This window comes from Alligator mississippiensis, chromosome 3 (genome assembly GCF_030867095.1).
Source record: "Alligator mississippiensis isolate rAllMis1 chromosome 3, rAllMis1, whole genome shotgun sequence".
Classification (NCBI taxonomy): Eukaryota; Metazoa; Chordata; order Crocodylia; family Alligatoridae; genus Alligator; species Alligator mississippiensis.
The window spans coordinates 221,914,468-221,986,556 of NC_081826.1; the positions used below are offsets into that span (position 1 = coordinate 221,914,468).

The 72,089-nt window shown below is 44.5% G+C and overlaps 1 long non-coding RNA gene across 5 annotated transcripts; it reads right to left on the minus strand.

The window, feature by feature from the left end:
* Window positions 1-5,658: 5,658 nt before the first annotated feature.
* Window positions 5,659-54,216, minus strand: LOC106738276 (uncharacterized). 5 transcript variants are annotated; one of them, XR_009461046.1, is made up of 10 exons: window positions 54,125-54,216; window positions 43,357-43,519; window positions 22,668-22,876; window positions 17,615-17,724; window positions 16,817-17,051; window positions 10,016-10,104; window positions 9,496-9,651; window positions 7,348-7,527; window positions 5,974-6,754; window positions 5,659-5,876 (listed from the first exon to the last, which is right to left on the minus strand). It is a non-coding gene; the product is annotated as an uncharacterized LOC106738276 (long non-coding RNA). The 5 variants fall into 5 exon arrangements; XR_009461045.1 differs by having other exon boundaries at window positions 10,042-10,104; window positions 22,668-22,879; XR_002087281.2 differs by having other exon boundaries at window positions 9,496-9,600; window positions 10,042-10,104; window positions 54,125-54,215.
* Between the last annotated feature and the right edge of the window lie 17,873 nt (window positions 54,217-72,089).

Genomic DNA, 72,089 nt, shown 5'->3' on the forward strand with positions numbered 1-72,089 from the left:
CTAATTTTCCTTCCATGAATATAATGAATTTTCCCAGATTTCTCATTCACAACTAATATATCATTTCCTCAAGTCAAATATTCATTAATGTGTTATCTATGAAAGCATTTCAGTTTAGAGCATAGTGATGAATAGCTGTTCATCAAATTGGGTGCTATCTCAAAGACATACGGCCATGACAGGCTGTACCATACAATTTATGCGACAGGTTATATTTTTGAAATTACGTACTTTAAAATAATAGTCTTAGAACTGGAAGCTCATAATTATAATCAAGTTGTCCAGAAAATATAATGCTTTCTTCCCAAATAGTGAACTATATAAAATATGACCAAATAAAGAACTCTTCCTTTAAAGCAAGAGATTTCTGACCTTTTTAACTCATTTGCAGTTCTGGTATATCATCCCTTTTTGTTGTGCTTCCTTCCTTTTAACATCAACTGGCCCTTTCTTTTAAAGGGCTTTCTTCTAGCTTTTTTGTATCTAACCTCTAGCATCTGGAACAATCAAAATTGGAATAAACATTTTACGATTCATATGGACAGATTGCTGGACACATCTTATCTTTATATACATTGCTTTAGAGTCTGTTAAAGGTATTTGGTACTTAATAGTCTTGAAGTTAGATTGAGATATACTCATCACCTGGTTATGACTGAGTTGTGCTTTGGAGAAGACAATATATATGTTTAAGCACAATTAAACAGCTTTTCTCTTATTACTACATTATTTATTTTTTGAATGGCCTCCTCTAGGAATTTCCACCATTCACAGCCTCAAAATTTAAATGTCCCTTTGTGGACTGTTTGTATTTCTGACTGTACTAATTGCTTTTTGATGACTGTTACTAAGCCATAGTATGATGCATTTTTGGACATTATCATTTTAATTTATGATTGTCATTTGTCAGCATAATACTCAATGGCTCAGATCTTTGTCCAGTTTAAATTATATTGCTATAGCAATACAAAGAAGACCTTCTGTTTCTCCCACATTTTGGCATAGGAGGTGATGTATGTTGTAAATGATCATAATGCTCCCCTAGGAATCATCCAGCCACTGTGTAACAGGCCTTTACAGGGTTGTTCTACATCCCATTTACTCTGGACTACCTTCTGAAATAGAGGAGAAGCATAATGGTGGCTGACAGCCAAGGGAGCACATCAGCACTGAAGTTAAAACAAGAACAGTAAGAAGACCTATGTGCCAGTATCTCAGAGTTAAATATTTGGGAAACAAATACCTCCACAGAGTTATCAAGTAATAGACTGGAGAAGAAGAAAATATGATTTATTTAGGCAAAAAGAAGATTTTTTAGTTAAGATGCAGGATTGGGCCTGAAGTGATCTGAATTTAATTCACAACTTTGTTGAAGACTTTCACTATGACCCCACTGTGATTTCTAAGAGACCAGATTCTACACTGTCATATACAGTCATGATTTCTGTTGATTTACACCAGCAACTAAGGCCACATCTAAAATGCAAGCTTACCACATCTGGCAGAAGCACCGTCAGAAGTGTAGAGCTAGTCCCAGAAACCAAATGCAGTATATCTGTGTATGCACAGTGCTGAGGGCTAGTCAATTAGTACTGTCACTCAGCTGATCCTTGGCGCTCCATGGATGTTTCCACACTGCTTCCAAGTGTAGAGAGAGTAGGGTAGAATACACAACGTGTGTTTGTGGGAACCACTCCTGGGCATGATAAATTTGAGACCCACACATGGTTTAGGTGCCTCAGTTTCCTCATATGTAAAAGCAAAATAATACACAGTGGCTGTATTTACACAAGACACTAGCTGTGCAGTCTTTTGGTACTTATGTATACTAAGTTATTGCACAGTCACATCACTGAACAGCTTTTAGGTTATGCTGACTGCACAATAACCCATTACTACTGTGCAGTAGTATCATGTCACACTTCATGCCATCTGATGTCTCTGCACAGCAGTAACGAGATACTGTGCAGTCAGCATCTCATGTAGATGCAGTCTCTCATGTAGATCTTTAGACATTATATAATGCAAATAGCTATTGGGCTCGATTCAAAATACACAGGGTGCACAGATGTTAAATGCTGTAATGCCAAGCTCATAGATGGTTGCCCCCCACAAAGCAGAATCCAGAGTTGATAGTTAAACACCTAAGCTCCCTCAGTGGTGCATGACAAGACTTAGGCACCTGAGAACGTGCAGCAGAACAGTAAACATGCTGAACAAGGCACAGATAGCCAATAGGCAATGCTAAGGACAGGCATGTGTCTCAAGTCCTGCCTTTCTTGAGACCTTAGGCACTGACTTAGAACTGTAGAAGGGCACTTCTGTCCATTGGATACCTCAGTCTAGAATACATTTTTGAGGGCAGTTGCCTACACTCTTTCTTTCAAAGAAGTGAGCAAAGTTTATTCAGTTAAAATAGGGCCAGTAAGGGTGCTGCCATCTACTTTGAATGTAAGAACATAGTGGTTAAACCGCATGCCCAGAAAGTGAGGGATCCAGCTTCAATTCTCTCTTCCATCTGAGGCAGCTTGTCCCACTTTTCTAATGAGAGTGCCCTAACTACCAGGCTTTAAACTAATCTGGGACTAGAGGTGTTTTTAACCCCTGCTGAAGTCATGCCGCTATTCAAACTTAATTGGCCAAGAACAAAGGCATAAGGGGATGACTCCATCACCTAGTTTTTCTACCACCCCCTGTGAAGGAGAAGTCTTGGTTCCAGTCTCTCCCTTCCCATATTTTATTCAGAGAGACTGTATAATGATTTAATGAATCTTGAATTATTTTCTGCACAGCTTGAATGACAGGGACAGGGGTGGATGGGAGGGAAAGGGCCAGCAGCAGAGAAAGGCCCCGACACACCCCCCAAAATAGCTACCACAACATTTTAAGACAGCAGAGCTCAAGCTTCCTGGGTCAAATTTGTGAGCCAGATCTGATGCAAGAGCCCACCTTACAGGTCAGATCCAGACTGTGAATCAACCCTTGCCCATACCAGGCACCAAGTCTACGGCCATGCACTGAGTCTGACAGTGGATCAGCCAGGCACCAGGTCTGGGATTACAAACTGACTCCACATGCCGGGTCCACGGTTATGCACACTAGGTCTAACCCTGGAAGTCAACCCAATTGGAAACACAGAACAGAGTCATCTGGCCCATGGAGTTCCCCATGGTTCCAAAAATTTAGTGATGGGGAGTGGTGGCAGTTTTAATTGCCAGAGGGCTCCAAATTCCCCAACCCACAGGGATCTGTAACAGGATTGTTCCCCCAGGCATGGCCATGATGCCCCCTGGAGGCCATGCAAATCCCGGCCTGCTCTGACTCTAGGGTAACCTCCCTCTTGCTCTCTCACCTGCCACACCTTGCTGGTATTATTTGATTGGAACAAGGGAGGCTGCCTCAGGGTCCCTGAGCAAGCTCTTGTCTATAGCCAGTCAGTAGGTCCCTCCCAAACCCAGCTGATCCAAATCCTGCCTCTCAAGCATTAATTGGGCCCTCCTGGCCTGTCTGTGTCCCCAGGACATCTGTTTCCTTAAGAGCTATTTGTGGCTTCCCTCCACCCCTATAGCGATGCCCATGCCTCACTGATTATATCAATATCAGTTAATCAGTCTAGTGGCCTAAGGAGTGATCAGTTAATCACTCCTTAGGCCTTCACATCCTTGTTGGAGCCTCAGCATTCCTGGCTTCCACCCACTTCCTCTAGCTGGTCCCCTTAGCCTAAGCCCACTGTGTTGGACCCAGCTTCTGGGGCTCCATCTCTTGTCTCACCCTTCTCAGGCTCTGGGTTGTTGGCCTTGGTTTTGCTCCTCTTGGGCACTGGGGCCCTGGCCCTGGTTTCATTCCTCTTGGGTACTGGGCCCCTGACCTTGTCTGGCTTCCCCCAAGGAAGGGCTTCAGCCCTTCTCTAGGCTTCAACCCTTTCTGGCTTAAGCACATTCTGGGTCTTGAGCCCCAGCCCCTGGCAAGGTTCAAAACTCCATTGTGCCCCTAGCATGTTGCTATGACCTCATCCTCATCCTCATCCCTTCTAGACACTCCCAGTCCACTCATTTAAACTTTAAACCAAATTACAAGCCCACTGGCTACAACTCTACACTCTGGTATACACGCTGTATAACAAATCCTCTTCATGCCAGGTAATGCTTCCTTGCCAACTATCAACTCCTCACTTGCAGTCCTCAGGGTAGCTCAGGTATCAGCCAGTCATTCCATCTCCTGTAGCCCTCTTGTTCCAGAGATATTTCCCCTAGTGGTTGGAGCGCCTGACCAGCTACCCGGTTTCAGGCACTGGTTTTATGTGCCTCCTAAGCCCCATCCACCCCTTCTGGTCAGGTGACTCTACAGCCAGCAACAAGGATTACCATTCTGGGACTAATGAGTATCCTGCCTTCCCTTGCTGTTGTTTAATTGAGCTGTTTCCAGATCTTTGTCCCTGAGCAGCCTAGATGTCTGCCTCTGTGCATCTTACTCCTGGCAGCTGGCTACAAGTCTGTCTGTTAACTGGCAGTTAGCCTGTTTTCTAGCTGCCAGCCATAGGTGGAGGAAGGCCAGAGCTAATGGGGCATAGCCCCCACCAAAACTAATTTAGCACCAGCCAGCAACAGCAGTGGTGCCATGGCACCCAGTGCCACTTGGCATGCAGCCAGGCCAGCACCCCACGTGTGCTGAGCTCCTCACAGCTCCACTGCTCCAGCACCACTGCCACATGCTCCTCCAGCCCCCCCAAATAATATTTTCTCCCACCACCTGTGCTGCCAGGCCTCCCTTAGCCAGCTCAGCTTGCTACAGTTTTCTTATGAAGTACCAGGTGCCCCATGGGCCAAATGACTCAGCTCCATGGGCCTCCAGCCTAAGGGCCATATTTGGAGTACCACGGATCTAGCCAATCGTGTCTGTTACAAGTGTGCTCAGCCTCCTCTTGGAGCACACACTGATCCTTCTCAAATATTAACAGAAGGGGCAGACTTCATGTCTCTTTCTTTAAAAGTCCTTCTCTAGAATCATATGACATTTTGGTTTCAATTTCAAGTTATACTGATGATTTTAGAAGGGAAGCATAAGAGTAATGTGAAAGAGAGCCACAGCAGGAGACTGTTTTCCCTGCAGGGAGACCAGTCTCCCCCGGACTTGCGTTGAAACGCTGAGAGAGAGCAGGGAGAAGGGGACGGATCTGGAACAACTGCTGTCTCCAGATAAGCCAACAGAGCTCAGCATGAAGCAGCCCTGAGCCAGAGAGAGATACGGGAAGAAGCCCCAAGCTGGAGAGAGGCACCAGCATCCCCAAGCTGGAGAGAGAGATGCCAGTAAAAGCAGCAATGCAGGGAATGCCCAGGGGGCAAGGCAAAAGAAAAAAAGAAAAATAAGCTGGGTGGAGAGAGAGGGGAGTGGACATACCCTGGGAGGGAAAAAACAATGTGGAGGAGAGGGAAGGACAGCTGGGAAGCAGGCTGTTGAAGAGTCCCTAGGAGCAGGGGTATGAAGTGGAGACCAACGTGTGGGCAACAGCTAAGGCTAAAACCCAAGAGGAGGCTCCCTGGTCAGGTAAGGGACACACTAGAGACTAGCCAAGGAGAGTGGCAGTCCAGTGTCGACAACTGAAAATTGAATTAAAAAAGCAACATTTTTTTAAGTATAAGAAGAGCCATGAGTAGCAGTATAAGAAGGACTTTATTTTGTTTGCTTATTTTGATGAGGACTGTTTTCTTTTCTGTAACACCCTGAAAGGAAATCTGGGTGTCAGGGGGCATAAGGTTGGGGTGCAGGGGATGGTAGAGCCCTATTTGTTTTTCAGTTATTTTTCACATCAGTAAAAATCTTCTTCTGCCTGGTGTCATGGTGAACATCCTCCTGTCAGGGAAAGTGTGTACACATCCCTGTAATAAATAAGAACAAGTATACTTACCATCAAAGTCATGGCAGATGAGTTTTGTATCAACCAGGAGGGGTTAAGGATGAGATAGGATCCCTTACCCACTGTAGCAGAAGAAAAGACGTTGTCTTGGAAAGGGCACAAGCCCTATAGCACCTACCATTGTCAATTAAAAACAACAGACACATTATACACAAAGTGAAAGATCAAATGTCTCCATATCAATAAGCAACATGACATTGAACAGAAGTATCACAAGTACATTTCACACAGCAAGTAAAGTGGACAGTTTATATAAAAATAAACCTGTTATCCGGTACTTTTTATTTTTTTATAATAGAGCTTTATCTTCTGTGTCACAGAAAAATCGAGTTAAGAAATGATAGAGACTAGATAAAGAGGGGGTCTCAGTAATAAACTGTGTTATTATACAGTTACTTTAAGATTTAGTGTTAGGGTATGAGAAGCAATAAAATTTTAGTAGGGCTAGCTTAAGAGGGTGAAATATACAGGTACATTTTATTGGCTTGTATGATTATATGAGAAATAAGCACATATTTCAGTAAAGTTACAGCATAGCTATGCCATCTGGTCCCTATGCCAGTACTCCCAAATTATCTGCTTAGTTGTCTTCAAATGTATTAATATTATTCCAAATATAAAAACTTTGTATAAAAGAGTAAAAGGATAAAAATATGTTATCACATCTATAAGTTACATGGAGGTGAGGTTCGTAAAGCAAAGAGATGACTTTTTCTTCTTTCAATAGTAGTGTATACACCAATCTCAAGTTAATTGTCTTTGCAAAGTATTAACACTTTCTCTTCCTTAAGCCTTGCTTTCTTTTTCCTTCTTTTGTAGACTTTTCCTTAAATTAGAAGTCTGCACATGGAGAAGAGAAAGCGGCATTAAAAATACATGTAACCAGCCAGGCCATGTATCTAAACTCAGAAAGTCATCCATTTGGCTTTGAACCTAACAGCAAACAAATGCAAATATAACAGTGCAAAACACTGAAGGTTTTAAGATTATCTGGTAAGCATCTTCATATACTTATAGCTCTATGATACTAAATCCTCTCCCACCCACCCTGCATCCCCTGCCTCTTTTTTATGAAACAGAGAGTTATGAATATTATCTACAGTCAGTGTTTTCTACAGAAGAGAAATAGCTGGTAATATACCATATTATCTCACATACAACCCATACCTTCTTCCTCAAAAACAGGCCCATAAAATTGATGTGTATGTATTAAGCAGGGAACCATGCACCATGCTTTGATTCTAACCTAACCTCCAGAACATCTGTACAGATTGTCACTTAGATCAACCTAACCACAGTTAGGTCAACCTAAGTGGAATGTCTTCATATACCCTCTTTCAAAAACCAGTGCACAAACCCAATTCCAGTAGCTGAGAGTCTCTTATATAGAAATGTATAAAGAGTAATAATATTCAGGTAAAGTATACACATACCAATAATGATACAGTTTACTTCTAAAACTTGGAACTACTTTCTGCAAACTTGCAAGTAGCTAACACAAGCTGATGAGCAATTCATCTAAGCATCCCAGTCCTTCATGCAAAGGCTTATACTGCATGCTTGTAATGGCTGTGAAAATTCAAATGCTGTGAGGCATTCACAAGTGATGAGCTCTGAATGAAGAAGAAGGACAAAAGAAGTTGTATGCTGATTAAGAAGGACAGGCATCACATCAAGATACTGTGACCAATGTTGTCTAAAGCTACCACAGAAGAATTAATACACTTGATGGACTTCCGCAATATTGTACCAAGAATTAAATGAATGATTATGGCAAAAGAATGCCATGCTATGGAAAGGTCAGAAGCTAGTGGGAAAACACTTACACAGCACATTGGTTCTATAGTAATAAAGATGAAGCTTCATATACTCATTTCAGAAAAACAGAACAAACAGTCTTAAAGACAACTGGGAATCCTTCCAAGCAGTTGAATGCTCTATTTATATATGAACCAAACATGTCTGAGCAATAACAAAAGCCTAGAAACACAAACTATTTTATCAACATGTTTTTGGCATTCATTTAGACGTTTCTCTTCTCACCTACAATGCAAGAATCTAATAAAAACACACAAGAAAGAGTGAAAATCAAATACATAGGAAGAGTTGGCATGAATGGAAGTCTGAAATATTTTCTTTATTGCTACTTGATATCACTTTTCTGGCTCTATTTTTGAAAAAATGTGTACAGGAAAGGAAAAAATCAAAAGGCAGGTTTAAAAGCTTATTCATAAAATGTAGCATCAATAGTAAATCCAGAAGCAATATGTTATCTTTGAAAATTGTTTTGGAATTATAAAAGCTGGTTGATATATAAAATATTGTTAAGGGTGGTTAATCCAATATTCAGCCTCTTGCAAACACTGTGTTATATCTGTTTGCACAGATCTAAAATTATTTATGTATGTTCATTTTTACTTTTCTTAAAAAAATAATTTCACGATTTTACAATATTTCACTACTTTACAATACATAATTTAGCTAGAAGTTTTGAGAAAATAGGCTACTTTATTAGTAAACAGGTTGCCTCCAGTCATGACAGAAATAATAGTGCTTATAGTGCTCTCCTGAAGTACTTTCATGCTGCCCAGAACACAACACAGTGTAGAGGTAAGTGAAAATGAAGAACAAAATTAGAAATGTTAAATAATACTTGTATAACTTCATAAAAGCTTTCAAGCAATTTTAGATGAAAATTCAGGTGTGTTTTATTGTATCTGGACTAATAAACTTTCCCCTGGTTAAGAACAATTTAGATTTTTTTTGGCCAAAACTAGAGCACCTTCTAAAAGAGATGGAAGTCACTGATTGCCCCACTCACTCTAAAAATGACCCTCTGACGTGGTGCAAAATGTAGCATAAATGGAGAGGTTATTGACATTTATTTTTGTCATCTAACATGGGAAACTCCCTGTCTTTTGTACCCAAAGTATCCATGTGCATGCAGTGCTTCTGCATACAATACCCCAATTTGAAGATGCAAATAATATCCTCCTCCTACCCCCCATTTTCCTACAAACAAAGTGGTGATGTATATTTGGAGGACAACTTAATGCACTGCTTTAAAAATATTACCTTGTACATGCATTCCTTTCACTTTGAAGCCACTATCCTCTGTGGAAAAAGCTCTGTTATAGAAAAGCAGAAAATGATACAGAGCAGTCTGGTGATTAGTACATATCCAGCATGCATGTATTTTATTTTTTGAGCCTTATAAGTAGCCTTGGCTCCAGCTGTCAAGGTTACCAGCTTCCCAAAGTTTCACTGTCAGTCTCTATAAAATTTTAAAAATTAAAACGTGTCCCAAAAGCTACTTTGTGTTAAGTGATCCCAATCTGGCAAGTACTTCAGGATGGTCAGCACCTGGTTGACCTGGCTGAATTAAGTAGGGAAACTTGATAATTGCTTAGTCTGAAACTGCATAACCATCTTGAGTTATACCATAGTCGGGCAGATGCAATTCTGGCTGCTATTAAAGAACAAATTATTAACAACCTGGGAATCTGACAGGGATTCAGGCAATATAGCCAAGCTAATTGCTATCACCTCCTGGTCAGCACGAGTGCAATGCAGATACTCACTCCATGTGGTGTGGAGGTCTGGTTCAATTGGAAGGGAGCATGCAGGCAGTATGAGGAAACTGAGGAACAGAGAAAAGTTCCTGATGTCTGAAACATTTCTTTCTCCTGATCATTATGTCCCATATGATGGAAGGGTGATGGGGTCCCAGCAGTATGCTGAAACCAGGTGTGAAATACAAAGGGGTTAAATCACAGAATCACAACTAGTGCAATCCAGCACAATTTCTTCACAAGATGCAGGATGTGCTATTCCTAAACCATCTCAAATACCTATCCTGACTTTTCCTGAAAAATCTTCCACGAAAGGAGATTCTGTAGTCCCTATTATGTGGCAAGGGAGAAAATAGTTGTTCTTCCTCTTCTTTATGGTACTTTTTCAATTTTTTAAAATTTTTTATCTATCATCCTCCACCACATTATTTCCTTCCCCCCCCGCCCCCCAACTAACCTTATCTAATTCTGTCAGTCTTTCCTTATGCAGCTTATTTCAACCCCCTTATTCCTTTTCTTTGTCACTCACCTCTGAATACTTTCCAATCTACCCACCTGCTTCTGAAAATGCAGAGGACAGAAATGCAGTCAGTACCGCAGCTGAGGCCTCATCAGCACCTGGTAAAGTAGTATTGTCACCTATCATGTCTCACATTCAGTATTTCTGTGAATATTTGCATTTGCCTTTTTCATGATTGCATCACATTGTTGACTCGCATCGAGTTTGAGGTCCCTCTCAGAAGTGCTATTGCCCCACCCAGTTAACCTTTTCCCCCAGCATTCTCATCTGCAAATTTGATCAAGTTCTTTGTTCCTGCATCTGACCAATAATTAAAATGTTAAATGATTCCAGACCATGTAGAACCCCATCTGAAATCACTTGCCTCAACCAAAAGACAACCAACCTTCCATTAAGCAGAAGAGATTATAGCAGGATGTTCTGCAGAGTACAGGTTACTACCAGATAATTCCCAGATGAGCTAATAAAGCCTTTTTCAATCATATCCATTGTGTGTTGTCTTTCTTTCTGCTTGAGACAATATAGTTGGAACTCTGCCTACTGAAAACTCTTTCAGTCTCTTTCTAAACTCCATAAATCTGTGACAATTTCCACCTGGCATTTCATAGCTTTTAGGGCACAGTCTCCCTCACTGGCTGATATATCCTTTTTTGCATTGTATTTTAAGGATTAAAAATTAGGAAAGGAGAGTTTTGGAAGCAGAATAGATTGTGACAACAAAAAGGAAACTGAAACAGGGAATGGATAGAAGTGAGAGGACAAGTTACAGGGAAGATCTGTGTCTGCAGGGAGGAACAGATACAGAGAAGAACAGATTTTGCTTTATTATTACACTGAAAAGCAAATGGATGGGCTGGATAGTCTGCATTCTTAATACTAATGATGAGTCATTACATTAGTTTTGCTTCTTAAAAAAGCATTGTTTAAAATGTAATTGTATATACAGCTCTTTTTATTAAAAGTGTAACTCCTATAGAATATAAAATTATCAGTACTGTTTATATGTAAGGCAGATATTATGCAATATGGCCTACACAGTATTTGATTAACATCCATGGGAATTTACCACTATTATTTTGGCCACTAGATAATGCTTATATCGTTCCTTACAGACAAGAGAGATGAGAGACAAGAAAAACTAATAAAAATATGATTAAGTGAACTACAGAGTTCAAATAAAGAGCATTCCAAAGTCTATTGTACATGCAAAAAAAGGTTCATAATTTAATGTAGCATGGCTTTTGTTTCTTTCCATGTTATGGTTTGAAAAGTATCTCTAGAAACGATCTGCTGTCAGAGGATTAGCTCTCTGCAAGAACTTCATCATATAAGTTTACTGTGGTAACTCATTGAAGTTTTTTATTGCTATTATTTGTTATTTTTTCATAGATTTCATAGACATTAGATTTCATAGACATTAGGGCTGGAAGGGACTTCAGAAGATCATCGAGTTCAGCCCCCTGCCCCAAGGGCAGGAAGTCAGCTAGGGTCAAAGGATCCCAGCAAGATAAGTGTCCAAACGTTTCTTAAAAGAGTCGAGAGGAGGCGCTTGCACCACCTCTGGATGGAGTCTATTCCAAGCCTTGGGGGCTCAGGCAGCAAAGAAGTTTTTCCTTATGTCCAGCCTAAAACAGTCTTGGAGGAGTTTGTGACTGTTGGACCTTGTCATCCCCTGGAGTGCTCTGGTGAACAGGTGTTCCCCCAGATACTGATGCACATCTCTTATGTATTTATAGGCTGCCATCAGGTCACCCCTGCACTTTTTCAGGCTGAAGAATCCCATGGCTCTCAGTCTTTCTTCATAAGGCCTATACTCTTGTCCTCTGATCATGCGCATGGCTCTCCTCTGGACTCTCTCAAGCTTCTCCACATCCTTCCTGAATTGTGGGGCCCAGAATTGGATGCAGTACTCCAGCTGCAGCCTCACCAAAGCTGAATTAAAGGTTTTCTTAGGTTAAAGATAATAAAATGATCACTGACACCAAAATAAATATCCCAGAAACACTTGACTCATACTTAGTACAGTAAATCAACTTCAAGAAGCAGCTAGAGCTGAGGTTTGGTTTCTCTTTGCAGGGAAGCTCATGGTTAGGCCTGAGATCCAGAACCTGAATCTAGAGCAAGGGTCACAGACAGATACTGGATGCAGGGCCCAAGCATGGGGGCAGGAAAAGGGTGCACTTTACAAGGGCCTGGAGATCCAGAGGCCCCAGCCTAGGCTGCAACCCTATGAGGAAAAAAACAAAGGCTAAATTATAGGTCAGGCTTGAGTATATGTATGGAAAGTTATGTATTACCTATATGGGGTCTCCACTTCAGTTTTGCTGGAGCCAATCAGAAGAAGAACAAGCAACATTGTGAACAGTGAGTTTGTAGTGCGCAGGTTTGTCATTACCCTGAAATAGAATAGTTTTCTGAAAGCATACTGTTAGGTTTACAATAATTTGGATTATTAAGAAGTATTAGCTTTACAGCTGAATACAAGGCATGACCTGTGGCCTAGCAATGCAGCTGACCACAAGGCAGAATGATAGCTAGGCCTTTGCTTGTGTCAAGTAATTATTTTAACTGTACCAAGCATTTTCTCAGTTAAAAAGTGAATCTGTGTCTGTGTGCTAAAAAAAATCAGCTACAGCAAGAAGTAAGATAAGACAGAGAAACCATTGTTTTGAGCTTACTGGTTGCGTCCTTGAGGAGTATCTTCTACTGTGTAAGGTTTTGCTAACATATTATAATGTTACTGTTACTTAACTTTTAGCTTTTAAAAGTGCTAGTTCAGCTTAATAAAAATATGCTGTTACAAAGATTTGTAGAGCACCGCCCCAAATATTGCTTTTTGTTAACCATATAGTCTTGCTTTGTTATAAGAAGTATAAAAGATCGCCTCACCCCTGAGGGGGGGCCATTTTGCCTTTTGCTGGCTTTATGATCTTTGCTCAAGGAAATAAACAGCTGTCTTTCTTTACCCGCGTTGTCTGTCAATCAAATTACAGCTAGACAACGGACCTTAGGGAGGTTTCTCCCACCACAAGTTGCTGGCCAGCCCAGGGCCCATCTGTAGAACAGAGAGAGTGCCCTTGTGCAGTTAATGCTAGGACTTGTAGTTTGAGAGACAGAGGGATTAATGCTTCCCTATGTGACATGCTCTCTCAAGAACTACAAGTCCTCTGTGCATATAGGTGGAGAGGGGAGGGACAAAGTACCATATAACCAGGGGCATAGATCCCAGGGAGAGTGGAAGCCATAGTGTTGCTGGTAGGATATACAGGCCCAAAAGTGAGTAATGAGTTAGGCCTGGTGGTCTAAACATTGCACAAAGAAGAACTGAAACAGGGATAGGGTTAGAGCTTGGGAGAAAAGGACATTTCTTCCTCTCTCTCTCTCTCTCTCTCTCTCTCTCACACACACACCCCCCTCCCCATGTCTGGCTATAAATATAAGTCAGGCAGCCAGAAATGTAAGGAGGTAAAACAAAAGGAACTAAAAGAAGCTAAAGGACACCAATCAATCCTGCAGTTTTTCAAAACAGACAAGGCCTTCCTGCAGTCTGGCTCAGGCAATACACTAACTAAGGAAGTAGATGAACAAAAGCAAGATGAAAATGATTTTAATATAGAGACTGTGTCTGTGGCAACTGATGATGAAGAAAAGCTGCCAGATGCATCATGTAACTCCAATCTAATGCTTTCAAAACATAGGTAATATCACCATTAGCACCACTACATTCAGAAGAAGGCTTACAAAAAACATGACAAAGTAGTACTACACTATCTGATTCATGCTTTTTCAAAGACCCAGGCTTGTGGCCTAAACTGATAACAGATTCTGTCCATCAAAAAATGTTCTATCTGGTTTCCTGACTTTTGAAGAAATGTGGAAGCTAGCAAAGTCAATTCCAAAAAATGTTGGCAGGCATAAATTTCCTGAATTTCTTCTCAAATGTAAGACTTCCAATGGAGAACAGTTACCAAGAGACTGATTTGTCTGGAGTCCTACCAATCAAGCACTGTATTGTTTTCCATGTTGGTTACTTTCTGAAAGGAGACAAAAACAAAGCTGGAGTGCATGTGCAGATGCTATCCATCCACTCACAAAAGCATCTTCCAGGTATTCTGGAAACAATGGAATGTGCTCTTGAATTAAATTTAACGCATGAAGCTCAATCACAACTGTAAGCACTGAAAAGGTACTTCAGCTCATTTTCATGCCTTTTGTTGGCTAGCTTCTGGTACAAGGTTCTTTCAAGTATTGATGACAGAAACAAGATTTTACAAGCCAGGGGAATCTTTCTTGAATCAGAGGCAGCTCTCCTTGCTGATATTATTGAGAAAGTAAAACAACTTAGAGATCAGTAGCCCAAAATTCTACAGGAAGCACATCTTGTAGCAGAAGGCATGGGAATTTTGCCACAATTACCAAAGAAGAGAGGCAAGAAGCGGAAAAGATTTCATGATGACACAGCTAAGGAATCATGTTCTACCATCTCTGAAAATTGTTCGGAATCTTTATTCAGAAGGAATGTTTTTGATGCAACTTTGGACAACATTATCTATGGATTGGAGTACAGATTCAAAGCAACCAATAACATTTGTTTTACATTTCATTCAGTCCTAAAATATGTGATACTGGAGCCTGAGGAACTTGGCGAAGCTTCTAAATATCTACTTAACAAGTATCCTACAGATCTTCCTGAGAATTTCCTTGTGAAATGCTGCATCTAAAAAAAACCCCTTCAAATCTACTTTTGGAAAAGAGTATGAACTACCCCCCACTTACCTTATTAAAAAACAACTGCAACTGCTTTTCAGTGAAGTGTGCATAGCCATACAGATCTTTTGCACACTGCTAGTGACCGTAGCAGAAGCTGAAAGAAGTTTCAGCAAGCTAGCACTCATCAAAAACTGCAGGTGTTCTACTATATGACAAGAACAGTTAAGCCACCTCGCTATTTTGTCTATTGGGTGTGAACTTGCAAGAGAAATTGACTTTGGGGAAATAATTCATGTTTTTGCAGTGAAAAAGGCCAGAAAAATAAAGCTTTAAAGTGAATTGGTTTATTTATAAAATGTTTGCAGCCATGTTGGTCCATTAGAACAAAAAAATCAAAACATCGACTGGATAATATCATCATAAGGACCAACAACCAAAATGATAAAAAATAGTCAGAAATGTAGAATGTCATTTCAGATTAAAATAGAAAATGTTCTTTCATGGTTCATGAGATTTTATGTATGGGGGATGGTGTGTGTGGGGGAGGGAGCCTGCCTTACAAGTTTGTACTGGGCCCAAAGAAATGATGCTTGGGCCTGACTGGATGACAGTGTAATGGTTAGGAGGTGGTCATGGTCAGGAAGCCAAAATGGGGGTGGGAGCAAACTAAGGTCAAGGTGCCATAATCAGGAAGCTGCAAGTCAAACCAAGGTAGATAAGCTGTAGAACCTTAAAGGATCAGAACTTGGGAAACAGCTTAGTGTCAGAAGCCAGAGTCAGGAATGGTCAGCATTGAAGCAGAAGCAAGACAGAAGTCAAACACCCAAAGTGGATACTAGGAGTACATGAGCAGGAAGAAAGAACAAGAATCAAGTCAAACTGCTGAGATCAGAGCAGTTTACAAGCTCAACAGGAGACAGATGACTCAACTCCAGCTTGTGCAATGACTCATAATACTAGTCACAACAGCATCCATCGTTTATGCAGTGCCCCAGGGCATGTGTAGATGAAATGGGGGCCCTAAATTGAAGCGGTGGGTTTTAAAAAACACGGCTTCAATTTAGGGCAGATTAAACCCCCATGTCATGTGCACACCCCACTGAATTACCTGCCTCTCCAGTGGGGAGGGGAGGGCGAGCTGCCGGTAGGCAAAGCAGTCCCTGGGCTGCAGGGGGGGCTGGTGCTTCCCTCTGCGGCAGCAGCGGCCCCCACTCCAGGTGGCACCCGCCCACAGGCGCCTGGCTCAGGTGGTCCTGGGGGGCACCACAACCGGAGGGGGAAGCACCAGGCCCCTGCACAGCTCAGGGAGGAAGGCTCCAGGGGTTCGGGGGGGAAATCACACTCACTGCTTTTCTTGGGTGGAGCCTGCTTTCCCAGGCTGCTGCCAGGCTGCCTGCAGGGCTTCCTGCAGAGCCATGGAACTGCACAGAGCCTGCTGCTTCACTCCATGGCTGTAGGGGCAGCAGACTAAAACTCCTTGAAGGAGTTTTAGTTTGCTGCGCCCCAAGTCATTCAAGGTGCATTACGCCACCGAATTTCCTATAGCGGCTGGAATTAATATGCAAGACACCGCTGAGGTGTGCAAGCACCAACACCATTAAAACAGTGCAAAGCATTTACCCTGCTTTAAAGTGTTGTGCACACATGCTTCTCGTTTTGTCTACACATGGCCCCAGTGATTAGATCACTCACCTGTGATGTTAGAGCACTCACCTGGAAGTTGCAAGTCCAGTTCTTTCATCTACTTTGAGGGACTGGTACTTATCTCCCCCATGAATGTGCCATCAGTACTAAGCTGTCAGTTATGCTAGAGAGGGATGTTCTCAGTGTCATTCGTTGATACTGCTTCACTTTTTTTTTCCTTTTTTTTTTTATAACAGAAATAACTAAACATTCAGTGGAACATAAACTGAAACCTAACTACAAGATTAAAGAATCATACTCTTTTGGTCAGTCCATACTTAAGTTTTGCATGAAAAGTAGAAGAGCTTCAAGGTTAAGTATAGACAGTCAAAAAGCCTGAGGCTGAATTGATTCAGTCTTTGCAGTTTAGTCTAAAATGCAGAGATTAAACTGAAAAACAACTGGACAGACATTTACCTTTGATTCAGGAAATACAGTCACATGCCTGCAGTGGCTAAGGCCAGAAGCCAGGGAGCTCTAGAGCACGGTTCTCTGGTGCACAGCCAGCATGGGCTGTATGTTCACTTCCTCTTCTTGCTACCCCCAAGATCTCTGGGATTTGCAGTTGAAAGTCACAGCAGCAGGACTCCGCAGAGCTGCTCAGCACTTCCTCTTCCTGCTTCCAGGTGCCTCTGGGATTTGTAGTCAACAGCTGCAGCAAGCAGTAAGTTTTAGTAGGAGAGGGTGTTTAACCCACCTTTCTGGCCCCAGACTCCAGCCAGATTTTGCCTGGAAGGGGGCAGTCCACCAGCCACAGACCAGGCTGTGCCCCCAGCCCTGCTTCCCCCCGCCACCCCACTCCCTATCCCCTTGTCAGCCAGCCCTCACTACTCCAGCTAGGGAGCAGAGGGGTGGGGCCAGCCCTGCTCTCTGGAGCAGACATCACAGCCCAGCCCAGGGCTTCAAAGCATGCTGGGATGCTGGGGGACTGTGATTTAACTTGAACCAGGAAGGTGGTCTGGGACAGAAGTTTTATAAACCAGTTTGACCCAAATCAGTTAATTCTGATACTACATTCAACCAGATTTATCTTAAACCAGTTTCAGCCATTTGTAAACTGGTTTATGTGCACTGAATTCCTGTTTTGTTACAGGTTTAAGCCAGTTTCCAATCATTTAAACCAGTTTATATGCAACTTCTATCCCTAGCCCAAAAGAAGAGATTCAGGGAGTCTCATCTCACCAATCTGTATAACATGATGGCTAGAACACTTACCTGGGACCCAAAATGTGGGTTTGAAATTGGGACTCCTGCTTCCTCAGCTGCTGAGCTAAACAAGCTTACACAGCTCCACTTTGCTGGAGTATGGCCATAGAAGCAAAAACCTGTAAAAGCACTGAGTATAGTACCGCGTAACTAGTAACCTCCAAACCTTCCACATTTCAAACAATATTCACATCTTCTGTTGCTTTTTGAAAATGTGTTTCACCAATAGATCAGCAAATCTTGAGTGTTGTAATGTTCGAGGTGGTGGACACAGTGCAAAGGACAGAGATCCCCAAAGGCAGGGGTGGTAATATTTTATTCTGAGAGACACTTAGGTTATGATCCTAAACTATTAAGGACTTTACAGGTCAGTGCCAACTCCCTAAACTTCATTCAGAAAATCCACAACAGTCAACATAGGCCATAGAATACTAACTGGCTGTGTTTGCAATGAAATGCTTTCCTAACTGAAAAGAAGCCTGCTGCATTTCCTTCACATTTCCAATGCATTTGAAGTAGTCACAAGCACAGCATATTACAACAACCTAATGTCAAGTTGCTGATGTCACTGCAATGGAAAGGAAAGTTGCACATTATAAGCCAGATCATAAAAAATTGATCTAAGACCGCAGAATGGGAGCATGAGCTGAATTTTATTCTGGTGCATGCATCAACCCTTGAGACAAACCTGGCCTTCCATAAACAGTGTTAAAGTATTTGTTTAAATGGCAGAAAGAATAAAAAATATTAAGCTAAACAAATTCTATGGGAGAGAACTAGTATAAATTGTCAGAGCTCCACTGAGACCTGCCTCTACATGTATTACCACAGTCTGAAGCAAACTAAACTTCCCACTATGATAATATATAAACTTAGATTTTCTCTGTCTTTTTAGTAGAACAATTTTGCTGTGTCCATTTTGGATTATAATGGACTGGCCATTTCTTCTTCTAATATATACACCGTTCATATCTTTTTATTCTTGTAACTATTAGATTCCATTTTTTTATATTTAAACTCATTTATTATATATAATGTACTTTCTATTTTTCATAATCTTTACAATTAATATCATATCACAGATCTTACTTTTTACATGCTGGCTTCTGCTATTCCTTGATACTCAAATTTTACTTAAGCAAAAAGAAAGAATTATCTGCAATTTATGGATATTTCTTAGAGATTAATGACTACAGAACTGATTACTTTGAAAGTATAGGATTGTTTGCTCATTTGCTCATTTATTCCCCTCCAAAACACTGTGGTAGTTGTTGCTTTTTGTTTTAAAAAAATCCTTTAAATATATTTTATTTTTTTTACTAATTTCCCTTGCTACTATTGTTTTTTCATTCACTGTGAGGCTGACTTTGAAGGAGATGCTTCTGTAATAGGCATTCGGAGAAATAATGCACATCACAGCAAGCAATTAAAATCTTACATTATCTGTGGGTATTATAATTGATATTCAACACTCTTGATTTTTCCTTCCCTATTTTCTATTATAGATTTTAACAGAAACAATTTTTAATATACTACACTTGCAAAAATAGTCTTAGAGGGGTTAATTTAAAAAGTTAACCTCCACTTATTCTAAGAGAGATTGCCCAAATAGACTATGTCCTTTGGAAGCATGCCATACCACTACTATTTCACAGTTCTCCCTTTTCTCTGCAGCAGCTTTAGTACATTGTACATAATTTACCACAATTCCAACCAACAGAACTTAAAGGAAATACATGAAGATTAGGGTACCTAAAGCTAAGTATGTATCAGTAGAGTGGAAAAAAACTAACGAGTGTGATAGTTTCAAAGGTGTCAAAAGATGAGTGGTTTTTAATTTTTTTCAAAACTACACAGTAAACTGATATATAACAAAGATTCATTCCACACCCTAGATTTTGAAAAAAGGGTGTCTAAATTTAAAGCTCAACAATCCATAGATACCTACTTTTGTGACTTGATTTTCAAGTTGGGAACTTCTTAGTGCTCAACGTTTTTGAAAATCAACCCACTTATTTTACATGCTTAAATAATTCGTGGTCCAATTTTCATGCTACTTTTGAAAATCATCACCTTGGATTCATAAATAAGTAGCCAAATATCTGCTCAGTATCTGGGGATTAGTTAAAGCACTTTGGGATCTTCGGGGAAAAGTGGAGTCTGATATTAACTTCTTTTCTTTCATTATAGTATACAGGAGAAATACAGGATTACTTCTGCTAATTACCTTTTCATGGCACTTTATTGGTAAATAAGACATGTGCCTATGCTTTCAAAAGTGACTAGTGATTTGGGTGCCCAACATGTTTTAAAGAAACATGTTTTTCAGTGGGTGGATGCTCGGTACTTTCTCGAAAACAGACCTTTTTTAAAGTATCTGATTTGTGGCATCCCAAAATCAGAGCCATCTTTTGAAATGTAAGCTGTTGTTTTCATCCAAGGGAGCTTATAAAGTTGACTGGAGAGAACACAATAGGCAAAGGGGTGAATACAAAATCTTACATCATCATTTTACTTATTCTTGAAATTCCTGCATAATCCCCAAGCTATTTTTAGAAGTTTGTTTTTGTTAAATGGGTATAAGAATTGATTTGACTGCTATTATTTAACTAAATATTAAATAATGATTAACATACAGTACTGTCAATATAGGATTGTATCAGATTTGTCATCCAGGCATGTGACATGAACTGGTTAAACACAGAGTGGGGGAAAAAATATAATTTTTATTGCCCAGGGCATCTGTTGTACACACTGAGCATATGCAGTGTTGATCTGGATTTGGCTGGCAGTCACAATACATCTTTGTTTAGAGATCAATCCAGATACTTAAAGAGGAAACCAGACTTTAACAAAGATTGAATGTGCTCTGTCAGATTTTAATGCAAGAAGTTTCAAAGAATCATGCCACAAGCCACATATTTTTTCTTTATTGCAAGCATAGAGTGGAATGCCTTCAATTCTATGGATGGAAGAATAAAGCATGCCATTTCATTTAAAGTTAATTTAGGTGGAAAAAATCTTAGCTGCAAAGCACTGAATTTTAATTAAACTAAATTGGCTTCCAAGACTTGAGAAACTTAAGCTGATGTATTTAAATGGCACCTATCATCAAAACTTCAAAACAAAGCTTTGAAAAGCCTTAATCCCTGGGAAGCTGCCATCTTGTATGCTAGTATTCGTGTTTCAGAGGAAGAGTTACATGCATCATGGAAACCAACTGTCTCTTGTGATAGGTGTGCTTACTAGCCCATGGAAATATATATTTGCATGTAATTATTTACCCATGCAAAGAACTATTCCTGAGTATGAGACAGTGATTCTGGCATATATCATCAGAAGACAAAGAAGTGACAATACTTAGATATTTATATGTTAACTAGTCAAAAACTATAGCCTCTCGGTTTCATTCCAAACTTCCTTCAACTTCTAAAATTTGCATAGTTCTAGCAAGGCATCAGAAAAACTAGAGTTCTTTTCATGAAAGAGATATGTTTTGTGACCCCAATCTTCCATTTGCTTGACATGTTTCATTTTGTGCTTCAGACTATTGCAGAAACCAAAGCATGAAAAATCTTAAAATAACAAATGTTCAACAAGTCTCTTGCAATAGTGAAGCAGATCCAAGCAAGCAGACTATGTACCTTCCTAAGGCAGAACAAAAGCACAGAGAAATAGTGGGTAAAATTTGCAATCCAAGTGGAAAAAGGGGTTTTGAGTAACTACAATAATCTTAATTTTCTAGCATTTATTTTTGGGTAAAACACTTGTTTTTCAAGTTCTTCTGCTCTCCCAATAAAGCAGGGATGGACAAAGAGCATGACAGGTTTTTTTTAAGGTTTTTTTTCTGTTATGAACAAGAAAGATTAACAAAATAGTGAATGAAAATTGCTAAAGACAGAACAGTGTGAGAAGAGAAAGAACTGCTTCAGTATTAGATCCATAACCCACTGACCCAGCCAGGGAAACAGGCTAGGGAGCAGACAAAAGAACAGCTCCTTCAACTGAGGGTAAAAATACAATATCCAGTACCTAGCAAAGTGCTACAAATGGCAGAATGAAATAAATGTGAGCTTCTCCCAAGGCACCAAATCCAGAAGTGGGAACACCATTATGAAGACCAGGCACAGGCATGCTGCCTTTCAGGTGCTAATAAGCTTCTTTTGGTGCAACAAAAATATTTTTGCAGCAACAGAGCATCAAAGAAACACAGATTTAGGGTGCATGCAAACATTCAAAATAAACTGGTAGAAGTTTTGCATGGTTGGAAACTCTACCAGCAGAGAACTGTACAATAGGGGTATGTGAAGCTTCAGTCAATTATTCTATTCAAAGAAGATTCGGCCCAATTCCAAGGCTGAATCACTGAATCAAATCGGGAGACAAAAAAACCCCTCTGAATCGATTCGCAGCCTTCAAATCGATTTGGAAAAGATTAAAAAAAAAGATTCAAAGATTCGGCAATTCAGAAGGCTGTCTTGCAGGGAAACAGAAACTAAGAGGGAGGTGGAGCAGTGGGGGAAGACTGACATCTGTAGCTGGCCAGTGACTATGATCTTTCCCTGAGTCCCCTTCCAATCACAGTGCTGTGTGGGAGTGATGTAGAAACAGCACATAAGCCTCTGTCTGCAGCCTTTCTGTCCTTTTTGTAAGCTGTTTCTACCTCAGCACTGGGAAGGTCCCCTGTTACAAGCTACCATCCCTGCTGTTTTCATCCCGCTGTGCCTTAAAACACACACAATCACACATCGTGAGTTTTGCTTGCAGAAGCTTGAGGCGCAGTTTCCCAGAAACCCCACACCTAGCTCCTTTAAACATGGTGGCCTCATGCCCTCAGAGTGGGCTACCATCCCTGATGTTTTCATCCAAAGCTGACAAAAAATGAAAACATTATAGGTATTTCAGTGATTCCCCATTATAGTCTATGGCCAAATCACAAAATCTCTCCAAACCAGTGCCAAATCTTCCAATGCTGATTCACCTGAATCTATTCAGGACAGTAATCTGAATCAAAACACTGTCCTCTGAATCGGCCAAATCCAAATCTGAATCGAATACTTACTGTGCCCGCCTGGCCTCGAACATCTGGTCACGTGCGGCTCTGGCCCGGATGTTCGATGGTGTTTGCCTTACCATCCCCAGTGGTCCATCGAGTAGATATTTGCTTCCAGTGTGGTCTTCCCCAATCTCTCCTGCCACGACTTTGAATATTACTTCAGTGGAGGGTCCAACCACTGGGAGTCTCTCGACGGTGGAATGTCTTTCCGTTTCCTGCTTAAAAGGAAATTGGTGTCCAGGTTCATGAATTAAAGGCTAAATGACTGCATTAAGACTCAGAAAATGCCCATGTCCTAAGATAAGGACCACTGATATTTAATGTTTGCAATAAGATACAACCTCCTCAAGACAGAAGTCACAGAGTCATAAAGAAGTAGAGCTGAAAGGGACCTCCAGAAGTCATCTAGTCTAACCCCCTTCCTGAGACAGGATCATCTCCATCCAAACAATCCCAACCTCTTCTTGAACACCTCCAATGATGACAAGTCAACAACTTCCCTAGGAAGCCTATTCCACTGCCTTGCTCTTCTAACAGTGAAGACGTTTTTCCAGATATCCAATCTAAACCAACTTTGCTGCAACTTCCAACCATTAGTCCACATCTTCCTCTCTCCAATGAGAGAAAAGATGCCCTCTGTCTTATATGGCAGCCCTTCAAGTATGTGAAGACTGCTGTCATGTTCCTTCCTGTGCCTTGTACCTAATGCTTCTATTGATGCATCCCAAAACTGCATTCACCTTTTGTGCAGTTGCATCACACTGCAGACACATATTGAGTCAGTCATCTACCAAGACTCCCAAGTCCTTTTGCATAGAGATGCCATGCAGCCAGGTGTTACCTGGCTGATTTATTTGTGGCTTCTATTATTCTTCCCAAGGTGTAAATATACAGAAAACAATTCACTTACACTCCTTTGCTGTGTGATATTAGTAGCATCAAGGACATAACACAACCCACCAGGGCCATACCCAAGTCCAGCTTAAGGCCTCCCAAATACCTGATTATGGGTACAGCTATATCAAATGAAGAGGAAAGAGAGGCATTTTGTCATAATTTATTATTAGAAAGCTGAAGCTTATTCCATTGGGTAGAGAGAGCTGCAGCATTTACTTCCCTTCTTTTTCAGCATCAGAAAAAGCCCTGAGGACACTGTGAATGTGTCCTGGGACAGTAATAGTTTCCTTGTAAGTCAATGAAAATTATGGAGGAAGAGGACATAAGTAATTCTAGGAGATCTAAAGCCTGAACCACTGACATTTCAAGAGGCAGTATCCTTCAAGTTTTGTGACAGCAGTTGAATCTGATCCTTGACTTACAAGTTAAGTACTATTATTCGCATTGATGTTATTTGGGAAGGAATTACTCTCTCATCCCATTTATTTCACCAATGAAGTACCCAAGCTTTCTCAAGCAAAACCAAGCCTCAGTGGGTTCCAGCTGCTTTCACTCTCGCAGAAAACTGTCATTAACAAATAATTTGGGGGAGTCTGTTGCTACGAATCATTTCATAATGACAAAAACGCTGCTCAGTCATATCTACATAAACCATGATGAGTTACCACCTGTATTATTTTGCTCCCTGCCAGGTCCTCTTATTTTCTAGGTTTGTCCTTCAGAGAGAGACATAGTTATTCCTTTCTAACAGCACTTCTCATGTATGCTAAATAAGATAAAGATTGTAAACACTTGTTAGACTCACAAAATATTTGCTCATCAATCTCTTAGCTGCCAGTGATCAGGAAATAGTCTAATTTATGTTAACCCCAACCTAAGGAATAAGCCAAAAGCAAATTTAAAAACAGATCATAAAAGGATATATTTCATAGATTCATTGATGTTTGGGTCAAAAGGGCCCTCAGTAGATCATCAAGTCCAACCCCCTGCCCTGGGCAGGAAAGAGCACTGGGGTTAGACGACCCCAGCCAGGTGTATGGCTAGCCTCCTCTTAAAGACCCCCAAGGTAGGGGAGAGCATCCCCTCCCTTGGAAGTCCATTCCAGATTCTGGCAACCCTTACTGTAAAGAAGTTCTTCCTGATGTTTAACCTAAATTTGCTCTCCATCAGTTTGTGGCCATTGTTCCTAGTTACTCCAAGGGGTGCCCTGGTAAACAGAGCATCTCCTATTCCTGGCTGCCCCTCCCCCACGATGAACTTGTAGGCAGCCACAAGATCAACCTCTCAGCCTTCTCTTGCAGAGGCTGAAGAAATTCAGGTCCCTCAATCTCTCCTCATAGGGCTTTGCCTGCAGGCCTTTAACCATATGAGTGGTCCTCCTCTGAACCGTCTCGAGGTTGTCCACATCCCCCTTGAAGAGCAGTGCCCAAACCTGGACACAGTACTCCAACTGTGGCCTGACCAATGCTGCATAGAGGGGAAGTATCACCTCCCTGGACCAGTTTGTCATGCACCTGCTAATGCATGATGAAGTGTGGTTAGCTTTACTGATCACTTCATCACATTGACAACTAATGTTCATTCTGGCATCAGCAATGACTCAGAGATCCCTTTTCACTGCTGTGCTGCTGAGAAGGTTCTCCCCCAGCCTGTAAGTGTGCTGGTGTTTCCTTCTCCCTAAGTATAGCACTTTGCACTTATCTTTGTTGAACTGCATCCTACTCTGTTTTCCCACTTTTCCAACCTGTCCAGTTCCACCTGGATTCGTTCCCTACCCTCTAGTGTGTTAACTTTACCCCATAATTTGGTATCAAGTGACTGATGAACACATTGAAGAGCACAGGTCCAAGGACCAAGCCTTGTGGGGCTCCTCTGCCCACATCTTTCCAAGTCGATACTGACACATCCACCACCACTCTCTGGATCCAACCCCTAAGCCAGTTTGCCACCCACCTGACCATGTAATCATCTATGTCACAGCTGCTCAGTTTATGTACGAGAACAGGATGAGATACTGTATCAAAGGCCTTCTTAAAATCCGAGTAAATGACATCTACCTCGACTCCTGTGTCTAAGCATTTTGTGACCTGGTCATAAAAAGAAACAAGGTTGTCAGGCAGGATCTTACCTGCTATGAATCCATGCTGGTTGCCCTTCAGCATTTTTTCTCCCGCTGGACTCCCACAAATGTGATCCTTAATAATTTTTTCAAAGGATTTCCCAAGAATAGAGGTGAAACTAACCAATCTATAGTTATCCGGCCCTTTTCCAGTCCTACATTGGCCCTTTTCCAGTTCTCTGGGACCTGACCTGAGCACCATGAGTGCTCAAAAAGCTGTGCCAGTGGCTCTACTATGACACCGGCCAATTCCTTCAGCACCTTTGGATGAAGATCATCCGGGCCTCCTGCCTTAAATACATCCAGTCCTTCCAAGTGCCTCTTCACCAAGTTGGCGCTATCAGTTGGTGGGCTGGTGTCCTTTTTGTGCCTGTCTATGATCCAATTGGGAGATTTGTCCTGATCCATGTTCAGGAATACAGAAGCAAAAAATTCATTGAACAGCTCAGCCTTGTCCCTCCTATCTGTCACTAATTGCCCTAGTTTGTCCTGTAGGGGTCCTATGCTATCCTACACCTTGCTCAGAATACCCTTACAAATATCATCAGAATATACTTAGAAAATTGCTCTAACTAACCATTAAACACTGAAGACAATAGAACAGGCAACTAAAAGAAATAGTTAAATAGAGTCTACTTTTAGTATTCAACAAAGATGCATCTTTGTTTATAAGTTCTACTTTAAAGTTGTGTTCTGGTCTAGTGAATAACCTTGACTTCATTCCGCTGTACAGAAATAAAGCATAGACAAAGAGACTTGCTTATAAGGGGTTAAGAGGGATACTCTAGTATGAGCAGCTGGGTGGTGTTACAGCAGGTTATGAGTAGCCAGGTCTGGGATCAAGGTGCCAACTGGGGTCAGGAGAAACAAGCAGATTCCAAGGACAAGATGGGCCAAGAAGCCAACAGGTCAATCTGAGAACAACTGGCCAAGTCAGGAAGCCAGGGGATCAGGCAAAGAGTAGTCTAGAGCAAGCTGGGTTGAGAAGCCAGAAAATCAAACAGAGAGTGGAGTCAGAGCACAAACTAGAGGGAAAAGAAAGGCAGTCTGGGATCAGGTTGAGCCCTGTTCCTCAGATACTTCCTGTTCCATGTCAACCCCCAACACCTGTCCCTTCTGCCAAATGAGGGGGACTCTGGCACCTGCTTACCACGAGTGAACCAGGCTGCATTACCTCCACCACCTACTTCTGAGGTTCTGGTTGCATTTTCCCCTCACTTTGTCTTTTATGCACTCCCTACCCATGGCCTGTCCAAGTCCCAGGATCACCTGATTAACCTTCTTCTGAATAAGCTGTCCATCTATTAGACCAGGAAGGAGGCTCTGACCACAGGGAACCCAAGTGAATGTGTGGCTGTTTTCCTGTCTTTCTTCTACTCATGTCTTCAGGCAAAATTTCACTGGGTGGCATCCACTGACTCCTTAGATTTGTTCAAGGGACAGTGGGTGCTGACCCATATGCTCTAAGGGAGGACCTGAGTGTCCTCCCTTAGAACACTCATTACTAACCTTTGACCAACATTACTGTTACACCCTGACTCCATGCGGCACCCAACGACTAGGGAGACGACAATCCAATTGCTCACGGATCCTGTTACTCATTAGCCAGAGCAAGTAGGGAGCAAATACCAGCACACATTGCTCACAACAACTTTATTAAGAATGGAGACAGCTTCGGACTAGCTCCCAAAAAAAACAACAAACCAGGGAGCCACAGTGAACAATAGTTCTTTTCACATTTTATACACCTTGATTCATGCTCATTAACATTCATTCCACCCTTGCTCACCAGGGTGTTGTGTTCCACCCATCTCTCCTCCTATCTCAAGCTCTGCCTCTGTTTACTGTTTGCTTCATTAGCATGGAATTGCCTATGCATTTATTCATTTACAAGGCTTTTTGCTATGAGAGCATGTCTAAGGCCTTCACCCCACTTCTTCGGTCAATGGGCAGACTTTGGAGGCTTCTTTACTGATCACCATTCACCCTTTTGCATATGTTCATCTAGGATTCTGTTACCAATTATGTGTTGTTTTTCACATTCCAGTCTGTTTCTCAGTCCCATGTACTACCATCTTCCACCTTCCTAAAGCTTCACTGCATTCACAGCACTCAGACTCACACAGACTCACTTGCTGCTTTTTCAGAAAAATGGTTAACACAGTTAAGATGGTTACTCAGCATAAGCAAATGGCTGGCTTAGCATAGGCATTCATAAGCAAAATCTTATATATAAAAGCTATATATCTTATGACACTATTATATGGTTAAAAAACTACTTGCCTAAGCATCTCACAAAGTTACTTTTAATATATCATTCTGCCTTGTGGTTAGCAGCTTTTGCTAGGCCACAGGTTAAAGCCTTGTATTCAGCGCAAATCCAGTGCTCCTCAAGATCCAGATATAGTCACCCTAACAATTACCATCCCTCTTTTCTCATTTGTCATTCCCAAAAATCTCTTGTTGTGCTCCAAGTAGTCTCCCTGATAGAGGAAGATTTATCATTTTCTTGATAGGCCTCAGTCCACCACTCTGCAAAACAAATAGGCTTGTTTCATGTCAGAGGTTTATGCAGAAGAACTGAAGGATCAGCTGACATCAGCTGGCCACTCTGGTGCCAGTGAATGATTATAAAGTGATTTGCTGAACAAGGCTGTGTAGCTGCAAATTATTTATGATACTCTATTCTTTGTCACTTACCATATTTATCAAAATCCAAGAAGAATCTGAATTTGTTATAATTTTCCATGTATAGAATGTAATTATTGGAGGGTTATCTTAAATTCATCCCTCCAACTGCTGCAGTGGAGAAAGCAGTGACAGGGGGAAGGCAGTGGGAGAGGCAATGTGGGAGGCAGTAGTGGAGCAGGCGGTACAGAGGTCAGGCTGCCTCACCCCTACCCATTGTGCCCCTACACCTTGCCTCCTGCCACCTAGAGTTATAGGGATAGAAAAGAGGTGATAGAGAGCAAATAATTCATCGAAGTAGGATGCAAAAGATTTCCTTATGGGCTTTTCTTCTTATTATTATATATAAGATAATGTATTTGAATCTTATTAACCACATGGATCTACTAATTCATAGGGTAGCCTGAAAAGATGAAGCAAAAAACACATACTTTAGAGACAGAACCAAATCCTACAAAAGTCTACTCTTGTTTGTACTCAAGCACCAAATGCCACTCCAGAGAAAGAGAAAAGGTAGAAAAGTGTTTCTGGGGGGTTTGGGGGGTATTTTTGTTGGGGTTTTTTTTTTGGTTTTTGAGGCTTTGATGTAAATGTTCACCTTTGAGTTCTGTAATACACTGAAGAGTTAATACCCATTGCTCAGAAGGATGGCCTAAGTGAAATCTAGGCACATTATATTAATGATGTCTATCTCAATATCATTCTTTAAAAAAAGTGATATGAAGAATTATGGGAGAAACACTGAAAAGGAAAAAAAATGGGATGAAGATAAAATCTGATTTAAAAAACCTAAAATATGATATCAGTAGAATTATATCAGCATATAACTAGTGTTACAGTGTAAGAAAAGATCCACTGTCTAAAATTACCTTTAACTAAAAAATAAAGATTTGTCAGTTTGAGTTTCTTTTCAGTGGTAACTGTTCTTCTTCTCCTTGCTTTCTCTTTTATTCCCTACTGTCAACAATAAAAATGCCTAGTTTGGCATCCAATTATAGGTATCCAATTATATTTTATTTTTCTCCCTGTTGACATTCATGCATAGAAATACACCACTATGCAAATTAAAAATGGAATCACCAAACCTTTTCCACAGCCTTTTTTACCATAAGAACTTCCCTATGGCCATATATATCTTTATTTTATTTTTTCAATATATAATTTTTTTGCTGTGCTCTTTCTTTCTCAGAAAGAAATATCTGGTTTTGAATTACACAAAACTGAATTTCATTACTTGAGTTGCACATGTCTTGCCATTACCATGCTTTCTTTAGGCCCCCTTTGCATGTTACATTTATGCCTCAATTAATGTCTTAATTTTGGCATTAATGGGCAGGGTGCTCCACACGCACCCAATTAAAGGCACCATAAAACAGAAAATAGCCATAAAAAATGTTCCTCATAAAGGCTGCTTATAGACATTAAAAAAAAAACAACCCCACCCCACAAAAATGCACTTTACCAGAAGAAGCAGCATGTTAGTTCAACCTGGCTTCTCAGGGCACGTCCAGATGAGCACACACATGCCTTTTGCCCCTTCTCAAACCCCTTTGAGGTAAGGCAACAGGCACGTGCGGGAATGAAAAAAATGTTCCCTGCGCTGCAGGTTTGCAGTGTGAGGAGAAATCCAGGGGTCTAAAAAAATCTAAGTTTAAAAAAGCGGAGCAGGGCACGATCTGGGACAACCAGAGGCTGGGTCCTCCACAGAGACACTCTGGCTGCTAGAGCATCTCTGTAGTGGGCCCCTCACCCTGGTGCTGAAACACGCAGCCAGCCAGGCCACATGTTCAGCACCAGGGCTCCAGTGCTGGTGGGTAAGGTGTCCCCCAGTGGCCCTGCCCACTCCCCCAGCCCCCTAACCCCTGCCCTGGCCAGCCCCCCCAAGGCCCTCGACCCCTGCCCTGCCTCGCCTCAGCCCCCCCAAGCACCCTGATCCCTTCCTCCCCATAGTTTAAAAAAAAACCCAAAACCCAGCACTTACTGGCAGTTGGAGCTGCCATCTGGCTGACTGGGGCCCCACCTGCACAGTGTGGGGCAGGGTGACAGCCCCAGTGGCCCCAGCCCAGGCTCTGCTGCCCCCCTGCTGTCCTGTGCTGCCCAGGGGGCTCTACCAGGAGGCCCTGGAGCCCCCCCACCCCTGCTTCTAAGGTATGCAGAGGCTTTTTTTTCCATTTTTTTCTGTTTTTTTAAACTGACAGTGCCTGGGGTTGTAGGGGTAGCCACGGGGGCCTGGGGGTGCAAGTTGGGGGGTGAGGCTGGGTGGGGCAGCCATTGGGGGCCTGGGGGAGCAGGGGTGGGGCTGGGGTTGGGCCTGTGGACCTTGCGGGGGGCATAGCCCCTGTGGGGGCCATTTGGCCCCTGTTGCGGGGCTGCAAACCTTGTGTGGGGCGTAGCCCTGTTGGGGGGCCATAGCCATTGTGTGGGGGCCATCGCTCCTGTAGGAGGGCAGCAAAATATATATTCATGAATTCATGAAACATGTATTTAAAGTTCACTTTATTATTATGATAAGAGACTTGCTTTAATGCTGTAGGTATATCAATAAAACATTGTCCAACTGATAGCTGTCTCTGGCTCTGGCTCTTTATAGTGCTCTTTTGTTTTACTTGTGGAGGAACATGGATTTGGCAGTATTTTACAGAGTGACTTTGGGATTTTTTTTATCAGGGATTTTTCAGTTTTCCAGTAGGGAACACCAGTATTCCTGCCAGTGGCAGGACCCTGCCTGCTCAGAGCTGGCACCTTGGAGCCAGCTGGCTGTGGCTGACCTCCTGGACAAATGGGGCCAGGAGGACATGCTTTGATAGTTCAAGCAGGCCACCACACCCAGAATATCTTCCAGGCAATAGCTGCCCAGATGACCGGGCAGGGGGCACACGTGGCAATAGTGCTGCACAGAGTCCACTGGCAGCTGGCCCAGAGGAGCAGAAGCCTCTACTGGCTGTATAGTCCCCATCTGGGTCTGGCAAGTGCACAGCATGTCACAGCTAGGTAGCAGCCCCCACTGCCAGACTGCTGCAGTGGGTACAGGGTGCAGGGAACTCTCAGGACTGCTTCAGCAGTCCAGCTGGCACAAGGGGTAGTGTCCCCAGGTACCAATTGGCTGGGCCCCAGAAGCTCCTGGAGCTAGTAGCCCTGAGCTAATTGCAAGGGCAGGTTTTTATACTGCTGGGGACAGCACAGGTGCTGGCCCCAGGCTCTAGCTCCCCCTGGCTGCAGATCCGGGAGGAGGAGCCAGGCAGGGTTATTTTGCCCCACGTGGCTCAATTTGCTCCATGCCAAAGTGCATGTCTGAGCACATGCACCGAGGCAAAAAGCCCCGGCTCAAATTTGCACCACTTCTATTTGAGCTGCTGCAAGTGCATGTGCTTGCATGTGTGATCATGTCCTCAGAGTCTATATAGATTGGGTGCTTCAGTGGTGCTTCTTGGCACTTTAAATTAAAGCCAATTCAATCAGCTATCAGATAAAAGCACCAAAAAAGCCCCACTAAAGCATCTGATCTATATAGATGTTGGGTGAGCTAGGTCCAACTAATACAATGCCATTTCTGGGCATGTGCTAGGCTTGGCATCTCCCTTGCTGAGCTTAAAGTAAAGCACCATTTTGTTTTGTTTCTTAACACCTGTAAGCAGCCATAATGTCAAACATTATTATGGCTGGTTTGTATGGCACCTTAAATTTAACATGTGGCCAGGACTGATAGCTGCTTGGCTGCCCAGATAGCTCCAGAAGAATCAGACCTACTACCATATGTACTTGAATACAAAATGACATTTCCCACCCCTCCTCCCCCTGCATAGAGGAAAAAAGACCATCTTATATTCACATTCAAAGCAGAGGGGGGAGGAGGTGTATGCTATGGCTCTGACTCTGGTCCTGCCAGGCACAGCTCAACTCTGGCTGGGGCTGTGGTCTCTCCCAGGCATGGAGCACATAGAAACTTCATCCCCTGTCTGGTTAATCAGCCGTACTGACATAGCTGTATGGCCAGGCAAAACTGAGCTTCCATTAGCTGGGCTCCAGGATGGAGCAGCCCAAGTGGCATCTGACAGGAAGGAGTGGGGCAGAAGAGGGGACAGAGACTGGGGAGTTTGGAGGAAAAAGGTAGAGACTGTGGGGAGTTGGGGGTGGGGAAGTGCAGGTGGCATGGGGGCAGGAAGGTTACAGGGAGAAGAAGTAAGCAGGGCAGAGGGCAAGGGGCTCATGGTCACTGTCACCTAAGCCCCCACTTCTGCTCCCTCCACTGCTTTCCCTGCTGTAGCAGTGGAGTGAGGGATTCAATAGAACCCTCCAATACTTAGATTCTATACCTGGAAAATTATAACAAATGTATCAATTTTCCATATATAGAAGCTAATTATTGGCGGGGTCATCTTATATTCAAGTAAATGCAATAGTTAACCAGATGACCAGCTTCAAGTGGTATTTTATTGAGCAAAGGCTGAATAGCAACTTCCTTGAAAAAGAACTACCAGTTGTCTTTTTTAAAGTTTCAATGGCCATGTCTACCCATTAGGGCTGTGTGAAGCTTTGGTCACTGACTCAATTTGGCAGAGATTCGGCCTGATTCAGCAGCCGAATCTCCAAATCTGAATCAAATCAGGAGATCCATTAATCTCTCCAAATCAAATCGGAAGCCTCCAATTCAATTCAGAAAGATTCGACAATTCATACATAGCACAACTTTATCTGTTTTTTCCACATACCTCAAGGTACCAGGCAGCTTGTGAATGCTGAGATGGAGCGGAAGGAACTTCCTACAGGAGCACCGGGGGGTCCCCAGTGCGCTTGGTGGTGGATCCAGAAGTGGACCAGAAGCACTTCCGGTCCACTTCTGGGTTCACCGCGGAGCATGCGGGGACCATCTGCCACCCCCCAGCTTGGTGACTGATGCCTCCTGGGTCTGAAGGGGCACCTTGGGTCCCCCTGTGGCCAACCACTAAGTCAGAGGGGTGCAGGGGGGTCTGTTGCCAAGCATACAGGGGGGCCCCCCGCGCTCCTGTGGGAAGCTCCATTCGCCCCACCACCTCAGCATTCACAAGCCATGCCTGGTACCTCGACATATGTGGAAAAACCCATATAAAGCTGTGTCTATGCTCAAATTGCTGATTTTCCAAATCAGAATTGAATCTTCAGATTCAGATTCAGCTGAATTGAATTGGGACAATGATCCAGATCAGAGAATTGGCCAAATCCAAATCAAATATGGCCACTTCACACACCCCTACTACTCTTGCACATTACTGTATTTTAGACTAATCTAATGTGAAGTAAAGCCTCACCATCTACACGTGCATGGCAATTAGTGAGATTAGACTAATGTGAAGTGCCATTGGCTAGTACCGACACATAGAGGTTATAACCAACTGTACTTTAAATTATGCACCTAAGCACACATGTAGACACTAATGTTGGGCATAAATTGTGCCAGTCAGCTGCACCAGCCTTCTTCCTGGTGCTGAGCCAAATGGCTCACTAGCTTCTCTAACCACATGTCATGGGTAGCTCCCCGGACCTCTGGCCTGGCCCCTGGGTCCCCTGTCAGTATTGGCCTGCCCCTTGGACACTGTGCCCCACTGCTGGGGGCATGTACCAAGTGATGCAGCCCCCCAGTCTCTTGGCCCAACCCCCCATACCCTTGGGACTCCTACCAGCTGCTGCCATGTCCAGCTTTCCAGCTGCAGGGACACAGTCAGGGCACCCAGGTGGACCCAGCAAGAGACTGCTGACATTGCCATCTAGGGGAACATAGGGGTGCAGCAGGAGTTCAGAACACAAATATATGCAGACTTAGCCAAGCTCATATGGGAGTGTAGACATAGACACCAGCACTCCCAACAGCAGTGCTGCATCAAGGCCAAAGTCCTGAGGGAACACTGGGCCCATGTGAGGGACCACAACTTGCTGAGGCCAGGAGCATTCCCTTCACAAGGGAGTTAGAGACTGCATCCTGGCCTCTGCAGACCCTGGTGAGGCCTTCCATGTGTTCTGTAGCATGGGCAGGCTGCTGTAACTTGCACTGGGCCCCACCAACCAGGAGGACTCAGTGCGGGAGGGCCCTTTAGGGTTCCCATGCTAGGTCCCATAGTGCTCCCTGCCCTTGGCCTCACCCAGCATCTCAGGCAACCCAGGCCAACACCTGCCCTAGCTACTCCACAGGTGAGCCCCTGATGCAGAGGACAGGCTGGAGATGGCCCCAGGATCCACCAGCTCCAGCTCCTCACCAGAGGGGGCCACTGACCAAGCAGCCTAGTATCACAACTCAGTGCCCCAAGATGCCTTATCAGCCAAAGCACCTCACCGCAGCCTGGGCCCTCCCTTCTCTCCCTAGCCAAGCCCCCACTCCTGCCTACTTGAGTTTCCCCCTCACCCCCAACATGCAGGAATGTAGGAGGCAGTTCAGGTTTTTATCATGCACCCCATGAGCTTATAGCTAGGCAGCCAGGGACCCATCATATGCAGAGACACTCATCAATGGTAGGAATCTCCTCCTCATCTTAGGGTGTCAGGCACTCATAGCATAGATAAAAATACCCCTCCAGATGGTGGGACACATTGCAGAGGAGTGCAGACTTGCCTGTGGTGCCACTGAAGCTGAGGGCCCCACGCCACATTTTCATCTGCTCCCAGGGAACCATGCTGATGAGCAGCAGCAGGCTTAGTGGGTTGGGCACCCCACAGTGTACTCAAGCATCTCATCACAGTGTGCCTGAGGGATTCTGACCAGAGGCACACTTGGGTCACAGCCCAAATATGGCAGGGGCTCTGTTCCAGACTGCCTCTCCAGAAAGGCCTCCGGGAGGGGGGCAGCATCACCAGATCTGTGTCCCAGCTAGTGGGGGGAGACACTCACCCCCAGAACCTGGGCACTGTGGGCCCAGCAGCATGGGAACAAACTGCCTGGCCTGTAGGGAAGAGAACGGGTGTTGTTCCAGAGCCACTGTTGCATCTGCTAGCAGAGGCCAGCCAAGGCCTGGCCTGGGTAGGGTACAGGAAAGGCAGGCTGGCTGCAGGAAGCAGCAAACAACTGGCAACCACCTGTGGAAGCGCCCACCTGGGCAACTTGCCATGGTCCCTGGGCACCTGTGCGCAGATGATCCTTGAACTGAGGGTGGCTGGCACACAGCCCCTTTGTATAGTGCATGTTATCTCTGAAACATTGCCAACACTCACAAAGAGCCTTTCTGTCCTTGGTCTGCAAAACTGGCAGCTGCAAGCAGGGGAGACCTACCAGCTTCTGACAGAGATGAGACTGCAAGGATGCCACCACCATCTGCAGGTGTGGTCCACACTGGGCACCTCTATCAGCCCCAGAGCCAAAACTGAACAAGTGCCCCTGGAGTGGTTGATCACTATAGCTCATGGATTCTCAGGCCTCATGCTGCCAGGACATGAAGAGGGACCAATTGCACCTCACTCTTGAGCAGAGGGGACTCAACGTCCAAGAGAGGCAGGTCACCCTCAAAGAGAGGCACCTAACCCTGGAGGAGGGACCTTGCCCTCCTGTAGAGGCTGCTGGAGACACAGGAGCAGCAGCACATTGTGGTATGCCAGGCTGTGGAGGCCATGGAAAATGACTAGTGCATCCTGGACATGGTTGCCAGGGCCAGCAGTACTTTTGTGCTGCCTGGCACCCAGTTCCCAACCCCAGCCCTTTCTGGCCCCTGGCAGCCACCCATAGACCAGTGTCAAATACCCCAGTATGTGTGGGAAGAAGTGCAGTGCCACCTGCAGTGGCCAGAGCCCCCTACCCCTGCTCCTGCTCCTGGATTCCCAGTGGCCTGGCCCCCTGCTTGCCCAGCTCCATGCAGTCCCTGAGTAGGAACTGGCAACAGCAGAGCCAGCTCCCCACACAGGCCCTGCTGGCCCCAGCCCCATGAAGGATGGGGAGGGGACTAGGCAGGCTGGACAGCACCTGCCCTGACCCCTGGCACAGCCCCCAGCCCTCACCATAGTGGCTGGACCTGAGGTGGTGGTAGAAGAGGCTGGATGCCTCTCCTCAGGATCTATGCCATAGGTACCTTCTCCCCACTGCCTGCCCCCCCCCCCCCACACACACTCTTTCAAAAAGACATTTGTATACAGGGTTTCATGGGGAAGAGGATGCTCTTGGTCATGGGCACTGGGGTTAGGGGTGGGGTCTGTTGTGGTGAGAGCAGGAATCTGTTAGTGTGTGGTGGAGGGAAATAAAGATTTGTTTTGTTGCAAACTGTTTACAGTCTTGCAGTTGTCTTGTGGGCCTGGGGTCTAGGGGCAGCTGCCCAGGTGCTCTACTGCAGTGGGTGGTGGAGAAAGTGGTCTAGGAGAGCCTTCCACATACAATGCCCTGGCCCCCACTGCTGGGTGTGTGGCTCACCCAGGGCCCTGGGTGGGGAGAGCAGGGGGGAACCCTGTCAGCAGTGCTGCCACCACAGCCAGCACTCAAGAGGCTAGGCATCCTCAGTGTACCATGCCTTCTTCACCAAGGCCTCATGCAAGAGTTCCCCTGAGGCCTCACAGTTGTTGTGCAGCACACAGGCTGGAACAATGACCTGGGGGATCTTGGCCTTGGCAAGCTTTAGATAGGTGGTGAGGGTGCACCAGCACCCCTTGAGGCACCCAAAGGCACACTCAAACAGCATGCAGCTCTCACCCAGGCACCTGCTGAAAGTGTGGGTTGAACTGGTTGGTGTACAGATGCATGAGCTACAGCAGCAACAGGTGGGTGAGGTCCTGATGAGGAGGAACAGGACAATCATGTCACCCAGCTGCAGGTCTGGGGCTCCTGCTTTGGTGTGAAGTAGCCACTCTCGACCAGGGCTGGTGGAGTTCCAGAAAATCCAGGCATCGTGGGTGCTACCAGCTCAGCCAGCGTAGATGTTGGTAAAGGCTCCCCCAGTGGTCCACCATGGCCTGCAGCACAATGGAATGAAAGCCCCACTGACTGTTGTAGGGGCAGTGCATACCAGGCAGGCATGTGATGGGGAAGTGTGTGTCACTGAGGGCCCCAAAGCACTGGAGGAAGCCAAGCGCTCAGAAGCCCACAACCATCTCCAGGGAGTAGGCGACTTGGACTACGGTGTTGGCCAGCACGTGCTGGAGGGTGCCACAGACCTCAAGGATGACCCCTCCAGTGGTCATCTTGCCCACCTTGAACAAGTGGCCAATGTGACTGGTGGGCATGGTCAGCTTCATGAGGGCAATGGGCATTCAGGTCTCTGCGAGGAAAGGCTGGTACATGGTGGTGGGCTGGCATTCCAGGTGTGGGCCAAACTCCTGCACTAGCTCCTGGAACATGGGCCAAGTCATCCACAATGAGTCCAGACACTGGCCGTCATCCCAGGTGCACAGGATGATGCAGTGCCACTAGTCCTAGCTAGTGAAGTGGGCCCAGAAGTGGCAGGGCCAGAGCCTCAAAAACTTGTGGAAGGCAGCTGCAGGGGCATCTATGTGCCCATCATCTGCGTTGCTGCTGCTGTCTAGGAGGTGGCCCAGGGGCTGGTAGCCACTGGCCTAGGGGCTGTGGGCCACAGGCCGGCCCATGGACCCAGGCATGGGGCCATGTAGCAGGGTGGGGTGGATGAAGACAAAGCACACCAGGACCAGGTGGTAGTTAGTGCAGGTGTGCAGTGTGGCTACCACAGCAGTGAGCAGAAGCCCGTGGTGCTGGTCGGCTCTGCTTGGGGAAGGGTAATGCACATCCATGGCACACTGGGCACAGGCTCTCAGGACAGTGTCCTGGAGGGCTGTGCCAGCAAGCTGCATACTGCTCGGGGTCAGAGAAGTATGTAGCCAGGGAACAAAGTGCAGGGCAGCCTTTTAAAGACCAGCCCTCTGGCTGCTGCAGGGGGACAGAGCAGGGCAGGAGCAGCCCTGAACTGAACTGCTCCTGTTGGGCTCAATTTGTTTCTGACCTGGGCACGCATGTAGATTAGTTGAATGCACAAGAATACACAACAATTTACTGCACAGTCAATTCATGCACATTAATTGCACTTGTAGACATGGCCAGTAGCATTAAACCTCTTTTTTTCTGACAGATTAACATCAGCCAACAAGACAGTGGATCCAAAGGAAAGTTCATGGAACAAAGTATTCCCAAAACCTCTTGTGCTGTAGTAAATGTCACTGGCCTAACTAGAGCAGAAAGGACTTTGCATTTGTTCCCTCTGAATCCTGTTTGCATTCTCAGAAGAAGACAGTTTGGCTTGATTGACAGTTTCACCTACTAGCTAATGAGACATTTCCTAAGACTAGATGGAATTCAAATCAGCCACCAATTTAAAAGCAATCCAGATTAACCAAAATGTCAATCACTCAAAACAGTCTCCTGTCTGAGATGTTGCAGAATACGGTGGAGGTACAGCACAAAGTGAAAGCATTTTTAAAAAGACCTTTATGTGGCAATTGGGTATAGCTATCTTCCCTTTCACTTGAGCCCTTACAGATCACCTCTAAAACCAGGATTAGTCTTTCACAAACACTAAAATCCAGAAAGTGATATGATTTTATACAGGTATACATGAGGTTTCCATCCTTCAAATGCTATTAAAATGAAAGGGAATTATGGATCTAGATTGCCACAACAAAGTCTTCCAAAATGCACCTCACCAGTGCTTAAGAATAAAGATTTTTAAAGAGAAATATGCTGAACAAGTCATGAAACCAAGACAAAAATCACAAGATTTCACCCTTGATTAAACTGACACTCAGTTTTGAAAAATGCTAGTATTCACAAGACAAAACCATTCCTAGTAGAGAAGAGAAAATAATACCAGTTATCGACTCCTGCATACTTTAATCTCTTTTAAAATTTATATATTTTCCACAGGCTGCTAGATTATTAGTCTATATTAATTTTTCTTTTAAATGAACAGGCTCAGATTCATGTCACCTACAATTCAGTACATCACTTTAAATCTAAGGCAACTACAGTCTTTCACTAGTGAACCAGTGAAAGATGTCAAGCACTGTGTATAGGTTCATTTATCTTTAAAGGGGAAACTGCCAATGGTTATATAAGGTACGACCTGTATTAATTGTCAAGTGGATAAATGCATTTTAAGATAAAGTTATAATTCATTGACTAGTTTCCTGTTAACTGATCCCGTAGACTCATTATTTCCTACCCTAGTTTAACATTTCTCTTTCCTTCTTGACTGATATTTAGTCATACTTTAGCCTAAGAAACATTCATATTTATGCAAAGATTATAATGCTCTCTCAGGACTATGTAATGCAAGGTTGATAGGTTGACAGAAAAATAATTGGAAATATTCTGCCTTAAAAAAAAAAAAAAGAGTAGAGTAGATGTGATGATCTAGCTAGAAATAGATTCTGTTCACAAATGTCCTCTTTGGGAGTGAAAACTTGAGAACGCTATTGCTTACAAGGTACATTAGAAGAGTAAGGACCTGCAAAACCCTTTAAAGATCTTAAGATTTCTGTTTAGATTCATGTGTACAAAATTAGTGATTTGATCAATATGGTTTACAAAACAAAGAGACACAGGTCTTTCTGTCCATCTTTGCATGTCTTTCAGCACAGCCCTTCATTTCTCAGGCTTCCAGAGGCTGATTTGACTGACATAATTTATATAGCACAAGATTTATCAAGTTCTGACCTTCATTATTTTCTAAATAAGTAACATTCCGTCATGTTAGTAACATTATTCTTTCACAATGCCAAATACAGTTTCTCTATGTAAAACTAAATGATAAATATTTTAATTATGCCAATCTGGAGAGAGAGGGCTGGGATGCTTAGAGATTTTGTGTGTTAATTCCAATTAATGCACAACGAAAGAAGCAATGTGTTCGACTGACACATGCCAAATTTGTTCATGTTATATTCAGCAGCTGAAAAGTATATATTAATTATTTGTCCAATTCTGAATATTTCTGCTTGGAAGAGTTTGCAGTGCAGGATAACTATAGAAGTAAGAGATTCAACAATTGATATAATTCAATTTCCCCTCAAAACTTTCTGAAACTTTCAATTCAGCAGTAGAAATTTTCTAATATAACTAATTGTAGAAGATTTGAACAAAGACGGTTTCATAATTTTTAAGATACAAATAAAAAACACTATCAAACCGTAAATTCCTCGCTATATTATCTCATTAGCATCCCTCAAGCCATTTTTTTTAGAAATATATCTTAAAAAGTGCCGTTTACTATGAGCTTTTGTTTTTAGTCTTGTAAAAATTCTAAAGTGGAAAGTAGTTGAGGGAAGAATTCAGAATCCTTTTTAAATGATGAACTGGTGGAGCACATTCCTAAACAGGGGATGTGTCTACACATCCATTAATGTGCACTGGTTACTGCACATTTAATTTCATATTTGTATAACCAAGTACTAAATAAATGCACAGTAACTAGAGTTTCTCTGCAGTAGCACCAGCAAATGCCTTTTTTGTGATGCTACTGCCCAGTAGCCTAATAATGCTGCACAGCAGCACATTATCAATATCCATGCTGTGATGCAGTGCCGCACACTATTATTAGGCTACTGTATATTTAGCATCTTGTGTAGATGCACTCAATGAGACTCGCAGTTTTCAAAGGACAGATTTTTTTTCTTAAGACCTCCCAAAAGATTCTCCTCTCTAAAGATCTTCAGTTCAATAATACAGACACAAGAGGGTCTAGAAAACAATTTTAGGATGGGGAGGATTTTTGTGGATGGTATCATTAATTAGATCAAAACTCTAACCCTTGGGAAATTTGCCCATGAATATGAAAGAAGCTTTACAATGCACCCAGACTCAAATGCAAAACAAAATTATCTTGCCAACTTCAGTACAACATCTAAGAAATTTTAGCACAATAGGCACATCTATAACATTAACTTTAAGAGAGCCAAGAGTTTTGAAAAACGTTATTTTAGTATATTGAAAATGCATGGTATGACAGTAGAATTTATACACACTACCAAAATTCCTTAAGTATCAATTTAATATTTTATATCAGGAAATTGCATATTCCTAATATCTTCCAATCATTTGCTATCTTATGGCACATTAAGTTATGTTCTATCCATTGTCTACCTAGACCCTTTCATTGCACAGAAAAGAACAGACTACAGTTTCCAGGTTCTCACAGATGTAACATTTAAAGGCTACTGTATGTATATGAATGTCATAGATTCATAGACATTAGGGCTGGAAGGGACCTCAGAATATCATTGAGTCCAGCCCCCCCAAGGGCAGGAAATCAGCTAGGGTCAAAGGATCCCAGCAAGATAAGCATCCAAACTTTTCTTCAAAGTGTCCAGAGTAGGTGCTTGCACCACCTCTAGAGGGAGTCTATTCTGGGCCTTGGGGGCTTGGACAGTAAAGACGTTTTTCCTTATGTCCAGCCTAAAACTGTTTTGGAGGAGTTTATAACCATTGGACCTTGTCATCCCTTGGGGCGCTCTGGTGAACAGGCATTCTCCCAGATCCTGATGCACACCGCTTATGTATTTATAGGCCATCACCAGGTCCTCCCTGAGCCTGCGCTTTTCCAGGCTGAAGAGTCCCGTGGCTCTCAGCCTCTCATCATAAGGCCTTTTTTCTTGCCCTCTGATCATGAACGTGGCTGTCCTCTGGACTCTCTCAAGCTTTTCCACATCCTTTGTAAATTGTGAAGCCCAGAATTGTGGTAGTATGTGTGAATACTGTTTCTAGGAGGTGATAGAAACTTGAGAAAGAGATTTAGATAGCTGATATATCTTTTATCTGCATTCATCTAGTACATATTTAACCTCCGAATCTGAAACAAATATAAGAATATAATTCTATTGTATCATATTTATTAATCCTGTAATGTATGTTAATTTGGAATTCAATTTAAGACTTCTTTATAATCTTCTTTTAGTTAATTTCTTAAGTACTGTATTCTACTTTAAATTGCCTATGTTACTTAATTTGTTTATGTAATAGAAAATTATAAAATGTGACAAAATTCTCTCCTTTCTGTGGAATCCATCTGAGTATTTCATATAACTTTGAAAATTTATGTTATGTTTTCTTGCAGAGACAAATTATTAGAATGCTAATGCAAGGAGCTTAAAATAAGAGGGAACTAGTATACCACAGCATTTACAGCAACTCCCTGTGTGGCATTGCTTATTGTTTCTGAGAACTCTTGAGAAAAAGCTTGAATAAGGGCATGAAGAAATTGTGAAAAGTGGCAAAAATTCAGTGATACGAAGCAGCAGCTTATATTAAAGCTATAGGAAACAAGGAACATAGACAGATGTAGGGAGGCAAATGAAAACAGGGGACACAGGATGTCCCCACAATTCATCCACAGGGGAGAGAGACAAAAACCCAGAAGGCTGGCAGTTGTGGTAAAGGAAAACAAACTTCTAGTCTTTTCCTAGAATAAAAAAATAGAAATTGTTTCCTGAATTCATTGACTGGGAAAAGGGAGATGAGAGAAATTCTGAGAAATTGTGAAAGGTGAAACAAAGCATGAAAGAACTAGACAATGTGGGAAAGGGATTGAGGTGGTATGGAGACGGGGGATGGAAAAGCTTCACATTTCCTCCTGATGCAGAGAAAAGAAACAGTGGTGAAGTCATGAAAACTCCATCTCCTATTTCCATATAGAGAAATAGCTTAGAACAAGGCTAGGCAGGTGGTATGAGCCCACGTCTTAACATTACTAAGAGACTAGAAAGCCACCTGGTTTGGTCCTGTCTACAAGAGAACAACTGTAGCTAGGAGGAGCCTGTTGTGATGAGCAGTTTACTTGATACAAATTTTACAAAACCTGTTATGTTCACTCCTGGATATGTAGCTGAACTTCTAAGCTTTTAGGTATTAATAAATACATATATTAAAAAATAAAATGTATTACTGTTCCTAAGCAGGGAAGGTTTCATTTGGTAGTAACTGACAAAGATTGTAGTAAACTCCCAAGTAGGAAGGAAAGAATGTGGGAAAGGAAAAACAAAATTAAAAAAAAAAAAAGAAAGAAACTGAGTGGCACAATAGCATGCTAAATGTATTTGTTTACTTACTTTTTGTTAAGAAGATCCAGATGTGTAATGAGCTGAGGACCACCAAGGAAAGTCTGTGGAAAACGCTGCAAGAGGTTTTTGTTTTGTTTACTTTTTATTTATGTTTTAATTGTGGAGAGGTTCCTCAGATCATTTGACAGTGATGATGTCTTTAGAGCCCTCCCTGTAAAAAAGAGTACTAGCTTTACCAGATAACCTGCCTTTCCATCACAACATGCATCATGTGAAAAGAGTTTAGAGCACGGTATATTTCAGGAAATGAAAGGTGCTTCCCATCCTTTGCAAGTTCTTTACAGAGATGTTTGAGAAGACCAGCAGCAAAAACCAGAGGCCCACATGCTTCCTACTAACCAGGAAATGTTCTTTTTCCCCATATATGTCATACCAGGAGCTAGCATTCTCTCTTCTTTGACACTTGCCAGCATGAGTGTAATAGAGGCCATGCTGCCTTTCTATATGCATCACTGATATCTATGATGAGCATCATCCCTCCCACATATATTACAGTAAAAGCCATGTTATCCAGCACCTTACGAGCTGGCATGCTCTATTAACCGGCATGCCGACTTGTAAGGTAAAAGCAAAACTGGAAGTGCCCACTGTAGCACTTCCAGTTTCACCAAGCCCCCACAGCTTGGGGCAAAGCAGCCTGTGCTGCTGAGCCCCCACAGCCCAGGGCATAGCAGCCTGCTCGGGGCCCGCCTTCCTGGCCCTTGGGGCCCACGGGGCCCGCGGGAGGGACAGCGATGCCATGAGAGAGGCAGCAATGCCCTGGACATGGTGGGAGAGGTGGTGGCCCGAACAGGGAAAAACATGTGTTCAAGCTTCTCAGTTAACTGGCATATTTTGTTATCCGGCACTCCCCATTCCCCATGGGTGCCAGATAACAAAGCTTTTACTGTATTAGGCAATACATGCCAGTAAGTAGCAGTACTGCTTTTGGTCATAAGATTACTTCTTACCTTACAGCTATTAGATATACATACCATAAAATCTAAATTAATTGACATGTCTTCACAGGTGAGCACTCAAAATGCCACAGATAAGACTGTAGATACAACCTGAAATGCATCCTCGTATAGATATAGATATATATATAACAAAGTATTAAATTGCATGATGAAAAGTGCAATACACATTTTTCTAAACTTCTGATGTGTGGCATAATGTAATCAAGGGTATTGGTTGTAGCCATGTTGGTCTAAGTAAAGACCTAAACAACCTTGTCTGGCATAATGTAATGCATTTTCATTCTTTTATACACAACATTGTTTCTCCTGTTGTAATAAACCATTAACTCTTTGTTGTTATAGGTTCTTTTTTGTTTTAGGCGTTGTAGAAGGGAAAATGTAAGCCATAAAGTAGAAGGTTCAGAAAACAATGAGCGAGCAAATCAAAACAGGGGTTTGGAATGGAAACTATTATGCAACCCTAGAAATAGCTCTCAGCACTGAAAATAAAGATAAGCTGCTTCAGATAAGACAATTATTATACATCCTAACATTTTACATTTTATAGCTGATTGAGAAGCTAAATAGTAGCTATGGAACTCCATGACCAATTTTGTTTCTAAGTTATTGAAAAGAAACCACTATAATGTGCCAAAATGAGCAGCTCCTGAATTACACTCTCCATAACTTCCTTGGGTGCACTATGCTATGGTACATTAAATTGAATTAAGTAGCTGAATGTTTTATATGACAATCATTTTATTTGATAGTGCCTTTAATTCAAACACTTCAGGGGTGCCCTATAGTGCAAAAAGAAAATAAAGCAGCAAATCAAATTACAAGCCTGTTAATTAAGAGCCCCATCAAAGAAAGAATAACTAAGAGACAACTGTTGCACTCCTTAATCATGTTTCTTATGTAAAATTTCCATAGCATCAATGTAGGCTTTGCTTGGGAATGGACTAAGAACTGCAGGAATTGGCTCACACAGCCAAAATGACTGAACATTTTCACAGCATGTTCATTTAAAAGGCATTTTACAAATATTAATTAATTACTTAGATGGCAAACTCATTGAGGCAGGGATGGTGTTTATTATGTATCTATACAGAGCACCTAGCATGCATAATATAGCTCTAGTCTATGGTAGGGATCCCTAGGTGCTACTGCAATACAAATACATAAATAAACAACAATGACCATAACAATAATAATACATTATTTTAAAACCCTATATAATCCAGCCATGTGGACAAGGCCTTCTTGCAATATGCAGCCCTAAATTATGTGACAAGAGTTCTATGACAGAGAGTTGTACTAAATATGTCAGTAATATGTGGCACAGTTATTTATAAAATAATTTGATAAGCTGCATGGCCCTGTGTCAGTTAAGCAGAGAATAGGTGAAGTGAAGGGCAATGAAATGCTGTGTTGGAAAGAGCAGGGATGACCTGCTGCAGGCAACAGTTACCCTATAATACTCTGAGGTGTATGGAATTACTGTTCTGAATCAGAACAATATTTTTTCTAGTTCAGTAGTACGTCACTGGCAGAGGACAGTATCAACCACTTCAGAGAAAGGTGTGAAAACCCCTATAATCAACAATTACGGGTGCAGACAGAAGTGCAGCTCCCAGCTGTCACTCAGAACAATTTCTGCAAAGTGTTCTGAGTTAGAACGTTACCCCAGGCCAAACAGAAGTTCACTATTGGTTCCAGCGGGGACAGGAATCTTGCTGCAGGCTGGGATTCAGTCAGGTTCCTATAGCAATGGCCACGGCTCTCTAGCGGTGCTCACTGTTTTCAGAATGGGAGGTGGGAAAGGCAACACAGGGAGCTCATTTTGGGGGATCCCTAGCTGGGATTGAAGGGTGGGGTGGGTGAATTGGAGCAGCCCCCCACCCTCAGGGGGGACTCCAATACACCTGCCCCACCCTCAGGGTGAGGGCAGGGGCTGAAAAACTCCCAGCCTGAACTCCCTCCTCTCCCTTCCTCCCTCCCATTCTGAAAACAGCAACAGGCTGGGAGCTCCACAGCTACAAAAGATGCTACATTTTGAAATGTCTTTATCTGATACCTCACGCAATGAGGGGTCAGATTTTCACCTGAGCGGCCATTTTTTAAGCGGTCTGCAGCCATGCACTTGTGTTTGGTCACAGCTATAAACTGCTTTCTGTGGCCAGATCAGGCAAAAATTGTCACTTCTGTCTGCACCCTATGAAATACTACGACCATAGAAGAATGTCCCTCAACCTCAGGCTTATGCTATAAAGCAGTGGTGTGCATCCATTTAATGCTGTGGGTCAGAATGATTCCGTTCGGGTCAGAATAGATGCACACTAAACCCTAACTGCCATCACCAATTTTCCCCATGGTGGCATGGGGAAAGAGCCTGTTACCACCACTTTTCCCTACACTGGCAGAGAAAGTGACTGCTGCTAAAGCCCCTGCTGCTGAATGCCACTGAAGTCCCACATCTGTATGCCAGATCAAATGGCTCTGCAGCATAAATCAGGCCCACAGACTGCTGGTGACAACACCTGCCACAAAGCATAAGTGTTTATATTCCTTATCTTTATTGTGCCTAATTTAACTGTTCTAATATTTATCTCTTTTGAGATTCCTACTAAATTCCTAATTGCAGGAGCAATTTTCACAGCTTAGTTGTATTCTAATATTATAAAAGCCTAAGTCTGTCTGTCTATCTGTCTGTCCATAATGCTTTATTCACACTTTTATTGAGTGATGGAAACAGCCAATCAGAGTACTCCAAGCGTGAGTGAGTGCCACCATTATTCTGAAATTGCTGCTGGACCAGACAAGGGGTGGGGGAGCCAAGGCCAGCACCTGACCCCACTCCCTGCAAAAGGCAAAACAGGGACAGCATGGGGCATTAGGTGATGGCACTCCATCCCAGGCCTCTCCCCCCTCACCACCCTGTCATTCTTGATGGGCAATTAACTAGTATCGGTATACATGTACAATAGAAAAATCTGTTTCAAATATATTGCACTTTTAGTTTCATTGGCTTGCCCTTGTTTTTGGAATAGACAGAAATGTATCTTTAACTTCATCAAGGTTCAAGCTGGGGCAGGGGGCTGAACTTGATAATCTTCCACAGTCCCTTCCAGCCCTATTGTCTATGAAATCTATGCAATATGAAATCCAACTATCATGACTCCTTTTATTTAACCCCTCTGTAAGCTAAACAGTCTACCCAAATGTTTGTCTTATGGGAGTGTTTTCATGCTTTCCACTATTTTTCTATAATTATCTCTGAATTCCAACCCTCTTTGTAAGAAGGACCTGGAATAATTTCTGAACACAGTCTTTCCAGGATAGATGTGTCATCAATTTGTGTAGCGTATCATAAAACTTTCAAAATTATTTTCTGTATTCACCTGAATGCTGTTTGCATATTTTTACTTCAGATAATTAGCAAGCAGAAATTTGACTGAGCTGTCGTACTTTTTTTTTTCCAGACTGGATACAACAAATTCAGAGTCTAGAAAAGTATGAGAATAATTTAAGGGTTTTTATTTGTTTTTGTTTTGTGTTGTTTCTGTTGCAATACTTATTACCCTCTGTTTTTCAATATTGGATTTTATTTGCTCTTGTATTTCACATTCACTTTGTTGTACTGGGTTTCTGCATAGCCATTCACTTAGAAAATAAGAATTAACCATACAGGCAAATAATTGCATAGGCTAGAAATATAAAATACAAATGCTCGTGAACAATAAAAGCCGTTAGCCTGAAGTCAGGCAAAAGGCAGGTCAGGGCACCTTGAAGACTAACTTGTTCAGAAAGGCATAAGCTTTTCTACATAGTAAGATAACTAAGATACAGTCACTTTTTTTGAGACTGATGGGGGGGACATAAGAAACCAGCAACGTACTGATGTAACATGTTTATAAACAATAAACATACAATGATACACAATAAAATATTAAAATCAGACATATCTTTTATAGGGCTATGCGAAGCTTCGGGTGCTGATGCAATTCAGAGGAGATTCGGCCCAATTCGGCGACTGAATCTCTGAATCCAAATCAAATCAGGAGACCAATAAAAAGATTCGAATCAATTCGGAAAAGATTCAGAGAGCTTCAGGCAGAATCTCCAGCAGAGATTCAGGCAGACCCCCACCAGGTCCCATCTCCTGCCTGCTCCCCCAACCCTCCTGAGCACCCCCAACCGGCCCCGCTCCTCCAGCCCCATCATTAGCTGCCCTACCCAGCCCCAGCATCCCGGCACTTAAAACAAACACACAAAAAAAGCCTCATACTCACTGGCTCCTGCCAGGTTGGGCGGGGGGGACAATCCCTGCTTCCCTACACTGCATGGAGGGCTCTGCCATGAGTCCCCATCCCCCACTCACTCTCCCTCCCTATCGATGGCTACCCCTCCCGGCCCTGACTCCCGGTTCTTAAAAAAAAAAAAAAACCCCACTCACCAGCTGCTGCAGCGGCTGTTATGGCTTCTGGGGGCTCATGGCAGAGCCCCCCACCTGGCAGCAGCCAGTGAGTGCAGGACTTTTTTTTTTCTTTCTTAAGACCCAGGATGCTTTGGCCCAGCGAGGCAGCCATTGACGGGCCTGGGAGAACAGATGGGGGATAGGGCCTTTTTGATTCAGAGATTTGGACAATTTGGCAGCGGCCAAATCTCCAAATCAGATTTGGTGGAATTGATTCAGGACAGTGATTCAAATCACCAGTTCGAATCACTGTCCCTCGAATCAGCCAAATCCAAATCCAAAGCAAATACTAGCCACTTCACACAGCCCTAATTTTTTATAGGGAAAAAGTGATGGTATGTTATAACTAATATCCTATAAGGGCACACCTTTCTTCTTGATGCAGCTGCTACAATGAAATGCTGTAAGTTCTGAAGATGATTTAAGGACCAGCAGGATTGCTAACTTTGTCTGCAATACAATTTAGAGGACACTACTGAATTCCTTATAATGGTTCCTCACATTTTGCTAGCATGTCTCCACATATCATTTTAATTCTTAAAATTAATTTCAGTTTTTATTAAAGGCCTGCTCTATGTGCTACAGGTATCATGCAGTTAACTGGTTAATTGCACAATTACCTTAAGACCCTCTATAAATTGTAAAGTAGCTATCACACGATAAAAAGTTCCAGCCAACTATAAAGTGAGACCTTGAAAATGTGTACTAACTTTATAGCTGGTTGCGATCAAGTTTTAATTTGCATGTATAGCCAGGTCTTCCCTGTAGTAGGGAGCCCCAGCAGCTGACAGGACTCCCGTCCACAGGAGTGCACCATGGCCAGCATGAAACACCCAGGCTCTAGGGACCATGGCTTCTATGATCCCCAAGGCTCAGAGGTGCATGAAACCGCTGGCTGACAGAGAGCTCCCAGTCTCAGCTGCACCTCATGCACAACTGAGGCCAAGAATCCCATCAGTGTCCAGGACCAAGAGTCCCTGCCATGCCTGACGCGCACAGCTGGGAGCCCCCTCAGCAAAGGTAGCTCCTAGTTGTGGAAGCCTGCTTCTTGCCAGTGCAGGGGGAATCCAGGATCAGGCTCCCCCTGCACTGGCAATAAGTCATGATTGGATCTAATGTGTAACTCCACAATTGCACCTCCTGCTATGCATGTGTGGCAGGGCAGGAGGCACAACTGTGTGGATCACGCATTAGATCCAATTGTGCCTTTACCTACATGTGTAAAAAGGGCCTATGATATATTATAATGGATCTTTGATCCTGTCCCTGCAGCAGCTAGAAAGTAAAAGAACCTCTGTCTGCCCTGAGGGGTGGGCTTTTACAGCATACAACATGGAAACTTCTCACTGCCTATCCATTGTCTTGCTATAACCACACCAAGGACACACCACAGTTATTTGTTTAACAAATTCTATCCACTATTCCTCTCCACTTGCTATGACTAAGGAGTTGCATCTATGACTAAAGAGCATCCATGTCTGGGGCCTGGCTGATCACTGTGGGTATGTACAAGCATTCATATCAACCAGATGAAGTCTAGCAGCTTCATTTCATCTGGTTGGATTTCATAGAATCAGAGAAAATTAGAGTTCAAAGGAAACTCGGGAGGTCATCTAGTTCAACCCCTCTGCTCAAAGCAGGATCATCCCCAACTAAATCATCCCAATCAAGGCTTTGTCTATCTGTGTCTTAAAAGCCTCCAAGGATGGAGAGTCCACAACCTCTCTGGGTAACCTACAGTGCTTTACCACCCTCCTCATGACAAAGTTTTTCCTAATATCTAACCTAAATTTCCTTTGCTCAAACTTGAGACTATTACTCATTGTTTTTTCATCTGCCACCACTGAGAACAGTCTAGCTCCATCCTCTGTGGAATCACCCTTCAGGCAGTTGAAGGCTGCTATTAAATCACCCCTCAGTCTTCTCTTCTCTAAGCTAAATAATTCCATTTACCTCAGCCTCTCCTCAGAAGTCTTGTACCGCAGCCCCCTAACCATTTTTCAGAAGTCATGTGCCCTCTTCTGGACTACCTCCAATTTATCCACGTCCTTTCTGTAGTGGGAGGGCCCAAAACTGGACATAGTATTCCAGATGTGCCCCCATCAGTGCTGAATAGAGGGGAAGAAACACTTCCCTCAATCTACTGGCAATGTCCCTACTAATGCAGCCCAGTATGCCATTAGCCTTCTTGGCAACAAGAGCACATAGTTGGCTCATATTCAACTTATTGTCCACTGTAACCCCCTGACTGTAGGGCTAGGTCCTTTTTGCAGAGCTCCTGCTTAGGCAGTCAGTCCCCAGCCTGTAGCGGTGCATGGGATTGTTCCATCCCATGTGCAGGACTTTGCACTTCTCCTTATTGAACCACATGAGATTTCCTTTTGGTCCAGTCCTCCAATTTGTCTAGGTCTCTCTGAATCCCAGCCCTACCTTCCAGCATATCTACTACCCCTCCCAGGTTGGTGTCATCTGCAAACTTGCTAAGGGTACACTCCATCTCATCTTCCATTTCACTAATGAAAATATTGAACAACACTGGTCCCAGGACCAACCCCTGGGGCACTCCACTTGATACCAGCTGCCAACTAGACTTCAAGCCATTGATTACTACCCTCTGATCCTGATGATCCAGTCAGTTTTCTATCCATCTTACAGTCCATTCATCCAGCCCATGCTTCCTTAGCTCACTTTACTATGTCAAACATCTTCAAACTGTACAAGCATGCAATGAGCTATCTGCTTTCCAAACGGCCTGCACTGCTGAAAATATCCATTCAGGGCACCACACAGCATGCATCGTAGTAAGCTTTGCAGGCTCCTCAGTCTGCCTGGAGACAAGTGACAGAAACATAGGGCACAGGTCAGGGCTGAATGGCTAGTGATCCCAAGGGACCATGCCTCCCCTCACTAGAACACCACCTCCCTCTCTCAACTATCAGCTGTCACACAGAAGATCCAGCTCAGGTCTGATGTCCTTTGAAACAGGGAGTTCGGCTGTGATGGGAGAAGATTTGGCTGCAAGCAGCTGAGGCTGTGCCCCTGCCACTGCAGCCAGAGCCCCAGCATGAAGCTGTCAAGTGTTACAGGGAGAAAACCATCCCAGAAACAGAATAACAAAGCCCACACTTTCATCCTAACATGTGGGGCTACAGACACAGGGCTCTGAAGTCCTGGTAAGAGGGGGTTGCCACCACTCAGCACATCAAAGTCTTCAAATGCAGCCCCATGTGCAGAGTTGCAGATGCTGGCCTTAAGCTGCCCTGCAGGGGTAGATACCCCCTTGTGCGGCACTTCATAGCTCTGTGATGGATCCACCACCTCCCATGGAAACTGCCTGGCCCTTGCAGGGACCAAAGTCCCCTAACATCCACCCCGCACCATGGATCCTATCTTAGAGCCCTATCAATGTCCAGGTGGGGGGGGGGGCAGGTCTGGTGTCTCCAGTCCCTGTAGGGGTGGCTGGGGAGTGTCTGTGAGGGGGGGGGGGTCAGTGAGCTGCAGTAATGATGGGTACAGGGGTGGGTCTGGGGTCCCATGCTGGCAGGCCACTTTCCCCTCTGAGCTCAGGGTGTGAAGGATGGCCATTTCACAGCCTCAGGCCTGTGCAGAGGGGCTAGACTTTTGCAAGCCCAGGGCTGACGGGGGAAGGAGTTTGTTCTGACTCATCCAGAGCACTAGACTACAGATGAGTCACAAAGGGTATGTACAAATGTTACACTTAGATCAATCTAAGTAAGGTTATATTGACAAGTGTCAAACTATACTCAAGTTAAATAAAGCAAAAATGGCCACCCAATCTAAACTTAGTTCACTCATGTGTGGTTCTTACACTTAAATTGACCTAACTAGGGTTAGACTGATTGAAGTGCTGATCTGTACAGATGTTCAGGACAGTTAGATCAGGCAAAAAGTGGTTATCCTGATCTAACATTAGTTATCCTAGGAGGTGAACTACGTAGATTGGTATAAGTCATGCTTGCTGTAACCCAAACATGTGTTCAGCACAACCCCAGATGGACAATCCCCTCTTATGGACTGATCAAACCACTTGCAGAACTGCCAGCCCCCACCTTGTGGTCTCACCAGCATCTCCAGACCCACTAACCCTCTAAGGACATGTCAATGTTTCCCTGCCACTCACCCAAGCTTACTTAGATTGCATTTCTGGCAGAACTCTCAGCATGGTGAACATGTGTATACATGGGACCTTATCTATGGTCATGAAGCTTAAAATGATCTGCATGATTATAAATTGGGTCCTAAGAACATTGTGCACACATTCACAGTGCAGCTCCAGGCCTGGGATAGCTCACCTGCTTACCCCAACCTGGGGTCTGTGCTTTTCCTTCCTTCCCCGACTCTCTCCCTAACCCTGCCACAGCTATCTTTACCTCTCCAACCCCCTAAATCCTGGGCAGACAATCCCTCCCCACCCCCATTCCCCCAGACCCACCCCTTCTCCCATGGACCAACTAGCCTCCCCAATCCAGCCAAACTTTCCTTGACCCCACCACAGACCTGCTAGTCCCCTACAGATCCACTACCCGCACAGCAGACATCATAACCCCACTAATCCCTCCTGTCCCTCTGTAACAGTGGGGCCTGCTCAAGGCCAACTTCCCAGCGGCCCGCCCACCTGTTTTTGGGCTAACTGCTGGCCTTCTCACCCACCACACCTTGTTGTTAATTAGTTAAATGATGTAATTCAGTGGGAGGCTGCCCATTTCCTACCCCAATGCCAGGGGTGCTATCTGCAGCTCCATTCCTCCCCTACATAGCAGCCCAAGCCTTGCAGATGGCATCTAGATGTTATCATCCTCACCGGTCCCCACACTGGGCCCTAGAATCCTCCCAATTGAACCCCACCTCCTTTCCTGTCCTCAAGCAATCTCATCCACCTTCATACCAGGCAACATAGCTCCCTGAACTGCTTCCCCTTTGGGTGTGGTCCCCCCAGGACTTCTGGCTCACTAGCCCTGGCCCACCTCCAGGCCAGTTGGAGCCTGCGGTGGGCCCCTGGCCCTTTGACCCTTCTGGTCCTGGCCCCAGCATTGACCAGTCAGGGGAAGTTCAGACAGGCCTAAGTCTATGCCCTTTTCTCTCTCTCTGGGGGTCCACCCTCCAGGCTCTCCAAACAAAGGGTAACCCACCTGGTTGTGGGGGCTAGGGGTTAAGATGCCCCGACCCGCCTTTCACTGGGGTGGTCACTGGCCTGCCATTTCCTGGGGGATCCCATGCCCCTGAGAGCCCCACCAGGCCACCCACCCCAGGCAGGGTGCAATTTTAGGTCATATCCAGGACCAGGAGCCTCCTTACCATCCCCTACAGCTCCTGTCCTTACCTCCAGATGATACCAACAGCCCTCCAACCAGATGATGTTGTTGTCTGGCCTCCAGCAGCAGAACTGCCCTGTTTATATGGGCAGCCCTAGGTTCAAAATGGCTGCCCTCATCAGGCACCTGGCAGCCACCAACTCCAGGCCCTTAAAGTGGCAGGCACAAACAGTGCCCTGCCACACCCTCCAGCCATCCAAATTTACTTAGATCAGGCTCCTACCACCAACAAATGTCGGTACAGCTGACATCCAATCTACAAACATACCATTTAAAGTAAACAGCATGATTGTAGATCAGATCCCAGGAACACCTGTATATGGCCAAATTATCTTCTTGGAGGGGAAGGAGGCAAGGCAGCACTGTATGCTGTGGTGTCACAGGGCACTGTTTCAATCATTACTTCATTACTTCAAATGAGGAGGTTAATTAATCCTCAAGCTATGAAGATCAAATTTGCTCTGCAGTGCCATGAATGCATGCACACCTGGTGTTTGTACCACATCAATTGCAATTCATCTGCTTGAAATGTAACACTTGTACATACCCATATGTGTTGCTGTTGCTCACTAGTATGAAGGTACCAGCCTTCAGAGAAGTGAATGATGCCCCACCTGAGTGGTTGCAACCATTCTTAACATCTTTGTGGCAGCAAAATTTGCTCCCATAATGCTTAACATTAGAGAAAGCACAAACAACTGCCATATTTGCCCACATTTAAGATGACTTGGAAATTTAAGATGACCTGCTGAAAATTAGATTCCATACATGGAAAATTATAAATATGTCATAATTTTCCTTGTATGGAATCTAATTTTCAGCAGGTCATCTTAAATTTCCATGTATGGAATCTAATTTTTGAAGGGTCTTCTTAAATTTGAATCCCACACTGCTATGGCAGGGATAGCAGCATAAGGGGGACAGATAGTGAAGAGGCAAGTGGAAGGCAACTTGACCCCAGCCCCTTGCCCCCACCTCTAAGTGCCTGGCCTCCCTGCACCTTGGCTCCTGACCACTTACCCCTGCTGCTGCCTGCCACTCCTGCCACTCCTGCCCCTCCCCTCCCTCCATGGTGCTTGACCACCCCCCCCGCCCCACAACCTTCCCCCACACCCACTGTATACTGTGCTGCTGGATGCCTCTTCACTGGGTTCCTTGTTGCTCTCTCACTCCATGCTGAGTCCTGCACTGCTTCCTGGCTCTGTGCTGAGCCAGGGAAAAGCAAGGGAATCACTGCAGAGCCAGGGAGTATATTAGGATCATTTATACTTGATTCTAAGATTAGACTTGTTTTATTGGGGGGGAACACCTCATCTTGGAATTAAGTAAATACAGTTCTATTAAAGAAATTCAGGCACCATGTCTTCAAAATCTTCACCATCCAGCAAAGAAATACATTCCTTTCTGACTCCTTACTCACCTTTACCCCTCCCCTCTCCCAAGCATGAGGTACAGCAAAAGAATAAGGCTATATATTTAAAACCTAGGAATCTTGTAGAAAGGACTAGAAAATGTGCTCTAGGCAGCAATCCTGCTTGGCAAAGAAGTGCACCAAATGACCCTCTCTGTTATATATGATTCTGCCTAGCTAGTAACAACTAAATGAAAGCTACAAAATACAAGCACTCTCTAATGGCTATAGTAACTGAAGCTGTGCAAAAGAATGCAGGTTAAGCAGAAGTGTCAAGCCTGAATTTTGCCAAAACTAATTTAATTCCAGGCCTAATAGTTTAATGAAAGATAATCAATGAGTTCCTGTCATACAGATGCAAAAGATTTGAGCTTGTTTTTTTCCCTTTCCTATTATTTCAGTTGGAATGAGTCATGTCAATGAGAGCTGCCCTTTTCTGTGGTAATGTAATAGATTGCAGAATGAAAATCATGTGGCATTTTATGCCCCATCATCTTAAAGGTACTAATAACCTGTGGGGTTATTGCATAACCAGGGCTCATCAATCCTAATCAGCTTCAACTCTTCAGCCCCAGAGGCCTGAGCTGACGAGACCAAGGTAAGGTTAGCGTAGCAAAAAGATCCTGCTGGGAGCATGTTTGAATGACTATATTTGAACAGGAATCCAATGCTAGATTAATATTCGACAGAGCATCATTTTGAGTCTATGAAAAACGCATAACAGGAGTCCAGATTTTGCCAAGCCTTTAAGCTGTTCCATAGTAGGGATGAGATAAGGGTCAAAGGTAGCTTCTTCTGCTCTTCCACAGATTGCATAAGGACAATTCCAGCACAGTTTCAGGTACTACACACAAGGCATGTCTACACATTCAATTAATGTGACCAAATAAACTCCTGCTAAACTAATCCCAATGTCACTGGCTAAATATGCATTTAAATGCAGTAATTTACTCTGCTATTGGATAGTACCCATGTCTGATGGGACTATCCTATGCCAGAGTAAATTAATCTACTGCACCCTAATTGTAGTGCACATGTAGTTGATGATGCTTTACTGCACAGTAAATTAGCCTACTGTGTAGTAAAGCGCATGTGTAGTTGTGCCCACAGTGTCTTAAAGAAGTCAGGGTTAGGGTTATCTGGGTATGAGAGGCACTTACCTGCATTCAACAATGAGGCATAGCATTAGGTAGCCTCCTCAGCTAAGTACAGACAGTCAGAAAGCTGAATTGATTCAATCTTCTCAGAATAGCCTAAGCTGCATAGATAGCACCAGTAAGCAAGTGAACAAACAATCATTCACTTTGGATTCCAGAAATGCAGTCACATGCCTAGAGTGGTCCAAGCCAGAAGCCAGGGCACTCTAGAGCATGCTTCCTTGCCCAGCTGGAGCAGAAAGCTTGGGCCAAGTTTAGCTCATCCACCCTGCGAGGGAGTGGGTTGCAGGAGGTGCAAAGCATCCTGGGATGCTGGGGGACTGAGAATTGACTTGAATCTGGAGGGGAGCTTGGACAGAAGTTCAATAAACCAATTTAACCTAAATCAGTTAAATCTGATACAGCATCCAGGTTTAGCTCTTGGAGTCACTCTAATTAAAGCACCTCCCCTCCACCTCAGAAGCACATGTTAAAATGTCTTTTCTGATCATTTATACCAGTTTATATGTAATTTCTGTCCTAGCCCTCATGTTTGGGAGCTCTGTGTGCCATTATTTGTGTGTCTTGAGTTTTGCCCTGAGGCAGAGGGGCTCTTCACATCTCCTTAGCTCTACAAGGCACAACTTAGACCAGAATTAGAAAATGTAATATGAAATAGAATTAGAAATGTACCTAATATCCTGCATTGACATGACTCAAATCCATTCAAATTAAGCAGTTCTACAAATATTTCCAATTCACATCAACACAAAAAACCTTGCAACTGCAATTTATCTATGTAAAAGTAGTATATTACAAACTCTTGAGACTAAAAAAAATATATTTTCCAGGTGTTCTCAAGCAACACTTGCCTTCCTACTTAATAACCATGTAAACTAAGTATAGATATGTTAGGGGAGAAAAGGAAATATTTTACAAAAACACTGAAGCAGTATATATGTTAGGATTTTTTTTTTTTTAAGTATCACCCATTGATTTAGGATAGATGCAGATACTACACTTAAATCAACATAACTAGGGTTAAGTTGAATTAAGTGCTATTTATACAGACATTCAAGGAGGTTAGATCAGGCAAAAAAATGGCTGACCCAATCTAATTTAGTTCACCTGAGGAGATGAACTAAGTTAGATCAGGAACAGGTTAGCCCGATCTAACAAACTGTACGCATTTGGAGCACAATCTCAGGGCTTGGAAAGCTCACCTGCTCACCCCAGCCCTGGAGCTGTGCTATGCCTACGCCACCACACCAGCTGGGCTATTTTTAGCCCACCACCACCAGACAAACAACACCCACCACAGACTCACCAAGCCCCCACAGACCCTCCAGCCCCCCCACTGATTGTGCCAACCCTGCCCCCCCATGACTTACTTAGATTAGGTTCCCAACAAGGCTCCTGCCACCAGCAAACACCTGCACAAGTGGGACTTGATCTACGATCGCACAGCTGAAAGTAATCCCTATATTATTGAATCAACACAGAAAAGGAAAACAGTAGTTTCAGTTCTTATCACTAGAAATGAGCTTCAGTCAAGGTTCAGATCCAAGCAGTTCAACTCGGACACAATTCTGTTTCTTAAGCTTGAAGAAAAAGAATATCATTTTTTTTCCAGTAATGAGGATCTCAGGTTTGATTCTCCATTCAACTGTGTCAAGTTGGGTGCATCTACATGTGAAATTAATCATGCCAGATTTTATTTCTCCTGGGCACCACATTTACACATGCACATGGGACTACAGCACATTAAGCCAGGTCAGAGCAGTCCCAGCTGGCAGGGGACATAAAGCCATGGCTGCTCCAACCCAGCTCAACATGCTGCAGAGGGGCTGGCTGGGGCATAAAAATGTTCCAGTGCAGGGTTAGCCAGCAGGCAGCTCCCTCTCTGAAGCAGTCTCATCCCCTAGCCAGCCCTGTCAATGTCTAACATGTGTGTGGCACACTAAAGAACACCACCATAGGGTAGTACTTGTGTTTACAAGTACTGACCTACAGTGAAGTTAATTAATTTACTATGACATAATAGGGGTGAACATGTAGATGCTAAGACTCTACTGCTTAGCTAATTAGGCAACTCCATAGTAAATATCTCATGTAGATGTGCCCGCTGTATGCCAGTCTGACTCCATTCACCCCACTGTTAAAATTGCATTATGAAAAATGAAATTAGGGTACATTTACCCTTGGTAGGACACATACTGCTTTTACTCAAGAACACCAGTCTAGAAGGCAATGAGGGTAATAAGGACCTCTTGACACTTATAAACTGTGAAAAATGCTTGAAAATTAGTTTTTAGTTAAGATTGGCCTTTTAGAGCCAACTGCTGCTAATGTTCATCTTGCTGAAAAGTTTAAGTGAAAGATTAATTTATAATGAATAATGTACCCAGTGAAGCTGACTTCTTTTTCTACTCAGAGGCTATCTGCACACAAATGAGATTCCTCTGATTCCTCATCATTCAAAAGTAACTAGCCAATTTGGGGGGGGGGGGGGGGGAAGAGAAGGGATTGTCTTTTATTTTGAGCTTTTGCAAATCTTTTAATGAAAAATAGTTTTCTGCAAGTATACCAAGTTAAACAAGTGTACTGAGTTGAAATTTGATTATATGTCATCAGAGGTACAGCAAGATATTTCAGCACCCAGGGCAGAGGTGGAGTTGAGACAGATTATGCTGTGCAGGTAGGGGGTGTGGCTACAGGAGCAGGAATGGAATCTTACTGGTCCCTTCTCTCTGTGCCTGGGTGGAAGCTGCCACAGCACCCACTGGACTCCACAGGATCCCATGGGGCTGGTCTTGGTGCATTATTCACTTCCCCCTGTCCCCACTACAGATACAGTTCTGGGCACAGCAACACACAGGGCTGTGCCTCCCATAGCAAAGCCTGAGTGGGATGCAATATATTTGTCCCTTCTTACCTGGCTCCCCCAGTGATACACTATGGGATATGAGGCTGCACCTGCCCAGTTCCCTATGGCCAGGTTACACAGGGATGCCCCTGCCATAGAAGGACTTCAGGGGGTGGGGGGAAGGAGCCACACCTGTGCCCCCTATAAGTCAGCCCCCAGGGATGGTGCCCCTTGTTCCAACATGCTACTATATGTCATATTGTCCAAGTCGCATGGTATTGTTGTGATTTTCTGACTGGATTACTGTGTAAGCACTTAGGGTACAGATACGCAAGCAGCTGAATTGAAGAATTCTCTCTCTCAAATTATTCATGCATAAAACTCAAATGGTGACAAACATGTCTTGAAATCTGAGCAAGCCTGAGGTGTCTCAAACTGCCCTAGAGACAGCTGATAACTTTGATTCTCCTCCACTGTGTCCTGCTTTCTTCTTTGCTACTAAAATGTGTGACATTTTTAAAGAGCACTATCATATAAACAAAACAGTGGAAAATAACATCTCATTGTAGTTCAGCGAACAGATAGTTGGATTCATCAACATAGGTTTAGGAGGAAAATATTTATCACCAACACAGTGTTCTACAGTTGACTATATGTACATTGCGGAAGCAGATCTGTTCATTCCTCTTAGTGTACCTACACATATTCAGCCCCCCACTAACTCATGGTGCTTTATATAAAGTGCCATGAGTTAAAGCACCCCCCACCCCTGCTGGGTTCATCTGTTGAGTCAGGCAGGGAATCAAGCATGCCTGCACTGGCTCTCCTGCCTAGAAGGTGGGAGCACTGAACCACCTCTCTCCCCAGCCCCACCCTGCCCCAGCTCCAGGGCTATCATCAGGGAGGGAAGGGAAGGGGAATGCAAGCAGCAGGGAACTGTCAGCTGGGCTTTGTCTGGCTTGAGCTGGAAGAGGGGCATAGAACAGAGCCCCCTCACCTCATGCCCCATCAGCTACTTTGCCTGGGGTACTGGGTGGGGAACCAGGCCAGATCCACAAGGTGAGATGCTCCATTCTACCCCCACCTCCAGCTCCAGCCAGGCAGCTGCTGTTGCTGCTGTCAAGAAGCCTGGCTGGAGCTGGTGGGGGGAAGGGGGTCATGGTGGAATGGAGCCCCCTTGCCTCATGGGCCCAGCCTGGCTTTGCCCAGGACCCTAGCTGGGGTAGCTGAGGGGGCCCCAAGAGACATAGGAGCCCCATTTCATTCCCCACTCCAGCTCAGGCCAGGCCAGCTGCTCGCTTCCCCCTCTCTCCTGGGTGGTAGCCTTAATTCTGCCTGAAAAATTAACCCTAGAGGGAATACAAATTCCCTAAGATGCTCTAAAGTGCACCACCTTAATCTAATACCTGATTTGATGAGGGCTAATTTTTTATGTGACGGGCCATTTTAAAAGTGCTCTGCAGCTGTTCACGTGTGTTACCTCACAGCTGCAGAGCACTTTCAGGAGCCAGATAACTGAAAAATGTCATTTTTGTCTGCACCCTGAGATCAGAGACAGGATCCTGAACTTCATGGATAAATAGTCTAATCTAACATGGAGCACATCGTGCTTTCATGTGTTTTTTGTAAATTTAGGTTTATATTATCGTACTAAATGAGAATGCATGCCTGGAGACACTATACATAAAGCATTTATCATGGTGAGAGGAGCCCTGGCAGAGTACATGGAAAAGCAGCTGCTATATTCTTTAAAGTGCAGGATTGGTTCCTCCAAAGCAGCCCAGCTCAGCATAGGCCCCATTTTTCCTAACCCTTTTTGGCATGACAAAGGTAAAACTACCAAGGTTCTGTCCAGTTCCTGTACAAGGCTGTATTTTGAAAGGAAACATACCTTTTGATCTCTGTGCTCTACTTTTGCATCATACAGGGCTAGATAGATGCACACAGATGTTTGGAAATGTATTGTAAATCAATGGCATACACTATGTGACACAATTACTTTTACATTTCTGTTTCCTTCCAGAATATTGTATTTTTATTAGCTGTTGCATTTTCATGATTCACTATGCTAAAGGCAATTGTCAAACAATTGAAATGCTTGTCCCTTAATCCTTTACAAAGATCTATGCTGATTACCATAAACATAGCTAATCCACATAGTAGCATGAACATGTAATGTGTTTCTGTAACATAAGCAGTATAATTAAGCATAGGTAGGAGGCATTTTGAAGAGTTCAAAATAAGTCTAAGCTGTATATTTGACTATCTCCTGAATACAATACAACTAGTTGAGCCTGTAAGGAAAAATAAATAATGAAAAAGATATTTTAAATGGAAATGCTCTCTGAAATGAATGTAAGAATTTATAATATGAAGTAATGAATGCAGCTCTTCCTGCCCACTTAAGATATCATTTTAAAAATAAATTACCCAGGACTCAAGCAGTACTTTGCACATCTGATCAGAGGTATGACTAAGATGATGTGTACCCTGGGTAGCAGCGGTGGTCAGGACAGTGGTGTCTGGGCCAGTGGCAACTGCCATTCTAACACTCTTGCTAAGTCAGGACCCAGCACAGTTAGTTGTGCTACAACTACCTGCTTGCCTGTATCAGTTCAGGTCAGTAGTTGATAACCCATGTTTGGAGAGACTGAATTTTTACTGCAATATTTTAATCTCGTGTCAGAGACAAGGCCTTCATCAATTTTTACAAGATGCCATGCACTAGTTGATCCACTATGTTATCAATCTCCTTGTACAAAAAGACAAAAACACATCTGAAGTTGATGTTTCATTTAACCTTTCCACAGATTGCTTTACAAACAATATATTCAGCCTTATTTTTCAGTCGTTTGCTATACCTGTCTGCCCAGACCAATTCACAGCACCAAGAGAATAATAACTTTTGAAAATGTTGGTTGTTGCTTTCACTAAACAAACAAGATTTTGAGTCACTAAATAATTTAGCTTAAAATACTCCCTTGTCTCGATGCATGAATGAATTGATATTATAAACCTTTACCTATAGCACCTATCTTTAATCGCCTGTGGCACTCAGAAATATGTTGTAGGCAGTCTAAAACTCCAGTTTGTTTGAATATAATTAAACATTATTCTCTCAACAGCCTTAAATTAAAAATGGTTATTATTCACAAGTTATTTTGAGAGCCCTTCATTTTCGCAAGGGGAAAATGCTCCAAGGATTTTATATTCCAAAACATTTATTACAATATTGTATGATATAAAGCTGGAGATTTGCACTACCCAATAATTATTCCTGATTCGGCAATTAGCTATTAAATGTGGCTAATTGCATTGCAACACAGTTGCATAGATACATTACTGACTAGGCTGAGAAGGCCAAATCCCTAGTCTTTTACTCAGCTTCAGTCATTTTTTACTTAAACCCAGAGGCCAGTTCAGTGCTCTGGGCCAAGCCAGTTCGCAATCAGAGGATCAGGGTTGTTCATCCATTGAGACTGCAGGGAAACAGATGCCACCTTCAGCCAGCCCATATCAGGGCCCAGGGCCCATCTAGTCCAAATAAGGCAATAAGGGCAGTCAGGCCCCAAAGGCCACAGGCAATAGGATCCACCTGCTCCAGCATTTAGAAGCCAGTGCTCTGTCCGCAGTGCCCTGTCTGGGCCAAGTACTCAAGTACTGAGGTAGTTGTTCCTGACTTGAATATGCTTTCTTGCTTTCCCTTTTCAGATCTCTGATTTAAGTCCTTAGCTTCTTCCTTAGCTCCAGCCTTGACTCCTGTCATATCCTGACCCAGGCTTTGGCTCTGAACCTGATTTCTGGCTCCCAACTCTTTCAGGTGATTGTCCCTGACCATCCGTGCCCTAGTCCCTAACATCTACTAGATAAACACTCAGTGAAGCCAATAAAAATTGCCTGAACTCCCTACCAAAATAAAGATCTGAAGATTAGGCTCATATAATATAAATGTGAAGTCCTCATGCAAGCCTTTGCAACTATGGTTGGATTCATTTGTTCATCCGTAGACTGTCTAATGGCTGTAACCAGTCCAATTTGTTTTCCTTATGATTTTAAGCAAAGAAAGCTGCTTTCATAATTCCATGTATTAAAAAAATGGTGTACATTTCACACTCACTGCATTACAGCAATCCAGGTAGATACACAGGAGATCCCAGCACAGCCTGTTGTTGGCCCAGGAGTATTTTCCCATTTGTATTGCTAAGCATAGCCCTTGGAGAGAGGCTTGACTCACAGTGCTGAGTTTTCATCAGCCCAACAGAATTTAAAAACAAAAGCATGCTTCTGATCTATTTGGCAAAGAATTGCAACTTAACTGAACAATTCGAGGCTCAGACAAAACTGTATAGAATTGGAGTAATAAAGGCTGTGTAGAACTTTTTTAAACCAAGATAGTGTTGAGTGGGGATAAAACCGCTCTGCTAGTACCTAGACCTGATATAACATTTCTTTGAAAAAGGCCAATGGCCTTTGTTTCTCTTAAACCTGCTCCCACTTCTTTTGCACCCTTCATATGCTCATTCCTCTCTTCCCATCCATCAAACTCACGTGCTATTTCTTGGCACATATTGCACATCGTCTCTCTCTCTCAGTCATTCATGCCCTTTCTTCTACCCTGTTTTGACAGCTCTCACAAGCCCAGGGGAGCCAAGGTTGAGAGTAAAAGCAGTATTGTTACTTGTGATGTTCCTGTGTTCCCTACATAAACAAGAGAAAGATTCTTCTCTCTCAGCAGAAAAGAGAGGGGCTGATGTTCTAACCTAGGAACTCAGTCACAAGTCAGGATGATACAACCAGCACCAGCCCATACCACTCTGTGGCTACAGACAGCCATTCAAACAGCCTAAGCCTGAATTGATTCACACTTTGCAGGTTTGTCTAACCTGCAAGACTCAACCCAGATGCCTCGAAAGGCTCAAGCCAGATGCCTGGGGGTGCTAGAGAAGCCTTCCCTTCCACAGGGAAGCTGAGCTGAGGAGGAGGGGTGTGGCCTGTCACAGGCCAGCTGGGTACTATGAGTGTATCAATTTAGTTGCAGGCTGATTGGGTGCTGCAACTGTATCAGCCACTGGGCTGTTTGGTTTGGGATCAAGGAGGTGAAGTTGGGAGTGAAGCAATGACAAGTTTCACTTATAATAGTAAAAATGAATTTTACTTATAACAGCAAAAGATATAGTTTACACGTATAGCAGTTAGTAAAAAGGTTAAGCTAATAAACAGACAACATAACAATAAAAGTTAAAAATTGGCAGTGATAATAAAAACAGACAGACAAATTAACAAAGAGTTCCCACTTGGTTAGCAACTTATCGATAGTCCCTCAGTGTCAGGTACACATCAAGTTGATTCAGCGAAGTGAGGTGTCCCCGATCCGTGCTGTCAGAGGAAATACCGGGGAAGTTCCCTCAGTCAGGATCTGGTCCTCGCTCACACTGGAAGTAAGGGATCCAGGGGCATGGGACAACAATGACCATTCTGTTCCATCCTTCCTGCTGGTCATTTCGTGTGCGTGTTTTTTATATCCTGTTCTATGCTAATTTGTTGGCTTTAGAGCCACTTACAATTTTACCCTATAGCTGTTACCCTATGGTGTTAAAAGGTGTTAGAAATTATTATAATAGGTTGCTGCCCAAGCTTGGGTTTACCCAATAAACAAATCACATCACATCACTTTGGGGTCTGAAATTAGCATTATTTCCACCCAAGTTCAACCTACTTAAATTTTTTTAAGATGTGTTAATTATACCTTGTGGTTAGGTTTGTTAATCTTTTTTTACCTTTAAGCAAAAATTTATTAACTCAGTTAAGTCTGCAGTTATATTTTTTAGTTCTGCTTTTTAAAACTTATGCCAGTCTTATGACCGGTATAAACAGTTATATTTAACGTTACGGGTTATCCTCCAGACAGGACGGAAGAATCTGCAAGAAGCAGTTTCATAATGTGCCTTTATCGGATACTCTTAAAAAGTAGATTTCTTTTTTGCTATAAGTTGCTCATTAACCCTTTTGGTTCTGGCCATCACAGTGTCCAGGCCCTGACAGGCCCACCCTAGCGGCTCCCTGACAGCCAGGAGCAATCTGGGCACACAGGGCTGCCCGGCCCGAAATGGAAACTGTCCCCCCTCCTCCTCCTTCCCCACCACTATAGGGCTGGGTGGGGGCCCTGTTTGGGGTGGGGTGAGACTCTTCTCCCTTCTCCTCCCCCCTACAGTAGGGTGGGGTGGGGAGGGGGGCTCTATGAGGCTTCCTGGCCCTGGGAGGAATTCTTCCCCTTGCTTCTTCCCCATTGCTGCAGGGTGGGGGGGGCTCTATGGGGTCTCTTGGGTGGTGTATAAGAAGTGCCCCATTGCCTGGCAGCAACAGCAGTCAGGGAGGTCAGGGCACTCATGCCCAGCACAGGCTTGGCTCTGGCCAGTACAGCACAAGGGGAGGTAGTACAGCCTGCCTTATCCCCATGTCTCTGCTCCCTGAGCCTGAGCTTACAGTGGGGGAAGCCCTGCACTGCAGCAGCTGTTTCCCCCACTCCCCACTGTGCAAATACTGTACTCTGCCAGGAGTGGAGGGAGCCCTGCCCCCTGCCTCCCCACAGAGTCCAGGGTGGGGCTTCCCCTCTGTGAGTGGTGGAGCTGCAGGTGTAGCACAGATCCACAATAGAGGCAACCAGCACTGCACTGGGGGTGAGGAGTGCAGCCCCATGCAGCCTGCCCAGCCAGTTCTATCCCTGTGGCTCTGCACCATGCCTGCAGCTCTGCACTCACAGAGGGGAAGCCCCGTGCTGGACCCTGTGGGGAAGCAGGGGACAGGGACTCTCTCCACTCCCAACAGATTACAGTACCTGCACAGCAGGGAGTGGGGGAAGCAGCTGGTTCCAGTGCAGGGCTTCCCTTGCTGCAGGCTCAGGGTCAGACTCAGGGAGCAGAGCCATGGGGATAAGGCAGCCTCCACTCCCTCCCTCTGCACAGCGCTGGCCAGAGTGGTGCCTGCACTGGGCACAAGTACCCTGACCTCCCTGCCTGCTCCTGCTACCAGGCAGTGAAGGCTGTGTGCTATGGGGGGAGTGGGTGGGGGTCCATACACTCCCCACCCTCCCTCACACCCACACCCTGCCTATCTGAGCTCTGCACTCTTACTGCCCCACTGCAGGGAGGAAGAAGAGGGGAAAGTGTTCCTCCCAGCATGGAACACAGCCTCCCCCTACCCCCACCCCTGCTCTGGAGCCAGGCAGCATCATATGGAGCCCCCCCTCCCAGCCACATGGTGGTGGGGGGAAGGGAAGGAGGAGGAAGAGTCCCCATCCAATGCCTCACAAAGTCCCCCTCCCCACTCTGGGAGGAGGAGGATGGGGGAGAGTCCCCTCCAGCATGGAACAGAGTCCCCCTCCCCACCCTGCAGGACAACAAACCCAGCATGGCCCCATTAAGGTGAAGGGCAGGGAGAAGGGTTAATTCCTCCCTCTGTCCCTTCCCTGCAGCCAGGATCTACCAGCTCCAGGGGCCACCACTGCAGCCCCCTCCCCTCTGTTCCCTGGCAGACAGGCTGACCATGGCTGAGGTGGGAGAAGAGGGGAAAGGAAGGATTAACCCCTTCCCTGACCACTTTGCCTTAATGGGGCCATGCTGGCCGGTTCTCTGCTAGAGACGATCCCTACACTGGCTAGAGAGCAGAGGGGTGAGGTCAACCCTGTGGCTGGAGCAGAGAGCCCCACCCATCCCAGAGAGCATGCTGGGATGCTGGGGGTGTCTGGTTTATCTTAACCCAGCAAGTGGTCCAGGAAAGACATTGCATAAACTGGTTTGAGCCAAATCAGTTAAGGCTGATACTATATTCAACCAGGTTTATCTCAAGCCGGTTTTGGCCATTTTGAAATTGTTTCATGTGCACTGAATGTCTGTTCTGTTAAAAGTTTAAACCAGTTTCTGATTGCTTAAACCAGTTTATGTGTAATGTCTATCCCTGGCCTGTATGTCTATCCCCAAGCCAGAACCATTCCAGGAGAGTGACTAGGGAAATGGAGAAAGAGGAGCGAGAACAATCAGCAGCTGGAATTAGAAGCTGCTGTTACTTTTGTAAACACCACCATTTATTTTTATTTTTCTGGGTGCCAGTCATGGATTTCTGAGTATAATTTGGTTAAACAGAACAATTTATATAGCTTTGTGTATAATATGGTTCAGATGTGCAATTTACATAGTCTAAGCCTTCTGCATTCTATGCTTAAGTATGACTCATTCCAAAACCATTTCTTGATAGTGATTCACCACAGGGATATGTTTTGTGGCTCATGAATGCACAGTGGCCAAGCTAGGTCAACAGAAAAGGACCAACAGAGAACAAATGGATGAATCACATCCTCAGTATGAAGGTGAAAAAGTAATGCAGAAGTGTGTATTCATTTTAACTATCATTCTCTTGAGATTACATAACCAAAGTTTTCTTTCCATGTTTCTTTTTCCAGCATTTTTACTGTGTTACCCACTCAAAGACTTATTAAAGATTGAGACCTTATTGAAAAGGTGCTGTACAACTATACAGGCAAACAATGTTCACTTCTTAAAGAGATATTAATTAAATGTATACATGAAAACTACGAAGCATCACAAACAATTGAAAAAAGGTAAGAGGAGTCAAACAGTAAAAAATTAAACCTTTACAGAGACTAGCTGCACAAACAATTTGATGGTTTCCAATTCAACCAGAAGTATTTTACTACTTTTAAACAAACATAAGATAGTTGCAGCTGCTTCTTGTATTTGTGGTGTTATGGGCATCAGAGCAGAAGTGAATCTTATGGAAGGGTTTAAAGAGGAGAGAGTAGAGGCCTATAAAATGAGTATGTGGAGGGCATAAGAAGTGCCATACTGGGTCAGAGCAATAGTCCATTCAAGTGTCAAACTCATCTGGCCCCATGCATCAGATGGTAGCATGGGGTTGTTCTACAGGCCAGATCAGGCCCACAGGACCCCCACCCACTTGCCTGATCTAGACCATGTAACACCCACATGGGCTGGCCCAGAATGCCACTCAAGCAATCACCATGGGCAGGGCAGCCCAGAACCCAGCCCCAGTAAGCACCATGTGTGGCGCAGCCTGGGACCAGCCCCAGCTACCTCTGCAGACAGCACAGACTGGGACCCAGCTCCAGCCAGTGAACCACACAGCATGAGCCAGCCATCCTAGCAGGTGGGTCAATGGGAGAGAACCAGGGGCCATAATATAGGGCTCCACAGGCTAGATCTGGCCCACGGGCCATGTGTTTGGCATCCCTAATCTAGCCCATTCCATGAATGGCAGAAAACATAGAAACAATTTAGGAGCATGAGGAGAATGGCTTGTCAAAGTTGGCATTGTTGGCAGAACAGATGGGCTAGCAATTAATGCAATACAGTTTTCAAGAGCAGATATATTGAGAGGGGAGCCTGGAATCTCCAGCTGCTACTCTTGCCAAAGCAATGGGGGAGAAGAAGCCAAGTGAGAGCCCAGAGGCTATAATTTAACCCTTGAACCACCAGTTGGACAGCCCTGATCTACACCTATAGGAAAAAACTTAATTAGGCAAATCTGATATGAGAGAGAATAGCCCTCACTTTATAAAATATGGATGTATATGTAGCAACAGCATACTTCACATGACTAAATGTGTCACTGTGACAGCGGCGTGCCGCTGTCACGGGCACAGGAAGGGCACAGAGAGGATTGGGGGGCAGCAGTACCTTCCCAAGAAAGCCCCGGGCTGAGCTACTCACCCTTGGGAGGGACGGCGGCATCAGAGCCAGGACCGCAGCAGCAGCCGCAGCCACCATTACGGCCGCGCGAGCCAGCACTACGCTGGCTGTTTAAACAGCTGTTCCTGGCAAAGGGAGCAGCTGCACCAATCGTGGCAACTGCAGGCCAGGGGAGTTTAAAAACCCCAGCAAACCCTGTGACAAGGGGGAAGCCAGAGAGAGAGAGAGGAGGCGTGCAGCACATCGCTGCTGCTGCGGCTTCCCCGGAGCCAGAGTCTGAGGCAGACAACTCAGCATCAACTCAGCAGCTGAGGCGAGAGCCGGAAACTCCGGCAGGGGTTGCCAGGACCAGGGCAGAGACCCGGGAAGCCTCCCCATCCCGGAGGAATATTATTTCTGAGATCTGGGGAGAAGAAAGAGAAATAACCTGAGCTAGCAGCAGGGTCAGTCAGAGCCTAAGGCAGGCTGACTGAAGACGACCGCTGGCCTCGGACCCTATGGTCGGGAGGCCCGGCCAGCAAGAAGGTCTGCAGGTAACGGCAGACAACTATCTCATCAGCTAGTGACTGGTTGGCAAGTGGACGGGGTGTAGAGGTGGCGGAGCCCCGTGGAACACCGGAGGACCTCAACCATGAGTACCCCACATTGGGTAAGCCCCTCTAGTAGAAGATCTCCACTGAACCCCTCCTTCGAATCACCTATAACATTAAAGTCGTGGCAGGCGGGACGAGGGGGAGGGGCTACTGGACGAAGGGCGGTACCGAACGTGAGGCCCACCAGCGTCACAGTGGTGCATTGGCCGGGAAGCTTGGCGACAGCGTCAATGCCCACAGGGCAGAGCCCCACCCAGGAATAAAACAAGATGCAGCCATCAGGGTTATCCCAGGTGGACGTGTTGACTCAAGCAGCCCAGGCTATCAGGCAGTTGTTGGCGGTCCAACAATTACAGGGAGCGCATCAGCAAGAGTGGATACAGAGCAATGCTGCCCTGTTCAGAATGCCCCGTATGACTAAGGACGATGATCCTGAGGCCTACATCAAGGCCTTTGAGGGGACAGCCATTCAGATGGGGTTGGACCAGAGCCAATGGGGCCACCAGCTGGGGGCCTTAGTGATCAATGAAGCCCAAGCAGCATACAGGGCTGCTAGGGAGGAGGCCCAGGATTATGAGGCCGTCAAAGCCGCAATTTTGTACCGGCTGGAGATCTTCCCCTAGAGTTACCAGCAGGCATTCAGGGCATGCAAACCAAGGGAGAGTAAGCGACCCCGGGGCCTACTGCAAAATCTCCGGGACGCCCTGCAGAAATGGTTGCCAGTAGGCAAATTTGATCGTACGGGGGTGTTGGATCAGATATTATTGGGACAGTTCCTCTGGGACTTAGAAGAAGACACCCAGAGATGCGTGCGGAGACACCAACCGTGGTCCAGTGAGGAGGCCTTGCGCCTGGCGGAGGCCTTTTTGAACTCAGAGAAGGAGAAAGGGGGCGGACGAGGCTTCTGGATCTCGAGAGAAGGCTCCGGGAGCGGGACAGAAGGCCAGGCAGCCCCTAGGAAGACTGTCCCGAAGGGGGTAGTTTGTTACCAATGTGGACACACGGGTCACATTGCCCGGGACTGTGGGATGGGGCCAAGCGAGCTAAACCAGGGTCCTGCAGGATATCTGCCGACGAGAGAGAAGGGCAGAGAGAAAAGCACGGGGGAACCCATGGATTGTAGTGTGGGGTTCACCAGCTCGGAAGAAGGGTGGAACCGTCCCATGGTCACAGCCTGGGTAGGCGGTCGGGCTGTGAGGGCAATGTTGGACACGGGATGTTCTCAGTCCTTGCTCCGGGCAGACCTAGCACCATTGGGGAAAAGGAAAGAGGTGGGGGTCATCAGCATGACCTGCATTCTAGGTGGGGAAATGCACTTTCGCTGCTGCTACGTACCCATTAGGGTGATGGAGTTCCGGGGTGAACTACGGGTGGGCTTGGCCCCTGCTCTAGCCTGTGAAATGATCCTGGGACGCAAATGGGAACCCTTCTATCGGGTGTTAGAACGGGTGCAAGCCACCGAGGAGGAGAGGAGGCGAATTAAAAGAATGGAAGGATGGGCGGCTGAGACCCCGGAGCCTCCCTGTCGGGAAGGCAGGGAAGGCATTAGTGTGGAATCCCTGGTGAGCGCGGCACAATTCTGACAAGCTCAACGGGAGGACCAGGAGCTCCAGCGGCTGAGGACCAGTGACCCCGGAGAGGGAACATCTCGGAGACAGGAGGTCTTCGAGGTAATAGGCTGGTTGCTATATCGGGTGCAGCGGGAAGAGGGAGGTGACTTGAAAGGGAGGCAATTGGTGTTCCCGTCCCCCCTACGGCACCTCATCTGGAGGCTGGCCCATGCCTCTCCGCTAGGGGGTCACCTGGGGCGTACCAAAACTCGGGCTAGATTGACCCAGGAATTCTTCTGGCCACACCTGCATAAGGATGTGGATCGGTGGGGGGCTGCATGCCCGGAATGTCAGAAAGCCCAGGAGTGGGGGCCGCCTAAGGCACCCCTGAGACCCATGCCAATAATTGAGACGCCATTTTCCAGGGTCGCCTTGGACGTAATAGGTCCCCTTCCGAAGTCCCACAGTGGCTACCAGTACATCTTGGTCTTGGTAGATTATGCCACCCGGTTCCCAGAAGCGGTCCCACTGCGGTCCATTACAGCCCCAAAAGTGGCTGAGGAGCTTCTCAAGTGGATAAGGGAATTGAATCAGTTTCTACTTTTTTATTGTAAACTGTGCATTTTTCAACACTAGCTTTTCTCTTGTGGGTGGGCATTCCACAAGAGATACTTACAGATCAAGGAACAAACTTT